At 46.7% G+C, this 69,591-nt stretch overlaps 3 protein-coding genes across 6 annotated transcripts in view; 2 read left to right on the top strand and 1 right to left on the bottom strand.

Moving 5' to 3' along the window:
- LOC310645412 (uncharacterized protein C15orf39 homolog) overlaps positions 1–18,698 on the top strand; it is a 20,698-nt gene extending 2,000 nt beyond the window's left edge. The window contains exons 2-4 of one of the 2 annotated variants that reach the window (XM_083371101.1): positions 7,855–11,254; positions 12,299–12,332; positions 14,295–14,556. In XM_083371101.1, coding sequence (XP_083227227.1) covers positions 7,915–11,254; positions 12,299–12,332; positions 14,295–14,325 — 3,405 coding nt within the window. In that variant the 5' untranslated portion in view covers positions 7,855–7,914 and the 3' untranslated portion in view covers positions 14,326–14,556. Of the gene's footprint in view, positions 1–7,854; positions 11,255–12,298; positions 12,333–14,294 lie in introns of both variants that reach the window. The other variant, XM_083371100.1, reaches the window with a different exon arrangement.
- Positions 18,699–29,999: 11,301 nt separating this feature from the next.
- On the top strand, positions 30,000–39,808 carry LOC310645681 (uncharacterized protein). 3 transcript variants are annotated; one of them, XR_014493563.1, is made up of 12 exons: positions 30,000–30,169; positions 32,645–32,703; positions 33,487–33,647; positions 33,913–34,040; positions 34,386–34,444; positions 34,669–34,805; positions 34,899–35,020; positions 36,002–36,060; positions 36,522–36,656; positions 37,025–37,134; positions 37,931–38,044; positions 38,594–38,606. XR_014493563.1 is itself a non-coding variant. In XM_083371652.1 (12 exons), exons 1-12 carry the CDS (start codon positions 30,116–30,118, stop codon positions 38,633–38,635), a joined length of 1,200 nt encoding a protein of 399 aa, XP_083227778.1. In that variant the 5' UTR covers positions 30,000–30,115; the 3' UTR covers positions 38,636–39,808. The 3 variants fall into 3 exon arrangements, 2 of the variants coding, with proteins under 2 accessions (XP_083227778.1, XP_083227779.1); XM_083371652.1 differs by having other exon boundaries at positions 36,522–36,676; positions 38,594–39,808; XM_083371653.1 differs by lacking the exon at positions 38,594–38,606 and having other exon boundaries at positions 37,931–38,076.
- Positions 39,809–49,128: 9,320 nt separating this feature from the next.
- Positions 49,129–65,667, bottom strand: LOXL1 (lysyl oxidase like 1). The gene is made up of 7 exons (XM_083371092.1): positions 64,249–65,667; positions 57,152–57,260; positions 54,075–54,212; positions 52,749–52,905; positions 51,974–52,069; positions 51,727–51,842; positions 49,129–49,371 (listed from the first exon to the last, which is right to left on the bottom strand). Exons 1-7 carry the CDS (start codon positions 65,435–65,437, stop codon positions 49,365–49,367), a joined length of 1,812 nt encoding a protein of 603 aa, XP_083227218.1. The 5' UTR covers positions 65,438–65,667; the 3' UTR covers positions 49,129–49,364.
- Between the last annotated feature and the right edge of the window lie 3,924 nt (positions 65,668–69,591).

The following is a 69,591-nucleotide window of genomic DNA, read 5'->3' as shown; positions in this document are numbered from 1 at the left end:
ATTTAGGGATTGCTGCTGGTGGTTACATGTGTGTATTTGCGCGCGCGCACACTCACACAGAGTCTGAAAGCATGCTTAGGGCTTCTCTGCCTATGCGTGGCCTGCCGTGCTTTTAAAAGGAGACATTTTGCCTCCTGGAGAGATGTGGGCAGTGGTTTAGCTGTGAAAGCAAATGTTTGCGGTAACTATAGCGCTTGGGTACACAAAGGTGATGTGTGTGTGCGCGTGGAGGGTGTAGGAAATGCCATTGCTGTGAGTTAGTGAGTGCCGATTGGATGGCCGGCACATGTTTGGTGCTGATTGGTTTGAGTTGCTCTGAAAAACCCAATCCTATAAAGCAGGGGTGTCCAACTGTGGCAACTTTTAAGACTTGTGGACTTCAACTCCCAGTGTTCTCCAGCCCTGAGGAATTCTGGAAGTTGAAGTCTACAAGTCTTAAAGTTAGACAGGTCTGCAATTAAAGAGGAAAGAAATGTGGCTTGTTGTCCCCTTTCCAATCCCAGTTATTCAGGTTGCATCTGTGTTTTTTTTTCTTTTCAATGCATGTTTTCTTATGAGTAGACGTGCCTGGCCTTAGTAGAGTAATATTTAGAGTCTTGGGGAAAAATAGACAAGAGAAATGTTTTTGGGATGAGAATTGGTCCTGTCTTCCCGTTTTAAGACTCTGATGTGCCCCTATTTAAGTTGGGAAGAGATGGCAAAAGTTACATATTTGCTCCTTGCTGTTTGTTTATTTTTTTTGTTTGAGTCTTTTGCGGGTCTGTGATTTTTATATATTATACAAGCCATGCACAGCGCGTATGTGCAAAACTTTTAAGATCTGCCTAGAAAAGAAAAGAAAAAAAAATGTGTGAAGAAGTAATATTTCTACATACTCGGTTTGAGTGAATATATGACACATTAAGTGATTTTTTTAGCTGCAAGGATCTCCAGGTTTTATGCAATGCACAGGCCTCGTTTCCTGTTGAAAGAGGAGAAAAAAATGGAGAGAAAATAGGAATCAGCTCATTTGGTTTAAGTCCAGGGAGTCCTTGATTTCTAACCGTTCCATTTCGCAACCACTCAAAAACGAGCATCAGCGATATATCCCCATGGTCGAAATTTGATCAAAATTGAGGCAATTTCAACAGGGGTGTGTTTATGACCATTGCATAGTCCTGAGGTCAAAAGTGACTGTCATTTGCAACTTTTTCCCAGCTGGCTTTTGACAAGCAAAGTTAATAGGGGAAACCCAGGTTTGCTTAATGATGATAACATGATTCCTTGCAGTGGTTTATTTAACAACCGTGGCAAAAAAAAAGGTCGTAATATCAAGGGCGGCTCGCTTAGCAACAGAAATTTGGGTCCCCCGTTGTGTCGTAAGTTGAGGACTGCCTGCATTGAAATTAAACAAGGAAGGATTTGTACAGCAAGAAACAGCAGCCACCCACGCAGTTTCCATTTGTATTTTCCCAGGATCTTCTGGTACTAGGTCAGCAAAATCAGATTTGAAAACTCCTGAAGTCTTAAGATGTCAAAGTCATAAATTCTTTGCAAGAGACCTCTGGAAAGTGAGGCAATGTTGTTAAAAAAAAAAGAAAAAAGATTGAACACAAGGCACCACCAACATGTCAGAATGTGGGAGTCTGCCTTTGCCAACATTAATCTCTCCCAGGAATGTATTTTTTGGGAAATTTTTCCTTCTATGTCTACGATAAATTTAAATTAAGGACCAGTGAAAGACTAGACAGACAGCAATAATGCCATTTTATAAAAAGGAAGTGGTGAGATCCAGACAAATGAGAATATGACCTGTCAAAACCTACCGGCAAAGGAAGACCTATAATATATCTTATGCTTAGGAGAAAAAAACACATATGTATAGGACAGATAAAATGCCTCTTTTAGAAAACATCTGGTTTAACTCCAGATAAGGAGACATCTGTTTTAACTATGGAGACAACTGTTTTCACTCTAGATAAGGCAATGTTTGTTTGCAATAAGCTAATACATTCCTTTCTATGGATCATGACGGGCTAAATTTTTAATTTTTTTAAAAAAGTGAGGAAGATACGCTACCTAAGAGAACAATTTAAAAATGCATTAGGCGTGTCTAACACTCCAGGGGAATCGAGGTCTCAGGGCAATTAGATGCTGCATTTTAAAAATGCCAACGAAGTTCCCATAAGTTACCTAACAGCCACATGGGGAAATAAGGAAGAGAACCGTGTTAGGTTGTGATAGCCAAATTCAGAATTCGGTAGCCTCTTTTCAGACCGAGAAGAGGTTACTAACAATCACAATAACCAGCATATTGTTAAGGATGAAAAATGCAGTCTTGGTTGGTTTATTAGGGGAAAAAAAAATCCAAGCTCATTATGCTTCCGTCTGCTACTCGGTTATGAGTCGATTAAAATTAGCCTTAAAAGCAATAAAATACGTTTAAGCATTTTGAAAAAGAGGTGAAATAACAGCTAAGGATGGAATATTGTGTAAGTCATCAATTCTCAGGGGCACAGAAGGGATGTTGCTGCAGTGCCAATGTGCCCCCAGAAAAGCAAAGTGCACTCTTTATTTATTTTATCTATTTATTTTTCTCTGCATCGCACCTTTACTATTTTTTACAAATAATTCAAGGCAGAAAACATATCCAATATACTTCCCTCCTATTTTCCCCACAACAACAGCCCTGTGGGTTAGGGGTGGGGGAAGAGAGAGAGAGAGAGAGAGAGAGAGAGGGAGGGACAGAGAGAGAGAGAGAGAGAGAGAGAGAGAGAGAGAGAGAGAGAGAGAGAGAGAGAGAGAGAGAGAGAGAGAGAGAGAGAGAGGTTCAAAGTCACCCAGCTGGCTTTCATGCCTCAAGTGGGACTAGAACTCTCACCGTCTCTGGGGAATTGGCCCAAAGTGACCCAGCTAGCTTTCATGTCTCAGGCAGAACTAGAACTCACAGTCTCCCAGTTTCTAGTGAACCAAACTGGGTTTACATCTATCTACCGTTTTGTTGACATTTGGAAACACACTAGTTGCTATCTGTATCCAGGACAGGGGGGAGAAAAATAAGGTCGGAAGGGGGCCAAAGGTGAAAATAGGTGGTGTAAATAATGATGTTGGTCGTAAGTTGATACTAGTGTAAATGATGTTGGTTGTATCCTGATATTCCTATAACAGCAGTTGTGTCTTTTGATACTTCTTAACCTTCCTGATTGCATGTAGTGGAATATCTCTCACCGTTCATAGCCTGTTATCTTTTCCAAGGATTTTTGAAATCTTTTTTGTAAGTTCTCATTCTCTCTCTCTCTCTCTCTCTCTCTCTCTCTCTCTCTCTCTCTCTCTCTCTCTCTCTCTCTCCCACTCTCCCATTCTGTTTCTCTCTCTCCCCTCTCCGTCTCTCCCGCTCCCTCTCCCTCCCCCCTCCACCGTTTATTTGTGTTTGTGTGTGTAATCACTTAGCAAACAGCATTGATCATAAAAGCTGGTTACAACATTCCTACTCTTCTAAAACCCGGTCAAGGCCATGCTGTTGGAAAGCCTTAACCGTTGTGTTTTCTTTTGACTCAACATTCCTGGCTCACTTTGGCACACGTAATGGTGACCTGTTTTTGGACTGGCAGACATCCTGGAAAGACAGCCACGAATCACATCTATATTTTGCCCCAGAGATTGTCTGGGGCAAATTATCCATGAAAAGAACTGTGTGGTCCTTATCCCAGAGGTGCTTTTTTCAAAAGGCAACTGGACTTTCCTTGAAAACATTTCGCTTCTCATCCAAGAAGCTTCTTCAGTTCTTAATAATCATAATCATAATAGTAAAGTTGGAAGGGACCTTGGAGGTCATCTAGTCCAACCCCCTGCTCAGGCAAGAAACCCTTACCATTTCAGAGAAATGGCTGTCCAGTCTCTTCTTAAAAACCTCCAATGTTGGAGCATTCACAGCTTCTGGAGGCAGGTCGTTCCGCTGGTTAATTGTTCTAACTGTCAGGAAATCTCTCCTTAGTTCTAGGTTGCTTCTCTCCTTGATTAGTTTCCATCCGTTGCTTCTTGTCCTGCTTTCAGGTGCTTTGGAGAACAGCTTGACTCCCTCTTCTTTGGGGCAGCCCCTGAGATATTGGAACACTGCTATCATGCCCCCCCCTCGTCCTTCTCTTCATTAAACTAGAGATACCCAAGTCCAGCAGCCGTTCCTTATATGTTTTAGCCTCCAGTCCCCTGATCATCTTTGTTGCTCTTCTCTGTACTCTTCCCAGAGTCTCCACATCTTTTTTTACATCGTGGTGACCACAACTGGACTTTCCTTGAAAACCTTTCTCTTCTCATCCAAGAAGCTTCTTCCGTTCTTCACTGAGGCGAAGAAGCCTCTTGGATGAGAAGTCAAGCAAAAAGAAGGGAAGTCCAGTTGCCTTTTGAAAAAAGCACTTCTGGGGCCACCGTGACCTGGACGTCTCCACGGACATGTGGGGTCCTTGGTGCTGTTTTGAGTTGGGTGGTTTGCTCGCAGATATTTCATGACCCAACTGGGCAACATCATCAATGCTAGCTTTGCTCTCTGTTTATAGAGAGGTGGTTTGCCCTGCCAGTGTTGGTGGGAGCATTCTGGGTATTCAAAACCCGAGAGCAAAGTTTGCAACGTGATGACAATAAATAATAAATAATAAACCTTTATTGTCAAAGTACAACATGTGTACATTGAGATTAGCTGAGCCTCCCCCCCCCTGTGCTCTCTCCCCACAACACACAGTGACGACAAACCCTCCATCCTACCACACCATGTGAACCAATTACACCACACACCGTCCTCCCAATTCAATTCTGCATAAGTTCACAGAGATTATGTCCCATTTAAAAGCCTAACAGCCCACAGATAAAAGCTATTTTTCAGCCTGTTGGTTCGGCTGGCTATATTCCTATATCTCCTACCGGATGGTAGGAGAGTAAAGAGATACCATCCAGGGTGTGAGTCATCCCTGAGAATCTTCCTCACTATGACAATAGTTTATGACCCTGTTTTGCAGCTTTAAAATGTGTAGACTTTTCAACTCCCAGAATTCCCCAGCCAACATGCTCTCTGGCTGGACAGCTTTCTGTTTCCCCTATAAGTAGCAGCTCTGACGTGTGAATCTGGGCCAGATTGTGACCTCAAAGGGCGTTTAAGCCTCCCCTCGCTGCTCAGGCAGAAGATCTGACCTTCCAGATGTTGCCACACTACACTTCCCAGCCGCCCCAACCCACATCGCCAATAGTGAGGGATCTTGGGAACCGTAGTTCCTTAGCTTCTCCATCCTTCCCATCCCCGGGGCAAGGAAGGAGCTGGAGAGGTCTAAAAACTCGGCCACGGGTTGAGCATGGACGGATCTCTAGAACTTCATTCAGCAGGAATTAAACTATTTGTGGAGATATGGGTAGCAAAGTCTCCTTCCCGTTGGGCCGGGATTTCCTGGGAGGCTGGAGAACTTGGGGTGAGCCGGTAGAAGGACAGTTACATTTCAATCCTATATAAAGCATTCCCATTTCAGCCCCTCCCCTCATCCATTTGGTCAGATGTCAGGCCCTTCCACGGGAAAGGGAACTCTCCTTGGTTTTATGGTTATTGCTTCCTTTTTTGTTCAAATGTTCCCTGTTGTTTGAAGATGCCTAAAGTCACCTTCGGAGAGATGGCAGAATCCCCAGAATAAGCACATTGTTCTACCATATACATTTATGAAATGGGATATAAGTGGATTCTGACATCCAGCCTAACCTTTTGTGGCTCAAGCGGAGAAGCTCCTTGGTGACACGTGACTCACAACTTTTTCTCTCCCTTTCTTCTGACTTGGCAGTTTCTGAGAAGCCAAGAAACCAAAAATATCTTCATTACCAAGCATTTTGAAGACTTTCCAAGAAGTCCCGTGCTGAGCTTGGGGGTGGGGGTGGGAGGGCCTGTTTCTTTGGCTAGGCTCTGTACGGATTTTCAGATTTTTAAGTCAAGGCACGCCACTGTGCAGCGGGGAAGGCTGTGGGGACGGTTAATTTTGGCGGCAAAGATAGTCCTCCACTTGCAACCGTTCATCTAGTGACCGTCTGAAGGTACAATGGCATTGAAAAAAGCGACTTATGACCGTTTCCCACACTTAACGTCCTTGGCAGCATCCCCCATGGTCAAGTGATCAAAATCCGGACACTTGGCAACTGACTCATACTTATGACGGTTGCAGCGTCCCGGTGTGTGTGTGTGTGTGTGTGTGTGTGTGTGTGTGTCACATGAACCCCTTTTGCGACTTTCCGACAAGCCAAGTCCATGGGGTAAAGCCGGATTCAATTAACCAAACTACTAAGGTAACAACTGCAGCGATTCGCTTAACAGCTGGGGCAAGAAATGTCGTAACATGGGACAAAAGTCACTGAAACAACAAACATTTGGGACTCGGTTCTGGTCATACGTTGAGGACTAGCTGGGCTTGGAGCAGTAGCCTGTAGAATCGAAGTGTTGTCCTGCCGAATTCCCCACGGATTGTAAGCTGCTCTGTGCTACTCTTCCTCTTTTACGTAGTTTATTTTTATTTATTTTAATTCCATTTATATCCCGCCCTTCTCCGAAGACTCAGGGTGGCTTACAAGCTTAGCAGTAGCCTTCATTCTATGTATATGCCTGTTTATTAGGGCTTTCACACACACCCCAAGCGGCATTATTACAAAGTCAGCTTAATTGCCCCCAACAATCTGGGTCCTCATTTTACCACGGAAGGGAACGGGAAGAGGGTTGAAACAGAGGAACCCATATTGAGCTATCTGTTTTAGCCAGCTGGATGGAAGACCACAAGGAAACTCCTGTTTCCTGTAGGCTACTCAGAGAACGTTTGTTTTTTTTAAAAAAGAAAATCTTACACACGGTGAATGCTTTGGCATTCTTGCCAAGGAAACTAGGTGGAGTCTGTCCAAGCATCATCCAAAGTTGAGCATTGTTCCAAGGATGAACATGATGCTTTCCTCCAGCGCTTTGGACTTCAGTTCCCATCTGCCTCGGCCAGAGTGGCCGAGGGATTTTGGATTACCTTGCCTGTGTTGTACACAGTCAGGGAGATTGGGAAATAAATTCTCCCTTGCTTTTGGGGTGGTGGCCAAGAGCCCAAAAGGCAATCATGCGTGTATGTGTGTGTTTGCAGCTGCTGTAACATTGAAAAAAATGGGCCGTAAGTAGCTTTTAGGGGTCTGTCATAAGTTCAAAGAGGAAAAAAAAATTGAAAACAAAGTATCATATGAATGAAGGTGAATATACAGTACGTGTCCCAGGATAATGTTGCAGGATCCAGTCTGGATCAGTCACCAGGACCAGAGGTTTAGTTTTCCGGAGCCCATCCACGGGCAACTATTCTCTCACCAGAATGTACGCTTTGGGCTATTCTATGCATAATATTTATGTGGTGCCTGGTTGCAGGCGCCACACTGTAATGAACAAGGACATACATTCAGTTTCACAGCTACTAAGATTGTTGGCTGAGCCGGTACAAAAACAGCCTGGGAAATGGGCCCCCTCATCAGTCAACAGGAGTGCTGATTTACCACCAGCTTATCAGGTACTTAGGAGCTGAGGACTTGGCAGCGCAAGGAAACAACAGCCAATAAAAAGACGTAACAGCCGGCCCCGATCAATAACTAAAAGCCACACACAATCAGGCACCACATAAATACTATGTATAGAATAGCTCAAACCACACATCGTGGTAGAGAGGAGTCCCCTGAGGATGGGCCCCGGCAGGAGTCCCAAAGCTTGGAAGACGAAACGTCTGGTCCTGGTGACCCACCCAGATTGGATCCTGCAAAGTATGAGATATTTTTATAACAATTAACTGTGGAAGGTGTGAAGGCTGATTTTTTTCCCCCCACCCTTGTCTTGTATTTCAGAACAACCCAAGCGACTGCTCCGTTTCCTAGCCCAGCCCGTTAGCCAGAAAGCATCTATCAATGGCGGAGAAGCGGGTCCTGGAGGCAGTGAGCGCCATGAGTTACAGCAAGCTCCCTCGACTGGAGGTGGACCCAACCCACGTCCTCCCGGTGGGTTTCTGCCAGTCGAGCGGGTTGCCCGACCTTCCCATGGAAGACCATTACAGTTACAAAGGCTCCTACTTTGCTTTCCCGCTCCAGTGCCACGAAGCGCCCAAAACTTTATCTCACTGGTCAGCTGCTGAGACCTACAGCCACTGCCCGGCAGGTGCGCCTGGCCAGTCCCCAAGGACAGAGAAAGCTAATTACCAGCCCGAAATGGAAAGTTTGAAATCGCATCAGAGACTTCCTGGTTCTGAGAAGGTCAACGAATGCATCACCCGAGAGCGGTGGGCCAGCTATGTGGGTCACACCGGGGTGATCCAGCAAGGTTGGATTCAGGGATACCCAACCCAGCAGCTCCCTCCAGCTCCTGCAGCTTGCTCCACCTTGGCAGCCCCCAAACCGGTTTACCGAAGCCAGACGTACGGGGCAGAATTGGGCTACTCCCCCAAAGGGGCTCTGACCTTCCGAATGCAGATGGAGAACTTCTCCAAGCGTCTGGAGTGGTCTCCCCCATCCTCGGTTTTGCCCACTGGGGCCGAGAGTCGGGGTTACAGCACAGGGGGTTCCAAGAAAACCTTGATGGCTGAGAACGGCATGGTGCAGTTTCGGCAAAGGTCCAAAGAGGGTGCTGTTCACTCGGCTGGCTTCTTGCCTTACCATAAGACATTGGAGAAATGCCAGGGGGCACAGAACGACTCTTCCTTGGATGCCAGCTATCCTTCTGTAAGTCAGAAAAGCGTCTCCGAGTCCCCAGCGGATAGCAATTCCAGCAAACACGTATGGTCCAGGCTACCACCACCACCTCCTCCTCCTCCTCCTTCCAGCTTGCTGGTGAGTCCCCAGGACCTGGCATACCAGGAGCGATCACCCCCATGCTACCCTCTGGGATCGTATCCCCTCACTTCTCATGAACAAATGTTGCTCTATCACCAGAGCTACATGCAAGCCGAAAAAACAAACTCGGTTTTTGCTTTGGCAGCCTGCAAAGGTTTTGGGTCTCCAAGCCGTGAAGATGGCCAACTGTTCCCCGGGTCGTATTTTCAGCAAACCTCTCGCAGCTATTATCCTGGCCACCTGGAGAGCTACCTTTACCAGGCTGTGGGACCGCCTCGAATGACCCCTTCTGAAGAGCTTCGCTCTTCAAGGGAACATGAGCACCCGCAGAACTCAACGGCCAAGGTGGAGTGTGCCCCAAAGACTCCTGTTTCTGCCTGTGCTTTGCCTAAAGAGCCTCCTCCGGCTTGTAGTCCTTGGCGCAGCCGAGCTGATCTTCCAGACTGGTGTGAGAGTAGCCGTGTTGCAAGAGAAGCCAGCACAAATTCTTCTGGTCTACAAGGTTTCTCTTCCGTTCATCCAGTAGACCGGCTGTCTCATTGTTATGACAGGGTTGGAAAGATGGAGGGCAATGGTTGCAAGAAGGATCTTTGCCCACCAGAAAAGTTGCGTGAAAAGGAGGAGGAATCTTCTGAGAAACATAACAAGGTCTCCTTAACTTATGAATCTAGGAAGAGGAGCATTACCACTCACAAAAATGAATCGGGAGGCTGCATAATTATTTCTGATAGGCCCATTACCCCCCACCATCCCTACTCCAAACCATCCCTGCCCCAAAATGTTCTGAAGGCTCCCAACATCCAATCCATACCTCATGTACATTGGTCCCCAGAGGGTCAACTGAAGGGACACCATGAACAGCATGAAAATCCCTCAAATTCTTCTCCTCCTATGCCTGTTATCAACAACGTCTTCAGCTTAGCTCCATACCAAGCATACTTGGAAGGTTCTACCGATTTGGTGGAACTGGACACCACTAAAAGTTGTCAAGCTGAGGAGTTGCCTCCCAAAAGCAGAGACAAGAGTGTGGAAAATGAATTTGTGCCTTGGACAGGCTCTAAAAGATCGACTGAAGAATCTAAGGTGGATCTGCCTGGGGAGGAAGGAACCACTTGCAAAACAATAACGAAAGTTGGAGATGCTGACTTGAATAAAAATAGTCTCCCCATAGGGCAAGGGGTTGGAGATTATGCTGGGCCTTGGCAAAGCTTCGGTCTCAAGCTTTTGAATCCAACTGATCTTGGGTCTTGCCAAACACCCCCTGCCAATCGTTCCAATGGTAGAGTTGAGAGACTTACTAATGAAGAGCATGTGTTGGACCTCAGCTTTAAAACAGAAGACTTGGCAAAGAGACCTGATCTTCAGCAGCTGCCCAAGAAAGCTGAGGCTCCAGACAGTGGAGGTCCAAAGATCAAAGGTCAAGATGTGAAGGAAAAAGCAGCCAACAGCCAAGGCTCTGTCTCCCAGACAAACGGAGAGGCCTTGGTGCTGCCCGCCAACGGTGATCCTAGAGGTAACAGACATTTTCATAGCTCTGCGGCATTTCTGTTCAAGAAATTCAAAATCCTAAAAGCACATGCAGCTGAAGCTGCCTCTGGGGTCAAGGATGTCTCTCTTCCAAAAAATTCTGTCTCACAAGTAACTCAGCAAAATAACTCCTTGGTTGGGCCCAGCCTCCCCCAGACTGCGACTCCATCTGAAACTCTGATCTTGCAGATCAAATGCTTGAATGCTAAACTGCCCGATGCTTCAACTTCCTTGCCTCCTAGTGCCCCTCCTGGCTCTCCTGCCCTTCGAGAGATCCAGGTTCTGGATCCCACCACTGAAAAATGTCTTGTTCAGCAGAAATCACCCAGGCAGTATTTCACTGCGTTGCATACCTCTGTCTGCACTATAATTTCTGGTTCGGTGTCTACCTCCTCCCCTGACAAACTTAAGGAATGGTTGGAGATGGCTGAGTCCACTGTGGAACTGCAAGAGAAGACCATCAGTTGCCCCAAGCCCAAAAATGGTTCAAAGGTCTCTGAAGGACCCAAGCTCTCCAAGGGCAAAGAGATCTGGCTGGCCTTTAACGACGCAGAGGCGCTGGTCAAGCAGTTGCAGACCCAACTGGAGATATTCGCGCTGTATAACAAGTGTCCTTTTCCTCATGTGATGCGAGCTGGCGCCACTTTCATCCCTATTCACGTGGTGAAGGAGGAACTCTTCCCCAATCTTTCCGGTGTGTCGGTTGACCACGTCTTGCAGGACCACAAGGTGGAACTGCGTCCTACTACCTTGTCTGAAGAGAAGGCATTGAGGGACTTGGACCTTAAGAGCTGTACTTCTCGGATGTTGAAGCTGCTGGCTTTGAAACAGCTGCCAGACATTTACCTGGACCTCTTGACCCTTCATTGGCACGAGTGCGTCAAGCAGCAGCTAGGTAAGGGCAGACAATTGGCCTTCTTTAGAAACTTAAGAATTGAACTGAACATATGTTTGCCTTTTCCTCCTTTCCTTCTTCTCTGTCTTGCAAAAAGTATGACCTCCTTGGGCTTTAGTCACTGCAATTTCCCACTGGACACGGCTTTGGTTGGTTTTCCCTATAGATGGGGGTAGAAAATTTACATAGTGGTCAGGGTCAATGCCCAAGACAGAATTCAGTGAACTCTGCAGAGATTGGTGGGATTCTGCTTCCTAAATGGGGAGTGGGCCAGGAAAAGGGATCTTAAGAGAGTAGGCTGTGCTTAAACTCGGAAGGGGAGGATGTCCTGAGACTGTTGGCAAAGCAGGCATGGAATTGGGTGCCTGTATTATGGGCAAATGGCTCTGATGTGCAGAGAGTCCTTGACTTATGACCATGTACAGAGAGTCCTTGACTTATGACCATTTGTTTAATGGAGTCTCAAAGTTACGATGGCGCTGAAAAAAGGGACTTACAAGTGATCCCCGAATTTATGACCATTGCAGCGTCTGCATGTTCATGTGATCAAAGTTTGGGGGCTTGGCAACCAGCGTATATTTACAATGGTTGCAGCCTTCCCAGGGGACTTTGACGTGTAAAGTCAGTGAGCTGGATCCTCTCAATGTCCATGGCAAAATTTAGGCACGACTCATTTAACAAACACATAGCTTGGCGAGAGATGTTTCTGTTGCAATTGTGGTCATAAGTTGAGGACTACCTGTAATTCAGAGGTGAGGAGCCTATTAAGACCTGTAACGTGGCAACATCTTTCTTTCCCTCTGTTGAATCCTGATAGCAGCTGGAAACCCTGGGAGTTCTAGTCTCAGTTCAACTGGAGGGTGCTACATTAGAAAAGCTGGCAGTAGACAGCATTGGGCAGGATGGAACATTAGGTACTGTGGCACACCACGCAGGCACACCTATTATGCACACACGCTCACAGTCTCGCCTTCATTAGCTCTGACCAACTGTCCCCCAGCCAGTGTCATTTCAGATGATTCTCGACACCTTTATTTTTTCCAGGTCCAAGTTCACAGGCGCGCCTGCACACCTCCAAGTAGGTATCCGTTCTTTGTGTGGGTGCATCTTGCTCATTGCTGCTGGGTTTAGTTTGAGTTGTAGAAGGCCTTTGGGCACAAGTTGAGGTGGTAGGCATCTTGGCAGGTAGCTGTGCTGCTCGGGTGCTGTAATGGTATGTGGGAATGGCCTTGGGAGACAGGAGGAAGAGCTGCACACTAGACAACGGACAGCGTAGAAGAGGCGGATTGGCCCACAGAAGGAAGGGAGCCAGGCAAACAGCTCAAAAAAGACCCTCCCTAGTTCCTTAGACTGCTAAGATGGGGGGGGGGGGAGAGATGTTCTTTCAGATTTGCAAGATAGACGGATGTTATCCCTTCGAGGTACTCCAGACAGGAAGCACCACCCGGGAAGACTCGTTCTGTCTTTATTGTAAGGTTACATTAGTGGAATCTTGCAATACTTCAATCTTGTAGACCAGGGGTGTCAAACTCAATTTCATTGAGGGCCGCATCAGCATTGTGGTTGCCCTTAGGGGGCCGGGTGGATATGGCCTGGGTGGGCGTGGCCTACTGTGTGGGCGTGGCCAGCTCTACATCATTTGCATCAAGGGTGCCTATGGGGGCCTGGGCAGGAGTGGGACAGATCTGGGGGTCTCTGGCAGAAGGAGGGTCTCTGAGCCAGGGCCAAGGCAGTGGGGGCTGTTCCCTCACTGTTTCCAGGATGGCTTTGCGGGCCGCATGAAACCACTTTGCGGGCCGCATCCGGCCCCCGGGCCTTGTGTTTGACATGTCTGTTGTAGACTAAGCCAGTTGATGTAATGGTAGGTGGAAATGACCTTGGCAGACAGGAGGAAGAGCCACAGACAAGACAGTGGTCAAACAAGAGGCAGCTAGATCCACAGAAGGAATGGAGCCGGGCTAACATCTCAAAAGGGACCCTAACCCACCTTTCTTAAGACTCTAAAAATAAGGGGGAAGAAATGTTACTTTCAGACTTGCAAGATTCTGTTAAAGCAGGGGTCTTCAAACTTGGCCCTTTTATGACTCGTGGACTTCAACTCCCAAAATTCCTCAGCCAGGCACGCTGGCTGAGGAATTCTGGGAGTTGAAGTCCACGAGTCATAAAAGGGCCAAGTTTGAAGACCCCTGTGTTAAAGTAACCTTACAATAAAGATAGAGCTAGCATTCCCGTTTGTAGTCCTTGCCTGGACTATCTCATCAGTCTTGCAACTGTACAGGACCCTTCCTTTCCCCCCCCCCCCACTATTACTTTCCCCAAACTAAAGAGGTTCCCGTTTGAGTCACTTTCTCCACCCAGCTTCCTCCTTCAGACTCAGATTTTGTTTATCAGGCAGTTGTCTGGGCTGCGTCCGTTCGTCCTGTTTCCCAAGGTCCTTCTCATATACCATTGCAGGTGCCTTTTGTGGAAAATACAAGGCTTTGGAGGTTGGTAATTACAGCTGGGCAGGGCTGAAAGTGCTCCCGAAGGACATTTCAAATGGTGCACAATGCTTCTGCAAATCAAAGCCATGCCCGAGAGCATCTTCCAAGCAAATAGGGGGGCTTTATTTTATCGTTTTTTTTGGTCCTTGACTTCCCTGGGTTAATAGACATCTGACGTCCGGATTAAGACAACCTTAGAGAATTTGGTGTCATCTTCAAAATATGTGTTGAGATTATACTTTCCTTTTTTTCTGGAAACTGTAATTCCAACACATCTGGAGTTCTTGGTTTTGTTAAGACACAACTCTGGGATGACGAGATCTTTTGGGATGGGGACATAGCCCAAGGATCTTCAAATCCGTCATGCGAAGTGAATCAAGTATTAGAAGTTGTCCAGTGGGCTCCATTCTCCCTTTAGAACAGAATCAGACTAGTTGGAGAATGCAGGAGATCTGTTGAAACTTGGGAAGAAGAGTTTAGGCTCAAAATTGTGGACAGCATATTTTGAATGAAGATGCTCATCCAGTTGATTGTTCTTGTGCTTTTCATTTTCCCAGGGGATCCGGTGAACTTGATCCCAAACAGTGATGTTGAGGCGTTAGGAACAGATGCAACCACAGAATCGCTCAGCCAGGACTTCAGAGAGAAGAATAGCAAAGGCAAAACATGTGGATTGGCAGGTTGTTTTGGAACTACATGCTCGCATTACGAGACTCCCCAACCAGAAGATAAAGAAACACTTGCCAGATGTTCCTCACCTTCCCTCCAACATGGCTGTGTGCTAAAGGAGATGGTGCTTCCTAAGGAAGACTCGGCCTTGGAGACCAAGGGACTCACTCTTTGCCCTGGTGCTAGGAGTCCATCCCATAAACAGCCCAGGTCTCTTGAGCTTAAATTGACTGCCAAGGTTGCTAGGAGGACAACCAGAGCCTCCAAGATCCTTCACCTCCGAAAATCTGTGGTTCACATCCAATTCCAGAACGCTCTTCAGGACATTGAAGGGCCTCAGGTTCTTGGTCCTTCAAGGAAGAGGAAGAAAGTCCCAGCACCGCTCCTCCTAAAGCATTTCAAGCGGCGGAGATGCGGACATGTCAAGGTTTCTTCCGTGCCCGTTGAGTATCCAGAACTTGTTGGCAAGAGGATCAGGCACTTGTATGAGGAGAAGGACAAGACAGAGGCCTGGTATCAGGGCGTGGTGCTTCGTGTTTACAAGCCCCACAAAAACCCTTTGAAGACGGTTTATGAGGTGAAATACGATAGTGAGCCTGAGTGGCAATATTACCTTGAGATTCTGCAGGATTATAAGAAAGGTTGGGTGGAGCTGGATGAGTGAGTGGATGGGTGTTTGTGTGTGTGTGTGTGTGTGTGTGTGTCAAATCGAGGGAGGAGAGGGGCGATTTGATTCATTTGGCGGTCGGATTGGAACACAGCTGAACGTTATCAACAGGCTTCAAGATCAAACCTGTTTCCCCACATCTGGCGCAGCTTCATCATGACACACGTTGGCTTAAGGTGACTTGGCCCCAATTCAGAGAGTCATCTTGTGGTACTCAACGCCTCAGGGCTCCATCACACTTCCAGAAACCACACACGGAGTAGTAGTTTTCAGGGTTTGTTTGAACAATTGTTTTGAACCACAGCTGGGTTTACAAAATGACTTCCTATTGTCCCAACTGACACCAGAAGTGAAATATGAATCTCACTCTACATTTTACAGAACTTCTACATGGGTGGGGCTCTCAGGACACCCCAAGAAATTTCCTTGGTGGGCCCATCCTCTTTCTGGAATTCTGGCTAGGATGGTTGTGAGTTGGTCAAATGCCTAGAGTGTCTCAGAATGATGCTTGTCCAAGGGCATTATGGGAGAGCCATAATTGGCATTGCAAAGCAAGGCATTTGTTTAATCGAGTCATGTCTGATTTTTACCATCTTTGTGCCACCACGGTTGTGAAGCGCATCACCACAACCGTTAAGTCAATCCAGCTTCCCCAATTGACTTTGCTGGCTGAGAAGGCTGGATTCACTTCGTGACTCTACGATTCGTTTAAGACAGGGGTAGGCCACCTTGGCTCTTTTATGACTCATGGACTTCAAATCCCAGAATTCCTGAGCCAGCCATGCTGAGGGACCTGAGCCAGCCATGCTGAGGGAAAAGGGAGAGGTTTCCAAGCTGAGCCATGCTGGCTTAGGAATTCTGGGAGTTGAAGTCCACGAGTCATAAAAGAGCCAAGGCTGCATACCCCTGGTTTAAGAAGTGTCGTGCTTTATTTATTTATTATTTATTATTGGGACTTATATGCCGCCCTATCTCCCGAAGGACTCAGGGTGGCTAACAACAATAAAATACAGCGATACAAAAGTTAAAAAGAATTAAATTAACAGCCCCAATAGAATAAATTAAAATTGAAGTTAAAAATTAAAAAAACATTTTAAAAATCCCTGTCGTCAGTCCAGGTCAGCCTGATGGAAAAGAAGTGTTTTAAGGCCGCGGCGAAAGGACCGGAGATCCGGGGCCGTCCGGAGCTCAAGGGGGAGTTGGTTCCACAGGGCTGGCGCTCCCACAGAGAAGGCCCTCCCCCTGGGGGTCGCCAGCCGACACTGTCTAGCCGACGGCACCCTGAGGAGACCCTCTCTGTGTGAGCGCACTGGGCGATGGGAAGTCGTTCCCGGCAGCAGACGGTCCTGCAAATATCCCGGGCCTAAGCCATGTAGGGCTTTAAAGGTAAGAACCAGCACCTTGAATCTCACCCGGAGGACAACCGGTAATAAACCTTCTGGTTTATTATCCAGGTTACTATTATCTACAAGGTCTCGGGGTGCTCTGTATAAATGTTCCGAGCTTCTTTTAGACACGACGCACAAAAACAGACAGGGGCAGGTGACTGTTCACTGCAGTTTGCTCATGCTGACTTGGACTCAGAGCTACCTTCCAGGGCTGATCTGAATCCTTTATTTTCTTTAAACGGCTGGTCACGTTCCATCTCCATTTCTGCCCTTTCCCCGGGCACCAGATGATCGCCTGCAGGCAGCTGCCCGTTCAGAGACCCGCTTCCTTGGTCCGAGGCTTCAGATAAGGGGGCTTCTGGCTTCACCTAAGCAAAGAATATTGGGGTTGGGGGTGGGGAGAAACAGGTTCAGCAGGCAGGGCGTTTAGTTCGAATCGTACACATGGCTAGACTTCTCCCTTTCGTTCTGCCGAGCAGGGCGGCTAGTACAATGGCTGGTTATTTCCCTGCAGGGGAAAGCCGTTGCCAGCAGATTTTCCCACCAGAGGTCCCGCCCTGCTGGTCTCCTTTTGCCAATCCCAGAGACCGGCCCCGGCTTTCCCTGAAATCGGCCGGAGAAGCACAAGCTCAAAGGAGAACGTGTCACGTAACCTGAATCGGACGGACCGTTTTGCCGGGAGCCCAGGGCAGAGGTGGTGCTCTCTGCCAGGCCCTCCGGACACGACCGTTCTCTCTCGGCATAAACACAATTAGGAACTTGGGGATAATACAATACCAGGATCTCCTCTGAAGGTTCTGCTCCAGCATCCTTTGGGGCCACAGTCTGTGTAGGCCTTTTTTTTTTTTTAAAAAAAAAGAAAAATTCAACTTGAGGAATTTTTCAGTCCTTAAGTCCAACCTGTATTCTTACTTTATTGCTCTGTACACCGCCCTGAGTCCTCCGGGAGAAGGGCGGTATATAAAACAAACAAACAAACAAATAAATAAATAAATAAACCGTCCCCCCCACTTGATGAAATGCAGTTCAAAGAAATGCCCGTATTTATAAAAAAAGAACCTGTATTTTAAAAACTATGACATGACCAGCTTCGTACATTTAAACCGTGAAACAAACAAACAAACACCCCCCCCCCCCGTGTGCTTCAGTTTGATTTTTGAAGGGCTGTGCTGTTTCCCCAAGCCAAGGGGCATAAATATGGCACATTTTAGAAATGTGATTTATTTTGCCTTTATAAGGAATTGCTGCTGGTTTCAAGGGTGTTCTGACTTTCAGTTACGGTATTTTTTTTAGACTTCCTGTGTGAGACTTTTTTTGTCCATGACTTTTGTAAAGGTAATTTTCAATACCGGGTAACAGTTTACATGACTTTTTTTTTTTTTGAAAGCTCCAAGTGCTTTACCATGTCTTAAAAAGGAACGGAAAGGATAAAACTTGGATAGGTCAAGCTCCTTGGCAGCCCCCCAGGTCAAAAAAAACACACGCACAAAAAAGTTCATTTCTGAGAAATGAAGTGTGGAGAATTAAAAACAAAGGGCATGGAAGAAGAAGAAGAAGGAATAAAAATGAAATATTTCTTAAAAAGCAGCCTCATGTTAGTTTCTAAAAAGCCGAAATGAGCTGGGGACAAGTTTTGGAAGATAGTTCTCTCTTAGAGTTTGCACCGTTTCGAACATCAGGAGATGAACATGTATTTAATTATTTTTTAACTTTTGTAATTCTGTCTTTTATTCTTGCCCTGTTCACCGCCCTGAGTCCTTCGGGAGAAGGGCGGTATAGAAATATTAATAAATTAAATTAAACATGTCCATTCTACCAATTGTGGCCAAATTTACCAAGAGAATGAAATCGGTGCTAGTTAGAAACCCAAGAAGGCCTCGTTTTCATTTTGAACGTAGAGACGGTGCAGTTTGGATCCTTTCTGCTCCGAGGGTGTTGTGTCTTTCTACCTGCTTGTTTCACAGTTGTGTGTCTCTCTCTCTCTCTTGAGCAGGCAAGTCAGATGGGGATGGGGTGAGGAACCCACCAGTTCTTTCTCGCCCCCTCCTTCCAGAGGAGAAAGCAAAATTAAGACAAATTGTACGGTGCTGCCAAAGAGAAACAAATGCATAATATCTGTAAATGCTGTACCATAAACCGGGAGCCATTTTTTTTATTTAATTTTTTTTTTGTTTCTTTTGGTCAGGATGCAGTTTTTAAGAGGTGCTTCATTAAAATTAAGACCGCTGTTTTTGGAAGTGGTGTGGTGACTTTGTGATTTCTCTTCCCGTCTCCGTCCACTGTTCTCTCCGAAGCGAAGCTGAGTGGTCAAGGGCTGGTCGGTTTGACAAACCTGTCGAAGGAGCTACGAAAGTAGAGAGTGGTTTCTCGGTGCTCTTCTGGGTAACGGTCTCCATCTTCTGACCTTTGGAAATGAAAATGCTCCTTCAGCAGGTCGCCCTGAATTCACAGGAGGGGCATCCAACCACTCACTCTGGAAAAGGCTTCCTGTGAATTGATCAAGGAAACAAAGCTAATGGCAATCATTTAATTCACTGATTTGTAGCCTGTCTTGATTTGTTTTTATAAACAACTAGAGGTGGTGAACATACTTCATATTCCTTCCTCCTCCTATTTTTCCCTCATAACAATCCTGTGAGGTTGGTTGGACTGACAAAGAGTGACTGGCCCAAAGTCACACAGCGGGCTTTCATTCATAGGGTGGGACTAGAACTCACCATCTCCTGGTGATTGGCCCAAAGTTACCCCAGCCGGCTTTCATGCCTAAGGCACAACTAGAGCTCACTGTCTCCTGGTGATTGGTCCAAAGTCAACTAACTGGCTTTCATGCCTAAGGCACAACTAGAACTCACCGTCTCCTGGTGATTGGCCCAAAGTCACCCAGCCGGCTTTCATGCCTAAGGCAGGACTAGAACTCATGAGTCTCCTGGTTTCTCATGCCTTAACCACTATATTATACTGGCCCTACTGCTAAAACTGCTAAAAAAGTTTTGACAGTGGGGCAAACCTTGAGGGATGTACTCACCTTGGCTGGAGGTCTTTAAATGGGACCTTGTAGTAGAGTCTGTTTCTGCACTGGACAAGGGGCTAGGACTCTGTGACATCCAAGATCTCTTCCAATCTATAACTTATGGACTAAATTGACCTTTGATAAGAATTGTCATCATCACTTCTTGTGCTCCTTATTAATGGATGGATGGATGGGCACAGGAGGAGATGGCTAACCAGCCAGTTGGGTCTAGTAGTGAAGGCACCAAGCTAGAAATCAGAAGATGGTGAATTCTAGTGTCTTCTTAGGCGTGAACAGTGGCGGGGTGATTGGGCATTCTAGTCCCATTTTAGCCATGAAAACCAGTGGGGTGATTTGGGGGCCAGTCACCAGGAGACTGTGAGTTCTAGTCCTGCCTTAGAAGGAAAGCTGGCTGAGTGGCTTGACCGGTTCCCCCCCCCCGCCCCGTCTCTCCGCCCGACCTCACAAGGTTATTGTGATGAAAACAGGAGGAGGAAGAAGTATTAGGTATGTTTATAAAAGTAATAAAAATAATAAAGGTGAGATAAATGTGAAGGTTCCCCCGCACATGCGTGCTAGTCGTTTCCGACTCTAGGGGCCGGTGCTCATCTCCGTTTCAAAGCTGAAGAGCCAGCGCTTGTCCGAGGACGTCTCCGTGGTCATGTGGCCGGTATGACTAGATGCCAGAGGCGCACGGAATGCTGTTACCTTCCCACCGTAGTGGTCCCTATTTTTCTACTTGCATTTTTACGTGCTTTCGAACTGCTAGGTTGGCAGAAGCTGGGACGAGTAACAGGCGCTCACTGTTACGCGGCACTCGGGATTCGACCTGCCAAACTGCCGACCTTCTGATCGACAAGCTCAGCGTCCTAACCCACTGAGCCACCGTGTCCCTAAAGGTGGGATATGAATAAATAAATCATAAAATACTTACCAAGTCCCTCCAAAGAGTGGCTAGGTTGGCCTGTTGCAGCGAGAGCCCATCTTATGAGCCCATGACAGCTTTAAACACTTAATGGTGGGTTGCAGGCCACATCTTCATACACATATGCTATTATTGTGAGTGTAGTTGTATTCTGGGCCTGGAGGCGAGGAGAGGAGAGGAACAGAGGAGGAGGAGGAAGAAGAAATGATGAGGTCAAAGGGGAACTTAGGAGATACAGACAATCAGTGGAGCTTAATAGCCATTCACAAAAGATTTATGCCCCTGCTAGGGAATTGTTTGCAGCTATTAACATACCCACCACAGAAAGAACTTCGTCTCTGCTTAATTCCAAACATGACAATTAAGCTTAAGCGGTGAATTCCGGGTATTTTTTTTTTAAAAAATCCACATTTGCTTAAGCACAGAAACCAACCAGAACTCGTGCAAAGCCTTTTAAGAAGAGCTTTCTTTTCTCCCAAATTCATCCCTCCAGTCTTTTAAATTTCTTTAGATTGATTCTCATCAACTCACAATCTTTGTTAAAACTTTTTTGAGGTTTTTTTTTTAACGGTTCCACGAAAGACATTCCAGGATCTCCCTTTGCTTGCTTCTAAACTGCTGGATGTCTTAGCTGGCTGGCCTTTGGAAGAGTGACAAAACTTTGGATAAATTCTTTTAAATGGGGTTTGGGATGGAATGATTGTTTGTTTTGGAGTCTTCAGTCTAGATTACAGCAGAAAGAGCATCAACATTGAAACAAATAACAGCAACCTTCCCTTTTCAATATAATCTTTTAAATTAAGTTTTACCAAGAAGGTAAACGTGAACAGTAATAGAGAGCCAAAGCAGTAAAGAAAGAAAAGGTGCAGAAAGGGAGAATAAAAGCCAAACAAAACATTAAAAGAGCAAAACCCTTTACCAGAAATCAAGAGAGAGATGAGCAGAGATTTTAACACCAAGATTAACACTAGAGTCAGGGGTGTCAGACTCACAACCTCACATGACATGTTGTGACTTTTTTTCTATTGGCGGCAATGGGGTGGGGGTGCGGTTTTGGCCCTGGGCCGGCAGTTTGACACCCCCTGCACTAGATCAACAATTGAGAAGTAAACAATACCCCAGTCAAGGAACTACCAGTGCAGACAAGCTAACAGTAAACCACGGCCTAATCAAAGAACCACCAGCCTCACACCCACCAATGCTGACAAGGCAAACCACTAATATATAAAAATAAGAGGAAACCTCACCCCATTCTGGCACTGATGATGTTACCTAGTTTGGTAATAAAACGTTGCAAGAAAATAACCAAGCTCAAAGTCCAATCCTGAGCTACAAATATTCTATCAGTATGAGGAGGACCCTGCTGGTAAACTGAGTTTAAACCACCGTTCACTAATCTTGACAATTTCTAAGAGCGTGGCTTTCATATCCCAGAATTCCATAGCCAGGATGGTCATTAATGAAAATTCTAGGGATTGAAATCTCCAGAACCTGGGAAGTGGCCAAGTTTGAGAAACAATGGTTTAACTTTTAAACCATCCAGAGAGTCCCAGGTTAGTCTTACTTAGGCTGAGCTTCAACCTAAGTAAGACTAAGTAAGTAAGTAAGATTTTCAACGATAAAATCGCTCGGATTCGGACCGGTTTGGACTCCAACTGGGCAGAGTCTGGCGATCAGGACACGAGCGGTCTTGTCAATGTTACCTGGGAAGAGTTTGATTCTGTGACCCCTGATGAAGTGGACAGGATTATGGGGAGGCTGAGCTCCTCCACATGTTTGTTGGACCCGTGCCCTTCCTGGCTGGTTTATGCAGCTAGGGAGAGGACACGAGGCTGGCTCCAGGCGGTTATATCTGCTTCCTTGAGTGAGGGTTATTTCCCCACCGTCTTGAAGGAGGCGGTGGTGAGACCTCTCCTCAAGAAGCCTGCCTTGGACCCAGCTGTATTGAACAACTTTCATCCAGTCTCCAACCTTCGCTTTCTTGCGAAGGTTGTCGAGAGTGTGGTGGCGCATCAGCTCCCTCTGGTCCTGGATGAAGCGGATTATTTGGACCCCTACCAATCGGGTTTCAGGCCCGGGTACAGCACGGAGACGGCATTGGTCGCGCTGGTGAATGATCTCTGGAGGGCTCGGGATAGGGGATATTCCTCTGTCCTAGTCCTATTAGACCTCTCGGCGGCTTTCGATACCATCGACCATGGTATCTTGCTGCGGCGTCTCAGGGGATTGGGAGTGGGAGGCACAGTTCTACAGTGGTTCTCCTCCTATCTCCTGGGACGCTCGCAGTCGGTGTTGGCAGGGGGGCAGAGATCGGCCCCTAGGTCTCTCGTTTGTGGAGTTCCTCAGGGGTCGGTTCTCTCGCCTCTCCTGTTCAACATCTACATGAAACCGCTGGGTGAGATCATTCATGGTTTTGGAGTTGGGTATCATCAATATGCCGATGATACCCAACTTTTCTTTTCGACCCCAAACCACCCCAGTGATGCCCTCGCTGTGATGTCCCGTTGCCTGGAGGCGGTTCGGGTCTGGATGGGGAGGAACAGACTTCAACTCAACCCTGACAAGACTGAGTGGCTGTGCATTCCGGCATCCCGGGACATTCAAAATGTTCCATCTCTTTCTATGGGGGGTGAGCTCTTACCCCCCGTGGATAGGGCTCGCAACTTGGGAGTCCTCCTAGATTCACGGCTAACCCTGGAAGATCATATAGTGGCCGTGACTAGGGGGGCTTTCGCCCAGGTTCGCCTGGTGCGCCAGTTGCGGCCCTATCTGGACCGGGATGCCTTGTGTACGGTCACTCATGCGCTCGTGACCTCTCGCCTTGACTACTGTAATGCTCTCTACATGGGGCTTCCCTTGAAGACCACTCGGAGGCTCCAACTGGTGCAGAATGCGGCCGCGAGAGTTGTCTTGGGAGTTTCCCGGTACTCCCATGTTACACCTTTGCTCCACGAGCTGCATTGGCTACCAGTTGTCTTCCGGGTGAGGTTCAAGGTCTTGGTTATGATCTTCAAGTCCTTACATGGCATGGGTCCGGGTTACCTCAGGGACCACCTGCTGCCGGCGTCAACTTCCCTCCGCCCAGTACGTGCCCACAGAGAGGGCCTCCTCAGGGTGCTGCCAGTCAAGGAATGCCGACTGGTGGCCCCCAGGGGGAGGGCCTTCTCTGTGGGCGCTCCGGCATTATGGAACCAACTGCTGGTTGAGCTCCGGATGGCATCAGACCTCCGAACCTTCCGTCGCGGGTTGAAGACCCACTTATTCGAATTAGCTGGTCTGGCCTGATGGGGGATTATGGGTTTTAAATTTGGTGTTTTTAGTATTGTATTATTGTTTTTAACTGGGCATTGATTTAATTTCTTTTTAACTTTTGTACCGTTATTTATATATGCCCTGTGAACCGCCCTGAGTCCCTAGGGAGAAGGGCGGTATAGAAATCAAATAAAACATAAACATAAAACATAACATTCAGCAAAGGGCGGAATTGGGGTGCAAGGCTGGTTGGCACATGCTTAGAAGTTTGGGGCCTTTGACTTAAGGCAGAGGTTCCCATCCTTTTGGGCACCAGGGACCAGTTCCGTGGAGAGAGGTTTTTCCGGCGACTGAAGGATGTGTGGTTTTGTGTGCTGCCTGCATCCCATGGATGGGGCTTTGCTGGTTTGTGCGGATCAGTTGCTGGCATGCCACGGCCCGGTACCGGTCCATGGACCCGGGGGTTGGGGACCCCTGACTTAACTTTTTCCTTCATTGCCCTAAGAGCTGATCCAAAAGTCCTTTTTTATCCTGAAAGATCCAACCCTTGAAGTCCATTTAAATGTCCCTGTTGTGATGGGTCAGGGGCTCATGTGTTTTTAACCAAAGCCAAGCCACTTTTATGCAATTTGGGGTGACTTACCCACCTTTGTGAAGCAGTGACTCGAGGCACGGGGTGCTTGCTACTCTGCTACTCGTCATTTTGTTAAACACATAGATGCAAGTGCCCAGCCAGTCAGTTGGCAATCCTGCTACACCAAGCCTCCCAAAATTGGCTTTGCTTTCACTGAGCCTGCAACCAGCCTGCTCCGAGAACCCAGACCCGGTTTGGTCCTCCAAGGTGCTTTTTCAGCAGGCAAGGGGACCTTCATGTTTTGTTTTTTCCCCTTTGAAGACCTTTGGCTTCTCATCCAAGAAGCTTCTTCTGCTCTTGACTGGAGGATGGGGAAACGGAAGGCCCTGGGACCCTCTGGTAGTAGGAGTTGAAGAAGAAGCTTCTTGGATGAGAAGCCAAAGGTCTTTAAAGGAAAGCAAAGGAAGTCCAGTTGCCTCCTGGAAAGAAAAAAAAAAGCATCTATGGGATAACCATGACCTGGCTACTGAGAATCTCCAGAGACACAAACCTGGTTTGGCTATCTCCCCACCACCTGCCCCCTCCCCAGCTCCACCCGAGGCGCCCCTCTGTCGCCTAAAAGGTGCTAATTGGCCTCCTGGGAATCCGAGAGAGCCCCGCCCACAAAAGCGCTCGCAATTAGGCGTTTAGGAGGGGCGCACGAGCCTTCGCCTCGCTCCAGGTCGCAGGTAAGAGTTGGGGGGGGGCGCGCTTGGCTGGAAGGGGGGAGCCAGGTGTGGGACGTTTCAGCTCGCCTCCTGTGCATTGGGGGGGGGGGGGAGGGAGGAGGGAAGGAAGGAAGGTTTCCCCCCCCAGAAGCAGCTTGTCCTAAGACTTGGGGACTACAATTCCCATTTGGCTGGCTGGCTAGCTGTTGCAGTCCGCCGCGCGCCCGGGCGCACGGCGAGTCGCTCCTGGAGCAAAGCTGCTTGGTAGGCCTGCCCAGACTTGAGATGCATTTAGCAGGTGCTCCGGATCAGCGCAAGAGCCTGGAAGGATTGGGGTGCGCGTGTCTTTGGACCTGAGGGGTGCAGGGACGGGAAGCCCCCAGCGCGATTTGCCCAGCGGTTTGGGGAGTGCGCTCTCTCTCTCTCTCTCTCTCTCTCTCTCTCTCTCCCTCCCTCCCTCCCTCCCTCCCTCCCTCCCTCTCTCTCTCTCTCTCTCTCTCTCTCTCTCTCTCTCTCTCTCTCTCTCTCTCTCTCTCTCTCTCTCCTGTCCGGGAATCCAATTCTGAGGATTGTGATCCCCCAGGACTGTTGCGCCTCTTTCCCTTCTCCAGATTCTCCTCTCTCTCTCTCTGCGCGCTCCCAGGCACGTGGCTGTTCGCCTCCTCCCTTCCAAACCCAGGAAATGTTCCAAAATGGGGAAAAGTTGGGTTTTTTTTCCCCCTAACCCACAAACCCCTATATGACCAACTGGGACATTGGAATTAGGAGTTTTGTGATTTTTATGTAATCGAAGGGGACATTTTAGGAAGCAGGGCGTTGCCATCGCCTCTCCTGCTTCCTCCCACCAGGTTTAACCAATTTCCCTTAAGCCACAGTTCAGCTTACTTTGGCCAACATTGGGGGTTCTGCTAGCTAGAAGCAGGCTTTGGCTTGAAAAAGGAGCTCCATTTGCAGGGAGAAGATGGCTACAAAGGTGCTTTTTCAAAAGGCAGCTGGATTTTTTCCTTGAAGATATCTTGCATTTTTCTTGAAGTGAAAGGTCATAAAAGACAAAGACCAAAAGCACTTCGGGGACTTATTTATTTATTTATTTATTTTTTTAATTTTAATCCCATTTATATCCCGCCCTTCTCCGAAGACTCAGGGCAGCTTACAATCTAAAGCACAATGTGCTTAGCAATAGCCTTCATTCTATGTATATGCCTGCTTATTAGGGCTTTCGCGCCCCCCCCAGCGGCAATTTTACAAAGTCAGCTTAATTGCCCCCAACAATCTGGGTCCTCATTTTACCTACCTCGGAAGGATGGAAGGCTGAGTCAACCTTGAGCCTGGTGGGACTCGAATCTGCACTAATTGCAGGCAGCTGGTGTTACTTAAGGAGGCATCAGCCCACTGCTCCACCAAGGCTCTTTTAAGTTCAACCTTCAGCGCCTTGAGGATCTGGCCTTGCAGTTAGTTGGCTTGGAAGCAATTTGTGGGTTCTTCTTTATGGGAGATACTTTTTAACTTTATATTCTAGTCTCCAAACCTGGGGGTTTCTTAGTGGCCTCCTGTCCCTGAATTAGTTTGTTCTCTCCCTGTTTAGCTTCCAAGGCTAGCCTTTTTGGAGGGGGGGAAGGGGAGGGGCTTTCTTACATAATTCAGAAGATTCGATTCTGGGGCTCATGTCTGCAAGGCTGTTGGTCCTGTTGGCTGAGGAAGATGGGAGCTGCAGTCCACCCAAACCTGAAGGCCCCTTAGGGAGAGAAGTTTGCTGTCCCTGAACCATGATAACATTTCAACTTGGTCATTGTGATGGAAATTGGCTTACGCATTCACACACATCCTACCACTTGCTAGTTAGGATGCTTAGGAATTGCAGTAAATAATGATTTGTGCACAATGGCTCCCAAACTAGCCAAATACATTTGGGTGTTGGGGAAAAACCAAACCAACCCAAAATTGGTTTATTTGGCTTGGAAGGGATCACAAGGGAGTTCGGGTCCTTTAATTGTTCCTAATTTGATAGTGGGGGGGGGAAATAACATTCTGGAAAATGGCACGAGTAACCTTTCTTCCTATTGTTTCACAGTGAAGCAGCCATGTTGAGTTCCTCCACAAGATGTCAGCCTGCAGACCTGCCCTTTGCCCCCCCCAAACTTTCATCTCTTCTTACCAACTCGGTCAGAGTTGCCAGCGGACTGAAGTGGCACATTCCCTTCACCATTCTTCTGCTTTTCTTTACCACGGCCACCAGCAAAGAAGATCAAAGCTTTTTAAATACCGTTTCTGCTACCGGTTGGCCAACTGGCAATGTCACAACCATTTTTCCTGAGAAACCCACAAATCTTGGACACACCCAGTGGGACCAACAACAAACAGACTTGTCTTTTAGTAGGTTACCTAATGGTGTGAATCAGAGAAAGGCTGGCCAGCCTCCTGCCTCTCCTTTTCAACGTCTGGATGCTTTCCATGAGAGGAACAGAAGATCTTATGCAACGTCGCCCAGTGTTCAGTCAATGGGTGCAAGTATTCAGGATCTAGTTTCTTCCCCTGGGATGGGGTCTCTTGGCACCACCGAGGGAAGACCATTATTTCTTCGCTCAAGTAGGGAAGAAACGTCTCAGAGCTCCGGTGGTTCCCAGTTCTTCAAATCTCGTAGCAATAGCTTACCGGTTGCCTCTTCCACCCCATCTCGTGTGGCAAGCTCAAGAAAGGTCCTCCTTGACCAGATGACCACGTCCAGTGAAGACTACGATACCGTTCAACTGGCTGCTACCAAATCCCCAACAGATGTCACCAGTCCTGTCACTCAATCTCTCTCCTCTATTTGGCTCTCTGCTAGATACCCAGTTGAAACCACCGCTCACGTTGCTCTGCCTACATCTGCAGCCTTGAGGAGATTACAGTCAGAAGAGACCCCTGGGGTTTCCACTCGGCACCAAATGGAACCTCTGAGCATGAGTTGGTCTTCCCCTGAACCCATTTCCCAAAGGCTTGAGCCACGTGAGTTTTTTCCTCCGTCAACTGCAATTGGTAGAACCCACCTTGGTTCAGAGAAGTCCACAGCAATCCATTCTGATGAAGAAAGTGTCACAGTCTCACCACCTGTCCATAGCTTAGTTACGCTGGCGAGTTCTTCGCCCCAACGATTGACAGCAGATTCTACCTTGCATGGATCTCAAGAGCTGGAAGTCAGTTTTACGATGCCATTGAGAAATGCCAGCTCACCGGACAAATCTACTATGGAAGCAGAGCTTTCTTTTGATGTGGTTAAAAATGAGAGGGATCAGCTGGTGCCAGGGACAACTGGTACCACTCCTACCTCTGTAGCCGAGATGCCAAGGCACAAAGTTTCACTTGGGATGACACAGCTTGCTTTTGCAAGTGTAGCTATTGGCCTTCTGAAGGAAGCCAGTCCTTCTCTTGAACCCCAGAGTTCTCTGTTGAAAGAACACACTGGAAGTTCTACAACAACTCCATCTTTTGGAACTTCAAAAAAACATGAGGTCTCCTTGCTAAATAGCTCCCTTGTGGAACGAATGAAACCAAAGGAAAAAAACACGTCTTCCTTAGTTGAGGGCAACCTAGGTCCTACAATGAGCTCCATCTATGGGACCATCTTGGAAGATGAAACGGAGGCAAGCAGTGTTGGTGTGGGTTTCTTGACTCATCAGACTTCAAGCTCTTCCCCACTTAGCACACTGCTTTCTGGAAGTGCTAAAACTGGGCTTCAGGTTGCCCTTCAGACAAATCTATTGGAAGCCACAGCTCACACTATTGGTGATGGGAAGCCATTAGAGACCCAATATTATGGAAGAACGAGACAGACCACAGCAGCTGTGAAGGAGATGCGTACCTCAAAGTCTCCTCTTACTGTTATGGAGACTGACTCAATCAGAGGACTGACTAGGGTTCAGACAGAAGATGCCTTGCCAAAGAGAAGTGGAGCTACTTCATTATCTCCCTTAAGTCCTGCTACTCCTATGTCTAAGGTGTGGCAAACATCAAAGGTGTCTTCTGAGCCTGAGACAATTACAGATTTCTCAGTAACAAAGGTATTTAGTCTTGGTACCACAAAAAATGACTCTGCGGTTCCATCACGCCCATATTTAGATAAAGGAGATGTTCTACATCCAGTGAGAGCAGCCTCAACTGGAATGACAAACACTGATCTCCCAGAAGGACCCACCATTAGTTCTGCAGTGGAGTCTTTTGGTAGCCCTTCTGTTGAACAGAAGCTTTCCAGTCCATCACGATCTCATCCCCCAGTTTCCCCTCCAGATTTGATAGAATCTGATAGATCTTCAGTCACACCATCCCACCACTCTTTATCCTCAAGCATTGCTTCCCTTCCCTTCTCTAGAATCAGTGTTCCTGAGTCAACTATGAAAACGTTTATTAACATTACGGAGGGCCACCTGGTTAGAAAAGGGCAGACGATGGCTAGCAGAACAATGTCATTCAGTGCCACACCACTTTCCCTAGAGTCAAGGAATACAGTGGGTGGAATAGTACTGTCCTCGCCTACGAAAGTTCCTAGAGTTGGCGCAGGTAGCTCTTCTGGGATGGTCACCTTGAAGAACGCATTGGGACACCAGGCCACAGATACCTCCCCTGCAAATAATATACGAACGACTGGCAGAACAGCTTTGCCCTTTCGTAGCTCAGGATTCACCCCGTCCAGTAATTCTGATGTTCCTGCATATCCGTCATCTGTCCTGGAGACCAAATCCAATCAGGCACCTCCAATATTTTCTGCTACAACTACGCTGTGGACCCCTCAAAGAACTCTTCCAGCTGAGTCAAAAACTACTTGTAGGAACTTCTCTTGCTCAGCAAGTACCTTCACACCACTTCAGAATAGATCAGCTCAAAGCATGACTTCCTCCCAACCGGTCTTCACTAGAAAGTTTTTGATTGCTATCTTGGGGACAATGGAGCCCAAGAAGAATGGGACCCTTGCTGATGCCAAGGTGTCCAGATCAGAAGAGAGATACACAACCACATTACCCAGAACAAAAATTGTGACTGGAGCGCACAGTGACGACACTTCACAGCAGCCCAGATCCAAATTCACCCACTCCTTGTCGAACCAGTCCGTGAAAGAGAGTTTGACCCTTGGTAAACCAGATTCAACTGTTCCATCAGTGCGTGTTCTGTCTTTGTGGTTTCGTCTCCTCAAAATAAAATACACAAACTTGCTGATGAACAAGTCTTCTGAAAGTTTCAAGAAACTGGAAAAAGAAATTAAGTTAACGGTAAGCCTTCCCTTCCCTTCCCTTCCCTTCCCTTCCCTTCCCTTCCCTTCCCTTCCCTTCCCTTCCCTTCTCAGAAGCTTCCTTTTTATGAATATAATCCAATGTTGATGTTATTGCTAGGGCACTCAATTCATTGGGAGATAGCAAACAGCTGGAATTCTCAATATTGTATGACAGGTAACCAGGGATACCTGAGAGCTCTGGATTCCAAAAATAAAAAAAGGGTTTTCAGGAGGATAAAGTTCCTGATCTTCAGGATCTAGCTGTAGAGATATTAAAAAGCATCCAAGGGATTGCGGGAATAGGCGAGTAGGCCTCTGAAACAATGGTCCCCAGTCTTAACGTCGTTGGTAGACTGAGGTAGATGACATATTATCCTCTGGATTTTAATCAGATTGCAATACCAAATGGGCCTGGCCATTGGAGATGTTGCTTAGTCCTCTTAAAGAACTAGAGTTAGGGAACATCTACCGACCTTTGTGTTTCCAATCACTAATCTAGACAGCATTGATCTGTGGATGAAAACTGGATCCATTGTTTCTTTGTGGACAAGGAGACAAAGGTATCGCGTACAAAATTGGACTCTGGTTCCAATAATAGGTTGTTGTCAGAGGTTCTCCAGGAAGTTCCTTGCTATATCAGAAATCCATCAGCAAAAGTTGCCAGATCTGGATCCTTCTCCTTAAGATACTTGCTGTGACTACTGAGCTAAATTTACAAAGATTACGTGCAATCTCTCTTCTTCAATTGGGATAACGGCTTTGTGCAACTTTTCTTAATGTGGAAGATGCTGTCAGTAACAATTCCCACTGTCAGAGATTGTAGGTCTTTCAGGATTCAAGACCACAGACCCAGGTAGAACAAAGAACCCCAGAACTTTATTAATATAAATTACAAGATAATGGTTCCATAAATGTCTCTTCTGCAGACAAGGACTCTGGAAAAAGATTGTGGATGGACCCTGCCTTGTGCCAGCTGGAATGTAGCGCCTTCCTGATCTACTCTGAAGTCCCATCCCTGACTTCTCTTGGCTTAAATAGATTTTCATGTAGGAAAGTGATCTGATTTAGGAGCTGGAGTTGCTTGCCAAGGACATCTCCAGGGGAGATTGCTTTTCTTGGCAGGTGTCTATCAATTCATCCTCCCTTTTGGAGAGGAACACATCTGTTCATAATAATGATAAGGCTGAAGTAAATGACATAAGTCTGATGGGGTCCTTGGTGCTGAGGAATAAATAACAGTCTGTTTGTGCGTCAAGGTCAGTACAGGAGGTTATGAGAAGGTAATCGGCAGAAACTAGCGTGTAGAAGCAAGGAAGGACTATATATGGGGTGATATGAGATCATAGGGTGTTTACGTAAGATATCAAGGGAAATGTGGACCACACCACTCGATCTCCTCATCTTTTGTGCATGAACACAGGAGGCTGGGAATGCAGAGGCTGAATGTGCAGCTTCTCCGTCATCCAGCTCATGGTTGTCCCAAAGGTGCTTTTTCAAGAGGCAACTAGACTTTCTTGTTTTTCTTTATTTTATTTTATTTTTTTATTTTAATTCCATTTATATCCCGCCCTTCTCCGAAGACTCAGGGCAGCTTACAAGCTTAGCAGTTTTGAAGACGTTTTGCTTCTTTTCCTCCAAGAAGCTTCTTCAGCTCTGACTGGATGGTGAGGAATGGAAGGGTTTATATTCCTTGCAGACAGCTGGTCATTTGCGTTCTTTCAGAGAGTCCGTTGAGGCCATTTGGAGGTTTGTCTGTGCCCTCAGGAAACAAAAGCCCAGTTGCCTCTTGAAAAAGCACCTTTGGGACAAGGGAGAGGAGACATAAAATAATCAAAAAGATGGAATGTCCATTAGCAGCTTAGCTTATAAATGGGGTCTCGGTTCAGGTGGTGAGAAGCCCAGAAAGAATTTAAATCTTCAAGAGACCCTCTTAATCAGAGCTGAGCACATGGCCCTTTTATAATTGTGCTGGCTCAGGAATTCTGGGAGTTGAAGTCCACAGGCCATAAAGGGGCCATAGTTTCCCATCCCTGCTAACAAATCTAACAGGACCTTGGAGATCTTCTAGTCCAACCCCCTGCTCAAGCAGGAGACACTATACCATTCCAGACAAGTGGATGTCCAGTTTCTTCTTAAACGCCTCCAGTGATGGAGCACCCAGAACTTCTGAAGGCAAGTCTTCAGAACTTAATGAATTTGCTACTAACAAGGTTTGGACATTGAATTTCCCTGTCTTTGTTTACCCCAAGACTAACATTAAAGAGATCATTCTGTAGCTTTTGCTTTCTTGACCTTGTCTGGTGGAACTTTATATCCCACCATTGCCACAAAGTTGGCTGTTGAACAAGAAATGTTGCGCAGTACCCATGGATTATCCATTTGGAGTTTTCTCTGCTAGCTTCCTACGTTCTTAACGTTCTTCTGTGCAAAACTGCCCCTTAACAATAAATCTATTTTAATGTTCTGCTTCCAGTTGAAGAAGATGCTGTCTACCTATGAGAACTTTCTGCACGCAAGGGTCCTTCGTTTCGTGTAAGTCACGCTGCCAAATATATCGCTTGGGTTTCTAGACAGGAAGAGAACCTTGGTCAGGGGTGGGATTCAAATAGGTGAACAACTGGTTCTCTGTGTGGATGCTGCTTCCAGAAGTCCATTCTGGGCCCGGGCAACAAAAAAGTAGCTATCGGCTCTGCCGAAGTGGTGCAAACCGGCTGAATCCTACCCCTGGACCCATGGAATTAAGCATAGAAGGGTACGAAACATCAGTAGGGAGATTTGATCAGTTCTCTGCCCTGCCTTGATTTCTGAAACGGAGGCCTCTGAACTGACTCTTGAGCTTCAGAAGGGCTCATGTGCAGCTATAGCAGCGGTCCTTTTCCCTTTGGTCCTTCTGAATTGATTTTACCTCTATGAAGAATTCCCCCAACTGGATGCTTAGAACGAAAGTTCTGAATTAATTTACCAGACCAATTGCAGATTCAAATTAGTGCACATGGTTTGGAAAAAAAAAATCAATGTTAATCCCAACCTATCATTAGTCCCGTCTGCCCATGTAGCATGAAAGATGGAGGGATCCATGCAGAGAGTATTTTTCCCAGAGATTTGCTTTTTTTTTTTTTGCCCAGCCGTACCACTGTTTAAGATGGAACTATAATACAGCTTTGTCCAACCTGGAACCCTCCCGGTGGCTGCATCTAGAAATGCTGGACTGCTGACGGGCAATTCCCAGATTTCTAACTTGTTAGGAAGGTGAAGGTTGGACCAGCCCATTTGCCAGAAGGGTCCGTAGATGTTGTCCTGAATTCTGTCCCATAGGAATGGATCTGTCATCGTGGAGAGCCAGGTGGTCTTCCAAGGAACAGGCCTTCTTCCCACCCCGTCTGACATCATACGGACAATTGTGACACAAGTTGAGAGCCGGGGAATAGATGCCTTTTTTGACTGGAGGATAGATGTAAGATCTTTGCTCTTAAATGGTAAGTCAACGGGCTTTGGTCAACTTTGGCCCAGTTGCCACGATTCAACCTTTTTAGATACTTTTGGCCTGGATGATTTGAGTCTTCATTTACATAAACAATAGGCTCGCTTAAGGAACGTAGTTGCCTTTCTGCAAGAAGGGAGTTGCTGACTGAAGTTTATTTGTTAGATTTATATTGATTGATTGATTTGTAATTAATTTGAAGTAGGAAGATCCCTCGGCTTGTAGACATGCTTCCTTGAACTGTCTTCTTTTTTCACTAGGTTTCAGCCTGAGAAATCTAGAACCTGAGAACTTGGCTGTATCTTTCACTCTCCTGGAACTGGGGTCCGTATCAGCCTTTGGTGACAAGAACCTTGTCCAAGAACACTTGGATATTCTGAAAATCCAGGTAATGGGAGAAACTGAGGCCCTTGACTTCAGGCATGGAGAACACCTTATAGAAGAGAGGCCCATTGTGAATGAGTTCAGCCATTTTAAATGGGCTGGTTGCACCCATATTTGGTCTGCTGCTTCCAAATTAAGATCTCAGATAACTTTCCTTGATGAACTTCTGTGGCAGGAAACCTTGAACTTAATGAGTTGTAGGTATGCTCCAGGATTTTTGGGAGGGATGAGAAATGAAGAACTTGCCCGTAAAGGTCTTAAGTATTTTTTCTGTTGAGAAGCAGAGTTAATCCTTAAGTCTGCAAACTGAATTAATGACTCAGTGATCTAATAATTTCTTCCCATACAGATGAAACTACTGCTTGGAACTCGATATGCAGTTCATTTGATCTCCCTTGTTGATAATAGGTATGTCACAAATTTCTGGGAAGGATCACTTCTCAGACAAAAACAATGGTCTGGACATTTTTCAGGCTGGACACTTGACCAATCCAAGACAGCTTCATGGGTTCATTTGAAATAGCGAAAGATATTTTGCTCCTCAAATGGATATCAAATGCTGAATTTTCACATCTCTTGGAAGGTAAGTCAAGTCTTCATCAACCAAAGGTAGCATAATTTCTCTCATGCAGAAATACCCAAGGGGACATTGATATAAATGGAAATATCTTCATCAAGAGCGATACTCATGTGGATGTTGGCTGGATGCTCAAAGCACTGATTGGCCTTGCAAACACCTCTGTGGACCTCATCTCACTCTCCATCAATGGTCAGTAGCTACTGACCCATGACTGGCTTTAGGTCTGAGGTTGGATACAGTTATGATGCCCCCTTTTCCTTAAGTGCAACTCTCTGCTTTTAGGTTCAAAGCTCAGTCTTCAAGTCTTTCCAGTTTCCTTCTTGATAACCAACAGAGTATTCAATGAGAAGATGTTGGACCGTTCTTCTGTAAAACAGAACCTTGCAAAGGATCTCTCTGCTACGGTAGGTGAGATAAAGCGATTCCTGGAAATGTAAATTCATCCTTTGCAAAGCATGTAAAAAACTCTTTTGGGTGTTTGTTGTGAACATTAAAAGAATGTAGGAGATTTCTGTGCCTGTTTAAAGTAGTAAAGAGCGTATAGATCAGACGTGTCAAACACAAGGCCCGGGGGCCAAATCCGGCCCGTGAAGTGGTTTCATGTGGCCCCCAAAGCCATCCTGGAAACAGTGAGAGAACGGCCCCCACTGCCTTGGCCCAGAGACCCTCCTTCTGCCAGAGACCCTCAGATCTGTCCCACTCCTGCCCAGGCCCCCATAGGCACCCTTGATGCGAAGGATGTAGAGCTGGCCACGCCCACCCAGTAGGCCACACCCACTTTAGCCACACCCACCCAGTAGACCACACCCACCCGGCCCCGAGGGCAACTGCAATGCTGATGCGGCCCTCAATGAAATTGAGTTTGACACCCCTGGTATAGACTGTAAAGTTGGGTTTTCTTAGGTTTATGCAGAGTTTTATTTTAGCAGGGAACTGAAAAGGAGGAGGTTTTTTTGGTGAAGGAGGATTCTTAAGTTTCTCACCTCTGCAACATTTGCAATAATGCCAAATTGGAAGCTATAGATTTCCTAAGCTTAGCTTGGAAGCGCGTGGGAGGTTCAGCGTCTGGAAAAGTAATTCAAGAGGATTCTTTTTCCTTTAAAGTTCCCCTGGTGTAAGGCTGGGACCCCCACTCTTGGCAATTTTTAAGACATATGGACTTCAAGTCCCAGAATTCCACAGAATTCTGAGGCTGGCTGGGAAGTTTTGGGAGTTGTAGTCCACAAGTCTTTAAAATTCCGAAGGTTGGAGGCCCCTGCCGAGTTGGAGCTGGACTAGTAGAAGGCAGGAATTACGAGTGGTGTGGAAGCTGAAAAAGCGATGGGTAAAGGCTTAGAGGGAGGGCTCTGATCTGGGCTCACCGTGCGAAACCATTTGCTTTCCAGCTGGCACGCATACTTGGCAAATACGAAAATCTCCTTCAAGTGGCAATCCGGAACATCACGTAAGTTAACTGAACTGTTTTCTCTTTCATAGCCTGCTTATTAGGGAGCCGGTTGCTGAGATATGGATGGGCCACTTCAACTTGAAGTGTTTGCCTGTCTGGTTGGGTTACAGCTTGCCAGTTAGTGATTTGAAGAACTTCTACTTGCTTGGCCTATTTGAAGAACTTCTTCTGTGAACTCTTCTTTGAGCCTAGGATGAAATGGCTTCATCCTAGACGCACAGACGAGTCTAGCAGAAGTTCTCCAACGGTATAGCTATTTCTTAAAACCAGCAACCTTGGAGACCTCTGCAAAGGTTGAGCTCAGAGGACTAAGTCGTAATGCGACTTCTAAATTCTGGGCTAACGCAGTGGATAAACCTAGCTGTTCGTTGTGAGATTAGCCGGCTCTCGTTTTATAATTGGGTGTGAACCAGGTCAAACCTCTCTTGCCATGCCTTTCCCTTGCCTTTCCATTGTAGAGGGGGTTCTCTCGTTTGTTACGGAGATGTGATATTCCAGCAACCAGCGCCAAGCAACAAGGATGTCCTCCACACTCTGGCGTTTTCAGTTGACCCAAAGGATTACCTAGATTCCTCAAGTTTTCAAGTGGATCGGTTCTCCTTTACTGTGGCTGGTAGGACTTCATTGGGACATCTTGTTTTAAGCTGAAGCCTCAAGTGTCCTCTTAAACCCATTTTGGGCTACAGCTTTCGTTTGTTCAAACTTGCTGAAGCCCGAAATTCAGGCTCTTGGGAAAAGGTTCGGATGAGTTACTTGCAAACTACTAAAAAGGTAGAAGATGGGATGGAGAAGCTGCAGATCTTCCTGAGTGTCAAATTCCTGTATTTGCTCCCCACTGCAGCCACTGGGAACTCTTACCCTGGCAACACGGGGCAGGCTGCTTAATCCTCTCTGGGATAATACAGTCTGAGCTAAAGTTTGCCTCTTTTTTTAACTCTTTTTTTTAAAAAAAAACTTTTAGGTGTTGGGCTGGAGCCTTCCTTGAAAAAATCAGGTGTCCCTATCTATGCTGTGATCCTCATCGTTGGGTGTCTTCTTGCTGTAATAATTGTCCCCACCTTCCTTTGGCTGGTAAGAGCTGCAGCCAGATGTCACCAATCAAGAGATTTACCCTCTTGCTTGACAAGGACCTCGTAAAACATCTCTGCACTGCTGGTCTCCACTATCCTGGTGTGTGTGGGAGGGCGGGCTGGGATGGGGCTTACACCATCCTATGATTGCTCTTGTTGTCCAGGTGGTGCCTAATTTTAATTACCTTCATGCAATTCTTGCCTTGGTGTCTCCTGAGGCTGGCATTCCACAGGTTCAGCTAGAGAAGCTGCTTCAGATCCACATTCAGAATCTTGAGCCCTAAGCCCTGATTCAAGACATAGTCTAGCTTCAGTGGTCACCACGAAATTAAAAAAAAAGAAAAAGAGAGGAGATGTCCAGACTCTGGAAAGAGTGCAGAGAAGAAGAAAGATGATTAGGGGGTTGGAGGGTAAAACATACGAAGGTTGCTGGAATTGGGTATGTCTAGTTTAATGGAAGAGAAGGATGAAGGGTGACATGATAGCATCTTCCAATATTTGAAGGGCTGCCGCCAAGAAGAAGGGGGTCAACCTATTCTCCAAAGCACCTGAAGGCAGGACAAGAAGCAATGGGTGGAAACTAACCAAAGAGAGAAGCAAGCTAGAACTAAGGAGAAACTTCCTGACAGTTAGAACAATTAATCAGTGGAACAACTTGCCTCCAGAAGCTGATCCAACACTGGAGATTTTTAAGAAGAGATTAGAGATTTGCCATTGTCCCAAGAGGCCCATTTTCAGAAACCCAGAAGGTATCTGGTTATAACTCACATCTTTCTTTATTCTTTCTTTTCTTGAAGCCCAAGACACTGGCCCGTCGTGGCCAGATTACAATTAACAGAGCGCCCGATGCTGGAGTGGACGTAGAAGCGTTTGAGCTGGATAACCCAGGATATCAAGTAACTCTTGAAGAGGTAGATTGGGAATGTCGCTTTCTTTGCAGTTGGGGGTGCTTTGCAAAGAGGCCCTTCCTTGCAGGGGAAAAATAAATAAATCCAACCACTGAGGTGGTTCTTAACTCACAGAACCTTTTGTGGAGATGCAAAGCGAAGCACAGGCAGTCCTCAACTTAAAAGAGTTCATTTCGTGACCGTTCAAAGTTACAGTGGCTCTGAAAAAAGTGACACGATTGTTTTTCACTCTTAACGACCGCTGCACCGTCCCCGTGGTTACATGATCAAAATTCAGATGCTTGGCAGCCGACTCGTATTTATGACGGTTGCAGTGTCCTGGGGTCACGTGATCACCTTTGGCGTCCTCCTTACAAGCAAAGTCCATGGGGAAGCCAAATTCGATTAGCAACTGGGTTACCAGCTTAAAACCTGCAGCGATTTGCTTAATAACTCTGGTGAGAAAGGCCATAAAAATGGGGCAAAATTCGCTTAACCAATGTCCCGCTTAGCAGCAGAAATTTTGGGCTCCGTTGTAGGGTGAGGACTAACTAGTTTTTGTTTAACCCACAGGAAGAGACCAAGAAGTCCTGCGTTGGCACGGAAACTTTTTGACTAAAGAGATGATGTTTTAGTCCACCAAGAGAAGCCATTTTAGTCCAATCCTGATTTAAGGGCCTTCCCTACGCTGGTGACTCTTGAAGGGTGCAAACCAGTGAATTGCCAACATTGTTGAAAAAAGGTTACCATTGACTCCCCAAATCGGAGTTACTCCTACAGGTCTAAGCTGAATTTTCCTGTATCTGTATTTCCTGCATCCCGTATCTTCCTGTATCTTCAGCAAAATTTGAAAGGATACCGGAATATCAGGACTGGAACAAAAAAGCCACCGTTTCTCTTTGTCAGTGCCACAATTCATTGCAGGACAGTTTATTAGATTGAAATCCAATTTTATTCCGTGGAAAATTCTCTTAAAACCAGACATGTCAAAGGCAACTGGTTTTTTGTTGTTGTTTTGTTAGGAGCTTTTAAGGAAAGGCAGCTGGGATGCAAAGTTCCACTTTCCTGTTGCATCCGTGGGTGGATGTCCACGCTCAGATGTTTTCTCCCAAACTAGCATCCCAGCTTCTTTTATTATAATAAGTTGGATCTTTTAAACTACGTCTTTAAAGTATTTGTTGCTATCTTTGTGTGAAAGAGAAGGAAATGATTTTGTTTTCCCTAATTTTTTTTTCAGTTATAAAAGTTTAACATTGGGGGGAGGAGGGAGAATTGCGTTTAGTTAGATTTTGAATTTTTGGGGAAGTAAAAAAAAAAATTACCGCCTTTGGCTTAAGTGCCCGATGGTTGAATTTCAACATGTGCAAAACTGGAAGCTGTGAAAACATGAATCTTTCAGGCAACTGAAGGAAAGTGGCACCGTAGTTTTTTTATGTTTCTCTTTTTTTAAAAAAAAATTTGGTAGGTTTGTAGGCTGTGCAGACCATGAAAAGCAGAATCTGAATGGCTGGTTGGATTTGAAAAAATGATGGGAGGATTCCGATTGGTTCAGGACAGTTGACCCCCCTCCATCAGTGTCCAAACTGATGGAAGAAAAGGACCTTTTTTGTACTCGCCCCAAAGTAGGCTGGCAGATTTGGGGACATCCCGTTTTAATTCTCCAAAGGGAGGGTTCGATGCACAGATTGGATTGGATGGACTCCAAAATTCAATCTTTGCAGAATTGGAATAAGCCACGTGCCAGATTCCTCGTTGCCAGTCTGAGCCGTCTTCCTCGTTTTGACTTCCTAAAATTTAATTTAATAATAATAATAATAATTTAATAATAATATTTATATACCGCCCTTCTCCCTGAGGACTCAGGGCGGTTCACAGGGCAGAATAAAATACTACATACAAACGTTAAAACAAGATTAAATAATTGCCCATATTAAAACAGTTGGAATAAAATTCTAAAACAACAATTTAAAATTAAAACAAAAAATTAAAAAACCCCACCAATCCCCATCAGGCTAGGCCGGCTTGTACAAACAGAAACGTCTTGAGGTCGCGGCGAAAGGAGCGAAGATCGGGCGCCATCCGGAGCTCTACCGGTAGCTGGTTCCACAGCTCCGGAGCGCCCACAGAGAAGGATCTCCCCCTGGGGGCCACCAATCGACATTCCCTGATCGGTGGCACCCTGAGGAGGCCCTCTCTGTGGGAACGCACAGGGCGCAGGGAGCTTGATGCCGGCAGCAGATGTTCCCTAAGGTACTCCGGCCCCATGCCATGAAGGGCTTTAAACACTGTTACCAGTACCTTGAATCTCACCCGGAAGACAACTGGCAACCAATGCAGCTCACGGAGCAGCGGTGTAACGTGGGAGTATCGGGAGACTCCCAACACAACTCTCGCGGCTGCATTCTGTACCAGTTGGAGCTTCCGGGTGGTCCTCAAGGGCAGCCCCATGTAGAGAGCGTTGCAGTAGTCCAGACGAGAGGACACGAGCGCATGAGTGACCGTGCACAAATCATCCCGGCTAAGATAGGGCCGCAACTGGCGCACCAGGCGAACCTGGGCGAAGGCCCCCCTAGTCACAGCTCCTATATGGTCTTCCAAAGTGAGCCGTGAATCTAGGAGGACTCCCAAGTTGCGAGCCCTATCTACGGGGGGTAATAATTCACCCCCCATAGCCAGAGGTGGAACATCCGAATAAACCCGGGATGAAGGTATGCACAGCCACTCAGTCTTGTCGGGGTTGAGTTGGAGTCTGTTCCTCCCCATCCAGACCCGAACCGCCTCCAGGCACCGGGACATCACGTTGAGGGCATCACTGGGGTGGTTTGGGGTCGAAAGGAAAAGTTGGGTATCATCAGCGTACTGATGATACCCAACTCCAAAGCCACGAATGATCTCACCCAGCGGTTTCATGTAGATGTTGAACAGGAGAGGCGAGAGGACCGACCCCTGAGGAACTCCACAAATGAGAGACCTCGCGGTCGACCTCTGCCCTCCTGCCAACACCGACTGCGAACGTCCCCGGAGATAGGAGGAGAACCACTGTAAAACTGTGCCTCCCACTCCCAATCCCCTGAGACGCCGCAGCAAGATACCATGGTCGATGGTATCGAAAGCCGCCGAGAGGTCTAATAGGACTAGAACAGAGGAATATCCCCTGTCCCGAGCCCTCCAGAGATCATTCACCAGCGCGACCAATGCCGTCTCCGTGCTGTGCCCGGGCCTGAAACCCGATTGGTACGGGTCTAGATAATCCGCTTCATCCAGGACCAGAGGGAGCTGATGCGCCACCACACTCTCAACAACCTTCGCAAGGAAGCGAAGGTTGGAGACAGGACGAAAGTTGTTTAATATAGCTGGGTCCAAGGCAGGCTTCTTGAGGAGAGGCCTTACCACCGCCTCTTTCAAGACGGCGGGGAAGCTACCCTCACTCAAAGAAGCCGATATAACTGCCTGGAACCAGCTGCGTGTCCTCTCCCGGGCTGCATAAACCAGCCAGGAAGGGCACGGGTCCAATAAACACGTGGTGGTGCTCAGTCTCCCCATGATCCTGTCCACTTCCTCCGGAGTCACAGAATCAAACTCCTCCCAGGTGATATCGACAAGATCGCCAGTGTCCTGATCGTCAGACTCTGCCCAGTCAGAGTCCAGACCGGTCCGAATCCGAGCGATTTTGTCCGACAGATGTTGGTTAAACTCCTCAGCACGACCCTGCAAGGGATCCTCTCTCACCTCCTGATTTAGGAGGGAGCGAGTCACCCTAAACAGGGCGGCTGGGCGATTATCTGCGGACGCGATAAGGGTGGCGAAGTGGTTAGACCTCGCCTCCCTTATCGCAGCGAGATAAGACCTAATGTAGGTTCTTAGTCGCAATCGGTCGGATTCGGATCGGCTGGACCTCCAACCGCTCTCTAGGCCCCGTCTCCGACGCTTCATCTCCCGAAGCTCCGCAGAGAACCATGGAGCTCGACGGGATCTGCACCGGGTCAGGGGCCGCAGGGGTACAACTCGGTCAAGAGCCTCAGTGGCCGTCCTTTCCCAGGCTTCCACTAAGGCATCTGCCGAGCTGTGAGCAAGGGAGGCAGGTGGGGACCCCAGCGCTGCCTGGAACCTCTGGGGATCCATTAAGCGTCTGGGGCGGTACCATTTAATTGGTTCCAAACACCCACGGCGGGGGGTGGCAAAACGGAAGACCAGCCGCAGGAGATGATGATCGGTCCATGACAGGGGCATAATAATTGGAGAGCCCCCACCAAGATCATCTAACCACCGTCCAGATAAGAAAACTAGGTCAAGGGTGTGGCCTCCCTCATGAGTCGGTCCCGAAATTACTTGCGTCAGGTCCATGGCCGTCATGGAAGCCATGAACTCCCGAGCCAACACAGATGAACCTCCCAGCGATGGTAGATTGAAGTCCCCCAAAACTATAAGTTTCGGGAACTCAACCACCAGCCCAGAGAGGACATCGAGCAGCTCAGGCAGGGCTGCTGCTGCGTGACTAGGCGAAAGGTACACCAGCAGCAGGCCCAACTGCGCACCAGGGCCGCATCTCAGAAAGAGAGACTCACACCCGACTATCTGAGGAACAGTGGCCTCCCGCGGACACAAGGTCTCCCTCATAACAACAGCCACACCCCCACCCCTACCCTGAGCCCGAGGCCGGTGCAGCACCCGGAAACCTGGTGGGCAAAGGTCAACCAGAGGAATCCCGCCCTCTGGGCCCAACCAAGTCTCCGTGATGCAAGCCAGGTCCGCCTGCTCACCCTCAACCAGATCACGAACGAGAGGAGCCTTATTAGAGACAGACCTGGCGTTCAAATACACCAGCCGGAGCTCAGGGGGCTGCACACCCTCACTCCCGGGCCCTTGGGGTAGAGCCAGAGGGTCGGAGTGCCCCACCGCTTGTAAGCAGCGGAGAGGCCTTCCCTGAGATCGATACGGCCCTCTGCTCCTACATCTGCTGCCATTCCCTGATGTCGTGGGAATAGGTAGCCCCACGACCAGCCCTGGAGCCCCGGAGGTGACCGACCCCCGCTCCTCCCCCCTGCGATCTCCATCGGCCCTAGCCAGAACAGCGGTGGTTGGATAGCCCCCCTTATCCAAACAACCAAAAGAACCCTCCCGCCTCCCTAACCCCCTAAAAAATTTTGAAAGAAAAATAATCAGGGGCCTCTTATTAGGTCTACGTCGAAGGCCCCAACCCGTGCCCAGCCAACTCTCAGGGTCCCAATAAATGGGCCCTTCCTCGAGGTTATGATCGGCTGGCAAGGCGGGTCGCACCCAGGAGGGGGGAGCACCCCTGAGGGCGCACAAGTCCGTGGAAGAATATTTAAAGGAAGGCATAAATAGCAGTCCGGATCGCAGGCAGTCCATAGATAATAGTCCATGAGGAGGATCTATTCGGAAAGGGAGTCCCAGGCCTCCGTCCAGCCGCTGCCACTCAGCTGGATAAACCCCCCGGGCAGGCCTGCCACCGTCCTCTCACTACGGCCACAGAGCCAATTCTCGGGGGGATGGAAGTCTGGAGCAACCACACTGGGTATGGCCTGCCCCATAGAGCTCTCACCTCTAGGGGCAGCAGTTGTAAATTCGGCCATAATCTCACAATGGCAATACCCAGAGTTCTCTGTCCTTTGGGGTGTAAGGGCAATGCGCAATTGATTGTGAAAACAGAACAAGCCATCATAGTCAATTCTAATAACAGCCAAGTCCCCCGTTGTCCCGTCATTCCTAGAGATTGTAACTGACCACCAGTCCATAGGCCCTCAGTTCCATAATTATTAGGGCCTTCCAGACTGTGGTCAACAAAGATTGGCTCCCCCAGGTCCATTAAATTCCCCACCGGTCTTCCAAAATCCTTCGAAATGATCCAAGTCCACAAGGCTTCACTGGGCTCCACCGGAATCCACCGGCTAGCCCAGGAACCTCCCAACTGCAACTTGAGTCTCCAGAGCTGCTTTTTTAGCACCAATTGATCCTTTAGAAATCTTTTTATGTCCAGTGTACTCTTCAGAAGCCAGCAGACTCAAATGCTAGAGGAACCAACCAAGGCAGAGTGGAGGTTTCGTTTTGTAATTGCAGTGTTGTGACGTTGTCGAGAATTGGTTGCTGATGTTTTAACTTCGTTTTATCCCCGGCTTGACCGTTTTCCTAGCTCAGTTGCCTTAACTGTATTGCGCTGCTCGCGATGTGTCGCTTCTCTAGGGACGGTCAAACTACAGCTCCCATCACGCCAGGAAGGATGGGCGTTGCAGTCCAGGCAATCCCTGAAATGTCGCCGTCGCCTATCACAGCTGCGTCCATTCTGCATTTTGGGGGAAAAGTGAAATACCCACTTTGCTGAGTTGCAGTTCAAGATAGAGAGGCCAACCCTTTTGACTGCTGTGGTTTTTCATTTATCCCCCCCCAGCGTTTCAATGCCCCCCCTTTCCAGGTTCCTTAGTTTCACCATCTGGTGGGCTTTTGTTGTTTTAATAGCAAGCAAGTCAAACCTGCCTGCTGAAGTTGACTCGGTGTACATCCCCCAGGCTGCTTTTCTAGTCACCAAAACATTTTGTTGTATTAAAATCTAGTTCTGAATAAATTGTAAGAAATCACCTTTGCCTCGCACTGTGCTTTGAGTATCTGGAGCGGGAAGCCATAGATTTTTGGGAATAGGGTGGGATGTGGCTACAGATGGCTAAGAAAGATTTTTCTCTGAAATCCTAGGAAGTTAACAGAACAAGACAGAGTCAGAAGGGACCTTAGAGATCTTCTATTCCAACCTCCTGTTCAAGCTTGAGGGCCTATATACCCTTCTGGGCAAACGGCTGTCCAATCTCTTCTGGGGGATTCTGGGAATTGAAGTCCACAGATCTTAGAAGTTGCAAAGTTTGGAGATCCCTGGTCTAGTGGTTAAAGAACCAGATTAGAGAGATTTTTAAAGGGTGTCTGCAGGACATGGTTAAAAAAATACAAGAAGATGGAACAAACAGAAAACTGCTGGAGCTTTCATTACAACTGCCATTTTGACTTATTTGACCATATCCTTGGATGGTTAAAGAGAAGTAACCAGCCTGAGCAAAAAAGATGGTAACTCTCATCAATAAGCCTTGGTGGAGCAGTGGGCTAATGCCTCCTTAAGTAACACCAGCTGCCTGCAATTATTGCAGGTTCTCATCCCACCAGGCTCAAGGTTGACTCAGCCTTCCATCCTTCCGAGGTAGGGAAAATGAGGACCCAGATTGTTGGGGGCAATTAAGCTGACTTTGTAATAATGCCGCTTGGGTGTGTGTGTGAAAGCCCTAATAAGCAGGCATATACATAGAATGAAGGCTACTGCTAAGCTTGTAAGCCGCCCTGAGTCTTCGGAGAAGGGCGGGATATAAATGGAATTAAAATAAAATAAATAAATTTCTCCCTAAACAGAATAACAGAATTGGAAGGGACCTTGGAGGTCTTCTAGTCCAGCCCCCTGCTCAAGCAGGAGACCCTATACAATTTCAGACAAGTCCCATTTTTCTTCTTAAAAGCCCCCCAGTGATGAAGCACCCACAACTTCTGGAGGTCAGCTGTTCCACTGGTTAATTGTCCTCACTGTTGGGAAGTTTCTCCTTAGTTCTAGGTTGTTTCTCTTCTTGATTAGTCTCCATCCATTATTTCTTGGCTTGCCTTCTGGCGCAGGTTACTTGAATAAACTGCAATTGGCAGGCCTCCACGCAAACTGCTAAATCAGAAAACAAGACGAACTAGCTTCTGTGCTTGGGTTCACATGTAAGGCTAAACCAAACTGTCTTATTTGGTTTTCGATCAACTGGGGAATCTATGTTTCTGTGTGAACTTAATTTGAACGGCTAGTTAGACTGCTATGAGGCATCAGGTTAACCCGCAGCCCACATAATTTTATTGTACACCGTTCAGACGGATAAAGGGTGGTCTAAAAATGTCACAAAAAATAAAAAAAAATAACTGCCAGCCGCTGAACGCCCTTAAACTCCGTTAAATCTACCGTATTCTCTTCCCCAAACTTGCAAAAATTCCCATGAGATCAAACTTTTTTTTTAAAAAAAAAATCCACTGGAGGTAGGCTGTATTAATCTTGAGCGGGAGAGCTTGGAAAATGTTTATTATGGAAACTTAGGAACGTAAGCCTTCTGTTTTATCTTTGCTGATTAATTGGACAGTGAGACTGTTGTTTAATTACACATTGAACCTTGAACGATAGGTTTCTTCCTTTTAAAACAAACTTCTAAAGGGACTCGAAAGATTGGGGTTTATCTTGCCTTCTCCATGCAGAATGCAGTTTAACTCTGCTGGTTATATTGTTTGTCACCGGTTGCCTTGAACTTTGAATTCATTTCGAGCTTTCCCTGTTTTTCATGTTTACTTATAGGTTTGGCTCCCTTGGGCTCTACAGACCACCTTTAACCAACATTTTAATAGCTTAGTGTTTGTTTGAAAGTTTTCCACCTTCATAATTTAAAAAAAAAAGGTTTTATTTGGCTCAGTTAGCCTACCACCCTGAGATAATCTTGGTTAATCTCAAAAGGCACAGAGCGGGGAGCAGATCTGGCTTGTATGAAGATGCTGCTGGGAGACTCAAGTTAAGATACAAATATTCACTTTTATCAGTTTAAGCAAATAAAGTTAATTTCCTTGGCCAAGATTGCCCTCTACCGATGTTTGCTAGCAATGACTTCCCAGCCCCATTCAGAAATTGAAATATGATTGGGACACGTTCGTATACGAAGTAGCCAACTGTAATGGGTGTGGGAATGACCTTGGGAGGTGAGGAGGAACTGCAGACGGGAGAACGATTGGATAAGAGGCAGCTGGACCCAGAGAAGGAATAAGAGTGTGGGAAATATTTCAGAAATGCGCTCTAGTTTCCTGCATGTAAAGGCGAGGGGGGGGGGTGATTTGCAATATTTGTTCCGATTTGCAAGATTCTGTTAAGGTAACTCTACAATAAAGTAGAGCTAGTTCATTTGGGTGTGCATCTCGTCTGGACTACCTTGCAAGGCTATCACCAACGCGTCCCTTTTCTTTGCATTCCTCTTGAGTTTCCCTCCTAACCCATTTTAAGTGGTGTGGTTCTTGCAGATCGGTGGGACTGTTTCCTGTAGGGAAAAAATGGTTGACTCGAGTTCGGGAGGGAGGGAAGGGGGGGGGAAAGAAAATTAAAATTTTCCTACCCAAAGTGAGAATTTGTTGGTTCTACCTGCCTGTCGGAGCCGACCCTGTCCCATCTTTTGACGGACACAAAGTCAACCCCATCTACCCCGGTTGAGCAGAACGCGTTGATCCTTAGCAGAGCTGTAGAGTTTTAATTATTTTTGTGGAGGCCTTGTGGGCCTGTCCTGTCGCTTCTGCCAAGAGAGGGCTTGGTCACGCTGGCTCTCCCCAGCTAATCCCTTGGATTACCTGAGTCAACTCCTTCGGAGCTGGGCTGAGGTCCAAGGTTTTCTGTCTTCAGCCCTGGGTGAGGGAGAAGGAGCACGCATTCTTGTGTTCTAGAAAGCCATGTTTGGTGGGAAAGCTGTTGTTGATCCCCACCACATGCAGGCCTCCTTTCCTCCACGCTCTAGCTAGCCAGATGCTTTGGATCTGTCTGCTTCCCAGTTTTTTGTTCCACCTGGCTAAAGAGTTTTGGAAAGCTCAACTTTGGACTGTTTGGCCTGGTTGCATGGATGGTTCTGCCCAGTTATGGAGCTGCTTTCTCTTTCTTTCTTTCTCTTTCTTTCTTTCTTTCTTTCTTTCTTTCTTTCTTTCTTTCTTTCTTTCTTTCTTTCTTTCTCTCTCTTTCTCTCTCCTTTCTTTCTTTCTTTCTTTCTTTCTTTCTTTCTCTTTTTCTCTCTCTCTCTTTCTTTCTCTCTCTTTCTCTCTCTCTCTTTCTTCTTTCTTTCTTTCTTTCTTTCTTTCTTTCTTTCTTTCTTTCTTTCTTTCTTTCTTTCTTTCTTCTTTCTTTCTTTCTTTCTTTCTTTCTTTCTTTCTTTCTTTCTTTCTTTCTTTCTTTCTTTCTTTCTTTCTTTTTCCCTTCCCTTCCCTTCCCTTCCCTCTCTCACTCTCTCTCTCTTTCTTTCTTCTTTCCTTCCTCCCCTCCCCTCCCTCCCTCCCTCCCTCCTTCTTCCTCCCCCACTCCTCTCCCCCCCCTTTCCTCTGTTGCCATGATGCCTTTTCAACTGGAAGTCCAGAACTGGCTCTGGATGCTTATAAGTTATTCTGAAAGCCTTTTTTTTTTCTCTTTTGGCTGGAGCACGGGGTTCAAAGGACGCACCAGTGAGGAATGAAACCAGGCTGCCAGAGTCCCACGAGAGGCACTGCCAGCTCACGATTTACAGGGCAAATGGGAGCCAATGCTTGCAGGGGAACAAACGGTGCTCAGTACTCCTCATGTGGCTCTCTGCCATCTGTGAAAGGGTTTCAAGGCAACCTTGGTGCCAACCGCACTACCTGTACAAGGCTAAACTGGAGCAGTCGTGGGTATTAACGCTACTGACATCGGGGAGAGGAATCCATAGTGTAGATCTACATGAAGGTGACTTGTAACACCTCGTTTAGTGACCGTCTCAAGTTAAGAGCGGCACTGGAAAAAGTGACCCGATGACCATTTTTCACACTTAACGACCGTCGCAGCATCCCCAGGGTCACTTGATCAAAATCTGGATGCTTGGCAACTGATTCCTATTTATGACCGTTTCAATGCCCCAGGGTCCTTGCCCCTTTCTTGCCACGGTCGTTAAGTGAATCACTGCAGCGGTTAAGTTGATAACATGGTTGTTAAGCAAATTCGGCTTCACACACATACACACCCACACACACACACCCGACTGCTTGTCAGGAGGACGCAAAAGGGGATCACGCGACCCTGGGATGCTGCGACCGTCGTAAGTATGAGTCAGTTGCCAAGCGTCTGAATGTTGACCCTGGGCAGGCTGCAACAGTCGTAAGTGGGGAAAACCGTTCAAAGTCACTCTCTGCAGGGCCGTTGTAACTTTGAATGAACCGTTATAAGTCGAGGACTGCCTGCGTCTTCATGTACCTGTACATGGTAGATTCTGCTCCCCGACACCCAGGCCTGCAAACCAGCAGCCTTCTGCATTGGTGGGGGGAAAAAAAACAACCACCTAAAAATAACAAACCAAACTTCAGAACAAAAGTATTTATAAAAGTATTAAAGTGACACGTTTCATTTAACATAGCCTCAAAAACAAAGCCGTGGAACAACTCCCATTTCCGCGTAGGCGCCAGGTGCGATGAGGCCAGTCCCTCCTAGCGGGCTACACACCTTTGTGAGAGGCTTTTGCGGGAAGATGGGGGGGGGACACAATTAGGAAAGGTGAAAGGCCTGTTGCCATCCTGGTTGAACTCAAGACCTGCGAAGGAGAAACAAGGAAGGTGAGGTCTCAAATCAGATGCGGAATTATTTTCAGATCATGCCGGGCATTTCCCAACACCTCCTCCAGTTCACCAACTGGGTGGGAAAGACAACGCCAGAATTTCTAGCCAGGAGGGTCCGGAATGGGGAAGGTTGAGATACCCACAAACAGCTCACAGTTTCCACAAAGCTGGTTTTCGTGCGGCTTAGGGGTAACCTTGCCCCCAGGAAGGGAGAGGCAGTTTGGTGTAGGCTAGAAACTAGGAGATGGTGAGTTCTAGTCCTGCCTTAAGGTCTGAAAGCCGACAGGGTTTCAGAAAGTGTGTTTCCTGGTATTGTCTAGTAATTGTTGGAAGAAAACTGGAATATGATGCCTTGGTGCTCTCTGAGCTTGGTTGTTTTCTTGCAGACGTTTCATGACCCAACTAGGTAACATCATCAGTGTTAGAAGGGTGGGGGATTTGCGGAGAGGAGGAAGAGGAGGAGGAGGAAGAGGGGAAGGGGAGAGGAGGAGGAGGACTGTGGGGTCCTTGGTGCTCTCTGAGCTTGTTTGTTTTGCTGCGGACGTTTTATGACCCAACTAGGTAACATCATCAGTACTATAAGGGGGTGAGGTTTGCTGTGTATATACAAGACTGGAAGAACTGGAACGCATTTGCCACTCATCCCTGTTTTTTTTACGGTTGAGTGTTAGAAAGGCAATGGATGATCAAGTCTCTCGTCTAGACAGGGCAGCTGAATTTCCTAAGGAACGCGGCCTCTCCGAAATGTCTGTTTCTTTCTTCGCTTTCTTTCTTAAGATTTGTACTTTTCTGCCCTTGCAACCATCTCTCTCTCTCTCTCTCTCTCTCTCTCTCTCTCTCTCTCTCTCTCTCTCTCTCTCTCTCTCTCTGGAGTTTTGCTTGCTTTTCCCTTTAAAACCCAACTGCAGCAAAATACAAAAAAGCTCTTTTTTTTAGGAGCTGGGTTTTTTTTTGTTTTTAAAGCAGTGATATGCTTATAAAATTGTAGGAGGAATCACACCCTTCCTCTCTCTTTCGTCCCTCCATTCCTTGGTCAAGATCAACAAGGTTTTTTTTGGGGGGGGGGACGGCTGCTGTTTATGCTGGCTGACCATGGCAGGGGATTAGAAACATGAAAAGAAATACTTTGGGGCCGTCCCAGGAGGCTACGCAGATCGGAAAAGGCAGAGCTGTGTTTTAAAGGAAGGGAGAAGCTACAACTTGCAGTGGTTTTGATTGCCCTGAGTGCTTTATTTGCTAAGGAATTTGCATATTAATGACGCTCGGGTGTTAGTCCAAATGTCCCGTAAAAACGTTAAGAGGGTCCAGCTGGATCAGCTCAATGCTGCTCCCAATTTAACAACTGGAATCTTCAGGTCGATTATTCCTGTTCCGTTTTGAGCTATCTGGATTAAGAACGAACAGACTGAAGGTTGGAGTTGAAGGATAAATGGACAGGCATGACATGGCCCAAAGATAGCATTCCTACAAACGTGGTTTATGACCTAACTGGGTGCAATAGGTCTTCTGAGAAGGCTTTCTGTTGCTTTCTTCAAGTGGATCCCTTCCAGATGTTTAGACCTACCATACCTGCCAGGTCTGGCCTATAGGGACAGGGAGGGTTATTACGGGAGACATTGTCATCCAGATTGAATGGAGGCGATCCAGGTTGGGGAAGGGTACTTAGAAAGCCCTGTGGATTAGATGTCTATAGAGATTCTCCGTCATCCAGGTCATGGTTGTCCCAAAGGTGTGCTTTTTCCAGAGGGAACTGGATTTTCTTGTTTTTCTTTGAAGACATTTCACTTCTCACCCAAGAAACTTCTTCAGTTCTGACCAGAGGGTGGGGAATGGAAGGATTTATAAGACCAGCTGTCTGCAAGGGATATAAATCCTTCCATTCCCTACCATCTAGTCAGAGGTGAAGAAGCTTCTTGGGTGAGAAGCGAAATGTCTTCAAAGAAAAAAAAGAAGAAGGTCCAGGTGCCTCCTGAAAAAGCACCTTTGGGATTACTATGGGTTAGATCGATGATAAAGGGGTGGGAGGGAAAAGGTCAGGAAAGGGATCCACCTCACTCATGAAGGTCATCTGCCTTTCTTCTGGGAGAAGATGACTTCAGGCCAACAGAGTCATTTTGACAGGTTGTTCATTCTCGGATCAAGCTAGTCCCATCTCTACTGACATTGAATCAGATTTAAGATGATGAGTTCACGTTCTGATCTCAGGACAGTGGAGAACTCATTGGATTCAAAGAGCGTCATGGTGGCCTTTTCGAAACTAGACCACCCTGCAAAATAATTGGCTCCAACCTTTTTGCGCTCCCAAAGAGAAAGTTGTTCCAGAGACTTACTGGGAGATTTTGCAGTTTGTGGTGGCCACAAAGCGCCCGGTGTAGTGAACGTTGCACCTTACCACGTTGTTGGTGAAGTCCGATTCCATCACGATGTATTTGGGATTTACCTGAACCTGAAAGATGGAGGGAAGGCGAAGAAAGCAAATCAACTTCTTTGATACAGAACTGGGAAGAAGGTAGAAGTTCCTCGACCAACCCACCCATCCCCCAACCCATCGGCCCACCAACAAACCAACCAGCCTACCTTGAGGATATAATTCCCAGGTTGAACGTCTGTGATATCAATCCACTGGCAATCTATGTCAGCATTGTAAGTGTCGTAACAGCCTGGACTCAGACCCTGAAAGAAAAGAAAAATATGGCTTGAATCTTTAAGTGGACAATTTAAAATTTAAGTGGGCAAATCTTGATGTCATTTGAAAGATTATAGTTGTTGGACTGGGAAGAGATGCCTGGTGGGAAAATAGGTATGACACAGAATTAGATCTCCTCCTCTTCCTCCTCCTCCTTCCTTCCCCTTCTCCTTCCTTCCCCTCTTTCTTCTTCTCCTTCTCCATCAAGGATAGATACAAAGACTAGGATTTCAACTGCTAATCAGCTTAACTGGATCTTCAGACTCCAGACACAAACACACATTTTTGCGAAAAATGGAGAGGTTTGCAGCCTCTGAAATCCCTCAAGATTGGGCTGCTCAGATTTTGCAGAAGACTGCCCTTTTTATGTAGCACAATTTTAAACACCCGCTCCTAAAGAGATGTGCCTAACCCTAGACAGCCTTAATGCAGCTGTTCTAAGTAACCCCACTGACTCTTCAAAACCCCAACCATTGGGTCCAAAATGTCAATCTTGACTCTCTGGTAATATAATATTGACAGCATACCCCCACAGGTCTTGGAGGACAGAAACAATGGCCAAAAAAAAGAGACATCCCCCCCATCTCTCAATTATTAAAATATTATCTCTCTTGCGTTAGCTTCAGTGAGATTTCTGAAAAGAGGTTTGCTGAGAATTAAACCTACCTGGGTATGTGATGTGCAGGCATAACGCTTGAGGTTCCCGAAGTCACACGTCGTGTCTTCCAGACAGAAGCTCGCTTTGTGGCCTTCAGCCACCTTCTTCCCCGTGGCAGCATCCAGCAAGTCATAGTGGCTGAACTCATCCATACTGTGGTAATGCCTGGAGAATGGAGAAGAATTGCTTACAAGAAACCAAGTTCAGCTGCAAGAATGTTTTCATATGAGAAGATATCCACAACAAGTTCTGAACATGAATATATGGATGACTTTCAGAAGGTGGTCCCACCTTCCTTCTCATTCCTGAAGCCCCGGTTTCCATCTTTGACCTGCGCTACAAGGCTGTGTTTTGGGACAAAATTCTAGGAGTTCTCCTTAGGAGAGGTGTCTTGCAGCTTCTACTACGAAGCCTCAGCAGTGGTCAACTCTCTAGTCTGAGAGGACAAATGAACCAGAAAGGCAAGTGTACCAATTATAGCAAGTATCAAGATGTGATGGGCTGTGGTGAGGAGGTGGATCCCCAGGAAAGAGGGGATGAATTCCAGAAGAGGAACAGACAACTCAGCCCAGATATTTTGTGTCTGAGAAAGAGAGGGAAGACAGTTCCTCCCTAATAGTTCCCAGAGTATATTGCAGATGCAGGTAGTAAAGGCTTTAATCTGGCAAGATTCTGTCTAAAGGTGTAAAACGATGGAGAGCTCAGGTGAGAAAAATTGCCACGTGTCCCTCTTGGTTTTGGGCCTGACAGATGGTAACTGAGGTATTCTGGTACTTGAAGTCCACACACACTGTCTGATGAATTCTGGGAGTTGAAGTCCACATGTGATGTGATGGAATGCAGTGAGCAGGTGGGTTCCCAGGAGGGAAAGGCTGCATTCCAGAGGAGGAAGAGGCAACTCAGCCCAGATATTTTGTGTGTGAGAGAGAGGGTGAAGGCAGACCCTCCTCAATAGTTCCCAGAGTATCTTGTAGATGCAGATAGGAGAGTCCTCAGTCTGGCAAGATTCTGTCTATGGGCGTGGAACAATAAACAATTCAGTTTGGAAGACTCACCATGTGTCTTTCTTGGTTCGGCCTGACCCCAAATCATAGGTTTTCTGGATGTGTAGAAAACTTTAAACCCTCAACCTCGCAGACAGACTGGGGAAGGGTTCACTCATTAGGCTAAACATCCCCAAACAAGCAACTTGCAACTAACCAGTTTTAGGGCTTGGGGTGGGGGAAAATGCAACTGCTAGGTGGTGAACGAACTTGGTTAAACCTTTTGGTTGAATTCAACAAGAACGCCACACATTTTCACACCCTGGCTTTCTGATGTCGAGGGACACTTACTGATGGCAGCTGTGCCATTCCCAAGTATGACGGGCTCGGTTGGGCAGGAAGTCTGCGGTCCCCTGGTTCTTCACTCGCTGCGGGAAACGCAGCAGCACCCGGACATCGTAATCGGTCGCTTCTGCGGTGTAAGCCGTGCTGGATGAAGATGAAACCAAGATATGAGAGCAGGAATATAACTCTGGCGGTCAGCTGAATCAGCCGAGGAGGTCCAGTACAGGTTGTCCTTATAACCATTCATTTAGTGACTCTTCGAAGTTATAACGGCACCGAAACGTATGACCATTTTTCACACGTACAACCGTTGCAGCATCCCCGTGGTCACGTGATCAAAATTGGCAACTGACTCATATTTATGACGTCACAGTGTCCTGCGGGGGGTGTGTGTCATGTGATCCACTTTTGCGACTTTCTGACAAGCCAAGTCAAGGGGGGAAGCCACATGCGCTGAGCAACCGTGTTACTAACTTAACAACTGCAGCGATTCACTTAAGAACAAGGAAAGTGGTAAAATGGGGTGAAACTCCCTTAACAAACGTCTCGCTTTTCAATGGAAATGTTGGGCTCAGTTGTGGTCATAAGTCGAGGACTGCCTGTGGTTACAGTATTGGGCATAGATCAAGAAGACTCAAGACTTCTCCCATTCCATTCTGGAGTTCCTGGGGTATCTCTAGGGCAGCTGCTCTTGTCTTTGCTCTTCCTACTTTAAAGGGTTCATGTTTTGGGGGCTCAAATGGAGGAGGCCCCTGGGTCAGCGGCTTTGAACCCCCTAGGCCAGGAATTCTGGGAGTTGAAGTCCACAAGTCTTAAAGTTGCCAAGGTTGAGGACCCCTGCCCTGGGCAAAGCACAGTTAAAAATGCAATTCACACCTGAACAAAGTGGAAGGTAGGGTGTACGGTTGGCCAACTTTCGATCTGGACCCTGTAGCTATTGATGATCTGTCATCTTGTTTAATCCCATGATTATTTTTAAAGCAACCACTGGTTTACAGCTGTTAATTAAGGCAGTAGATTCTTCTTATACTGATGTGTGTGTGTATGAAGCTCTGGCTTGCTAATTGTAAATTGCAAGACGAACCTTGTGTTAACCTACGGATGCCACATATTGGCAGCCTTTGGCACTCATTTTCAGCCTAAGACGTTTTATTAAAAGGCAGAAGCTTTTATGAACTATGGCTTGTTTCATCAGAGGCAGTCGCCCAGGTTTAGGCTGGGGTGTCCAACCTTGGCAATTGGAAGACCTGGGGACTTCAACTCCCAGAATCCCTCAGCCAGCATGGGAAAACCAACAGGTTGTTCAAGTTTATTTATTTATTAAATTTTTATACCGCCTTTCTCCCGAAGGACTCGGGGCGGTGTACAGGGCGATAAATATTAAAAAACAAAGTACAAAAGTTAAAAAACAATTAAATAATTTATGCCCGATATATACAATAGTTAAAACCATATTAAAAACCCAACCCAAGTTGCCAAGTTTGCACTCCCCTGGTTTAAACTATGTGCAAGACACCCCCCCCCACCCCCCATCTTCCTGAAAATGCAGTTTTTCTGATTAGTGCAAGTATCTTTTGCGGCGCTTTTTTTTTCAGCCTTCTCTACTTAAACTCCATTTAAGGGCCTCTCCGAATGGGGTGCATCCGAGAGGATTTCCCAATCCTTCAATTAAATCCCTGCTTAACGGCATTGAACAGGCTGAACATTTTCTTTTCCTTTTTAAATAAATGATCATTCTGGCCAGTTGGTAATCAATTTCTAGAGGCCAGTCTGATGTGGTTTGGATAAATTCCCAGGTTTTTTTTTAAAAAAAGCAAGGAAATACATTCAACATGTACATTAAGGGCTGCCAACTATGCTCTGTCCTCAATGTGCTTCCTACCCACTCCTTTATTTTGGCTTCTTTTCAGGAGGTTTGTTCCTCCCCCCCCCCCGCTTCTACAAAATTCAGGGTTTTCTTTGTATTTCTGACAATAAACTCTATTGTTCTTTGATTCTGTTGGCGCTCATCACCTGACTTTAAAATTAGGAGTAACCCTTGCCACGTCTGACTTCCACTGACTTTTTTTTTTCTTTTCATAAACTAGCCTGCAATCCTGTCCACACGCCTGGGGAGATTTTTTTTTTTTACAGGTAGTCCTCAGCTTAATGACCTCAACGGGGCCCGAAAGTTCTGTTGCTAAGTGAGAAATTGGTTGAGTTGAGTTGTGCACCATTTTGTGGCTTTTCCTGCCACCATCCATCAGTGAATGGCTGCGGTTGTTCTGTTAGTAATCTGATTGTAAAGTGAATCTGGCTTTCCCCTGTTGACTTTGCTCATCAGAAGGTTGCATTAGGGGGTCACGTGACCCCCCCGCCAAACACTGCAACTCGTCATAAATGTGAGTCGGTTGCCAAATATCTGAATTGTGATCATGTGACCACGGGTTTGCTGCAATGGCCTTCCTACGTGTGAAAAATGGTCAAATGGTCGTAAATGGGAAAACGGTCATAAGTCACTTTTTCCAGGGTAGGAAAAATGAAAGTTCAATGGGATTATAGCTAGAATGATGGATAGATGGAATGATAGATGACAGATGACAGATATATAAATAGATCAATAGCTAGAATGATAAAAATCTGGAATCATAGATAGATAGGTAGATAAAAGATAAATAAAAGATAGGTAGAATGGTAGATGATGGATGAATAGAATGATCTGGAATGATAGACAACAGATAAAAATAGGTAGAAAGGTTGATAGATGAATAGATAGATAGATCTGGAGCGATAAATAGACAATAGCTTAAAATAGGTAGAATGGTTGATGATAGAATGATAGAAATATCTGGAATGATAGATAGACAATAGATAAAAGATAGGTAAAATGGTAGATGTTGGATGAATTGATAGAATGATAGATAATATATCCATGATATCTTATTGGTTAGTGTGGTAAATTTGATTTTCTTTTTCCGTGTAAAGATTGCTCCTAATTTGTCTGTATACCACCCAGATTTTCTGAGTCGGCCCTACAAGTTGAACAAATGAACAAACAGACGTATAAATGATTAAGCAAAGAAATGAAATGTGGAGAGCGTTACCTCGCGAGGCACTTCTCTTCCGCTGCGCAACGGAGTGAGTAGAGGTGAGCTCTCTGAACATACGTGGATGCTTGGACGTAGTTTGGGTCAGGTACAAGATCAGGGAGCCCTAAGTAGGCAAGCAAGGATTGGGAAAAGCTTAGAAAGTAGGATGAAAACCCTACTGTCAATGAGAAGACACCAGGATTCAATCAAGGCCCAACAGACTTGCTGATCTGACTTTCTAAGTTCTCCAGAACAGAAGGCCATCATTCTATGGCTGTTCCTCTAACCCAGGGGTAGGCAACCTTGGCTCTTTTATGACTCATGGACTTCAACTCCCAGAATTCCTGAGCCAGCATGGCTGGCTCAGGAATTCTGGGAGTTGAAGTCCATGAGTCATAAAAGAGCCACGGTTGCCTACCCCTGCTCCAACCTGCTAATCTAAACTGGAACCTTTTTTTTTGGAAATGAAATGTCAGACAATATATTTGCATACATTGGGCATTGTACGAGAGCCAGCTTGGTCTAGTCCAGGAGTCTCCAAACTTGGTGACTTTTAAGACTTGTGGACTTCAACTCCCAGAATGCTTCAGCTAGCCATGCTGGGGAACTCTGGGATTTGAAGTTAACCAGTCTTAAAATTGCCAGGTTTGGAGACTGCTGGTGTAAGTGGTTAAGGCACCAGGTTACAGAGAATTTTAATGGGTGACTGTAGGATAGGGTTACAAAAAAAGACAAGATGGTGGAACACATAGAGAACAGCTGGGGCTTTGATTATAACTGTCACTTTGACTTATTTGACCGCATCTTTGGATAGTTCCAGAGAAGCAACCAGGCTGAGCAAAAAAAGATGGCGACTCTCATCAATTTCTCCCTAAACAGAATAAAAGAATAACAGAGTTGGAAGGCACCTGGGAGGTCATCTAGTCAAACCCCCTGCCCAAGCAGGAAACCCTAGACCATTTCAGACAAATGGTTGTCCAGTCTCTTCTTAAAGATTTCCAGTGTTGGAGCACCCACAACTTCTGAAGGCCAACTATTCCACTGATTAATTGTTTGAACACTCAGGAAATTTCTCCTTAGTTCTTGGTTGCTTCTCTCCTTGATTAGTTTCCAGCTGTGGCTTCTTGTCCAGCCTTCAGATGTTTTGGAGAATAGTATGACCCCCCCCTCTTCTTTGTGGCAGCCCCCTAAATACTGGAAGACTGCTATCATGTCACCTCTAGTCCTTTCCATTCCACTAGATATACCAAATTCCTGCAACTGTTCTTCATATTTTGTGGAGGCCGAAACAGGATGCAACAAGTCTACCTAGACTTCCTAACTTTCCCATCCTGCACTTCTTCTATCCTTCTCTGTGGTTTGAGATGTCCTCCCCCAAAGTACATAAAGACATCCCCTCCACAAAGGGATGAGCCTTGTCTCCTTAAGAGAGGCTCTTGCTAGGTGCAAAGAGATGCACTTTAATCTGTCTCCCCACCTCCATTCGTCTGAAGAGCGAAGAGACTCTTGGCGGAAAAAGAACTGAGCCAGCGTGCAAATGAGATTAAGTCAAGCTGGATCCCAAAATCCTCTGCTGTGGATTTTGACAGGCGCCCTCCACCGCCCCCCCAACTGTTTTTCCACAAGCAAAAAAAAAAAAAAGGAAAGAAAGAAAGAACAATGCCTTCTTGTTTTCTCAGACCGATCTCCACTGAGGGATCACGTCACCAGTTTAGCTCTCGTTTCCTGTCTCTCTCGCTTGATCATTTCTGCTGATGTCAGCCATGGGGGAGAGCCTTACTTTAAGAGAAGTCAAAGGAGGATTGGAAGGAAGGTTGGGGAGGGAGGGAGGGGGAAAAAACAAACAAACGTTTTTGGTTTGTTTGAGTAGAGGTCTCTGCACAGAAATAAAATAATAACCCAAGGGGGAGACTTCTTCTTGAAGCACCCGAGACTTTCTGAGACTTCTTCCACCACAGATGGAGGAAGGCTGACCACTAGGTAACCTGAAACTTAGAACGTAGAATAATAGAGTTGGAAGGGACCTTGGAGGTCTTCTAGTCCAACCCCCTGCTCTGGCAGGAAGCCTTATACCATTTCAGACAAATGGCTGTCTGTCTGGTCTCTTCTTGAAGACCTCCAGTGATGGAGCACCCATAACTCCTGAAGGCAAGCTCTTCCACTGATAGATTGTCATCACAATCAGGAATTCCTCCTTAGTTCTAAGTTGGATTTCTCTTTTATAATCTTCCATCTGTTACGTCTTGTCTTGCGCTCAGGTGCTTTGGAGAATTAATCGACTCCCTTTTCTCTGTGACAGCCCCCCCCAATATCGGAAGAGGGCTATCCTATCACCCCTAGTCCTTCTCCTTATTAGAGTAAAAGGTAAAGGTAAAGGTTCCCCCGCACAGGCGTGCTAGTCGTTTCCGACTCTAGGGGCCGGTGCTCATCTCCGTTTCAAAGCCGAAGAGCCGGCGCTTGTCCGAGGACGTCTCCGTGGTCATGTGGCCAGCATGACTAGACGCCAGAGGCGCACAGAACGCTGTTACCTTCCCACCGTAGTGGTCCCTATTTTTCTACTTGCATTTTTACGTGCTTTCGAACTGCTAGGTTGGCAGAAGCTGGGACAAGTAACAGGCGCTCACTCTGCTACGCGGCACTCGGGATTCGGCCTGCCAAACTGCCGACCTTCTGATAGACAAACTCAGCGTCCTAACCCACTGAGCCACCGCGTCCCTTTCCTTATTAGAGTAGACATCCCCAATTCCTGTAATCATTCTTCTTATGTTTTAGCATCCAGACCCCTAATCATCTTGGTTGCTCTTCACATTACAAAAAAGATGTTGAGACTTTTTGGGAAAAGTGCAGAGAAGAGCAACTAAGATGATTAAAGGCCAGGAGAAAAGAAGGACTAGGGGTGACATGATAGCAGTATTCCAGTATTTGAGAAGCTGCCACAGAGAAGAGGGAGGGGTGTGTGTGTCAACTTACGTTCCAAAGCACCAGAAAGTAAAACAAGAAACGATGGATGGAAACTAATCAAGGAGAGAAGCAACCTGGAATTAAGGAGAAACTTCCTAGCAGCGAAAATAATTAACCAGTGGAACAGCTGGCCTCCAGAAATTGTGGGCGCTCCATTACTGGAGGCTTTTAAGAAGAGACTGGACAGCCTTTTGACTGAAGTAAGAGGGTTTCCTGTTTGAGCAGGGGGTTGGACTAGAAGACCTCCATGGTCCCTTCCAGCTCTATTCTGAAGGTGACTCCGAGAACATCTGGGCACGTTTTAAAGCTGCTGCTTCTCAGGCAGAGCAGACAGCTTTGAGGTGCTTAGTTAGCAACCTTATCTGACTTGTTTACATCAGCAAGTTTTCCCTTCGGGAAGGTGGAGAGGGAATTCTGCACCAGGCAGAAATGAATAACCCACAAGCAGGAATTTGCTCCAGGCTGCCTCCAGTGAAGATGGCCAAGGGCTCCTTTGGGGAGGGGATGAGAAGGGGGAAAGGAAAGGAAAGGAAAGGAAGGAAGGAAGGAAGGAAGGAAGGAAGGAAGGAAGGAAGGAAGGAAAGAAAGAGAAGGAAAGAAGGAAGGAAGGAAGGAAGGAAGGAAGGAAAGAAAGAGAAAGAAAGAAAGAGAAGGAAAGGAAGGAAGGAAGGAAGGAAGGAAGGAAAGAAAGAAAGAGAAAGAAAGAAAGAAAGAGAAGGAAAGGAAGGAAGGAAGGAAGGAAGGAAGGAAGGAAGGAAGGAAGGAAGGAAGGAAAGTTAGTTGCTGTGAGGTCAGGTTGTCTCACAAATGTCCCCCTTTCCCCCACCCCCCCAAGCCACGGTTTAGTAAGTGGAAAGCAGAAAGGAGAAAGTGTATTCACCCCAACGCCTACTCAGGGATGGAAAAAAAAAATCCCCTGTGGGACACTGAGGCAGGAATGCTAAGTGGAGCAGTTGCTAAGTGACTGTGGTGTATATACAGGAATGCAAGGGAAATAAATCTAATCAGAGACATGTGGATAGCGCCAAGGGAGGCGGTTAGCATCTGTTGGTCATTTGGTCAGTGGGGGGGGGGAGAAAGGGGGGAGCTTATGGGAAAGAGAGGGTGGGTTTAAAAAGATAGATTGCTTATCCGAAGGCCTCACTTAGTCTCAGACCACCAGCTTAAGGGGATGTTGCTCCGATGATCGGTTGAATCAAAAAAACGGAACAAACCAGGGTGCCTCATTCGCACCTTACACTAAGCTACAAACCACAGTTTGTTTGCAAACCACAGCTCAGGGCAATCTGCAAACCGAGCCACTCCTTAGTTTAGCTTCCTGATTTTTTGTTTTTGGTGTGTGTGACAGAGGCCTCCATTGTGGGAGCCAGGAAACCTTTAAAAGGAGTGGTGGTGGTGGTGGGGGCACATAATTGTATCCTTTCTGAAAACCACATCAGGTTTTCATCCAAAAAGGAGATGGGCTCAGGGCCAAAAACTGGATGTGGCCCTTTTTTGTCTTAAAAGATTTCACACTGTGTTATATTCCATCTATCTATCTATCTATCTATCTATCTATCTATCTATCTATCTATCTATCCATCCATCCATCCATCCATCCATCCATCCATCCATCCATCCATCCATCCATCCATCCATCCATCCATCCATCCATCCATCCATCCATCCATCCATCCATCCATCCATCCATCTATCTATCTATCTATCTATCTATCTATCTATCTATCTATCTATCTATCTATCTATCTATCTATCTATCTATCTATCTATCTATCTATCTATCCTGTTTCCCAATTGCCCATCTCCCTCAAAGAACAGGTATTATTGGTGGGTAAAGGTAAAGGTAAAGGTCCCCCCCCCCCCCCCCCGCACACGAGTGCTAGTAATAACAGCCAAATTGAGAGAACGTGCAATATTTCTCCTTGCCAGCAGAGGTCAGTGGACCACTGAAACTGTCCCTTCCACCACGATGTTACTGTATTCTGGGTTGATGAGAAAAAGCTTTTTAATTAATAATAATAAAAACTTTTAAAAAACTTTCAGAACAGATTGAAATCCATGCCAGCATGGATTTTGGTGAGAGGGTGGATTGATCCAGGGAAAAATCACTGTGTGTGTGTGTGTGTGTGTGTGTGGTGTGTGTGTGTGTGTGGGCAAGCATGGTGACTGGGAAGCAGAGCTAGAGAGGACAATCAACCAGTGGAACAGCTTACCCCCCAAAATTGTGGGTGCTCCATCACTGGAAGTTTTAAAAAAGAGACTGGACAATCATCTGCCTGAGATGGTATAGGTCCTCCTTCTTGAGCAGGGGGCTGGACTAGAAGACCTCCAAGGTCCCTTCCAGCTTCTATTCTATTCTATTCTATTCTATTCTATTCTATTCTATTCTATTCTATTCTATTCTATTCTAATTCTATTCTATTCTATTCTATTCTATTCTATTCTATTCTATTCTATTCTATTCTATTCTATTCTATTCTATTCTATTCTATTCTATTCTATTCTCTAGGAGGTGGATGAGCTGAGTAGACAAGGTGTGGATGTACATGGGTGGGAACGGGTGTCAGATCTGAAAGGTATCCAAGGAAAATGTGAGTGAAGGGAAAGACTGAATAGAATACATCATACAAGTTGGAAGGGACCTTGGAGGTCTTCTAGTCCAACCCCCTGCTCAAGCAGAAGACCCTATCCCATTTCAGACAGGTGGCTGTCCAATCTCTTCTTGAAAACCTCCAATGAATGGAGCACCCACAACTTCTGGAGGCAAGCCATTCCACTGGTTTATTGTTCTCACTATTAGGAAATTCCTCCTTAGTCTAGGTTGGATCTCCCCTTGATAAGTTTGGCATCCATTTAGAAGACATCTGGAGAACAATGGGCAGGAAATGCATTACTGGGCAAAGCAGGAGGTTGGTACATGACCGAGGGATGTGAGAACTTGAGGGTCCATTGTGCACCCCGTGTTCTTCACCTGTAGCTTAGGGTCTTCCTCCCGACAAGAATCACAATTTATAAAGAAATGTTTCTGATCTACTCCATCTTACTTACTCCAACAGTCCTGAAATGTTGGGCTAACAGGAAATCCATCTACAAGTTGGACAGGGCTGGAAAGGCTTTGGAAAATGTCTGCCACGGGGAGGTTGCCCTGCTATGAATCTCAACTATGACAACTGAGAAGACGGAGGGACAATTACATGCAAAACTGATTTAAATAAGGAGACAGAAAAAGACGTGTTCTCTTGGGGGCAGTTACAGATGTTGGGGACGTTGATATCCATAGGAACCCTATTGGGAGACTCCAACTTTATGAGATAATGGTTGTGACTAGCTCAGATGTCCACTGCGATGATAAGCTAAGCTTCAACAATATCATGCAGGATTCCAACCCATGGTTTCCTGTTTGGCTTTGGAAAGCAACAGAGGTTATAGATAAAAACCACAGAGGCTAATGTGGACGTGAACCTGATAGAAACCACTAATAGACCATGATGAATCTTCCAAGGAGCACTGTCTCAGATAGCTTTGATGTCTGGCACCACCTCCTGTTCTAGATCTGACAGTATATTCACTTGATCTCACAGTCTGAACCTCACAGTCGATACGAAAGCTCCGGGTGGCGCAAACAGCCACGGAAAGAGACACGCTCAGCCACCACAGGACAAGACGGAAAGACCCGCGCATGGATTGGAGAAGAAGCGAAAGTGCACAAGATCATCAAGAGAGTAAAAGAGCTGAGATGGGAACGGGATGGTCACATAGCAAGAAGAACCGATGGTCCAAGGTGGACTGTCACAGAACGGATCCCACTCGATCAAAAGCATCTGCGAAAGAGTCCTAAAACAAGATGGATCAATGACATCAGCAAGTGTTGTGGGCCCAACTGGCAAAAGAAAGCCCAGGACCGCATGGCTTGGAAACAGGCGGAGGAGACCTTCACCCTGCAAGGGATGGACAATGGCTAGAACGATGTCAATGGTTCTCTTGATCATAATTAATCATCATTTCTCTGGTATTAAAAGCACCCGCTTGGGCTCTCTGAACCCCAAAAGGAAGGTAAGGAAGCTAAGCTGCCCCAATTTTGGAACTCTATGAAGTCCCACAGTAGACCCTCCTCCCTCTCCCCAGCACTCTTCCTACAGCCAAAGACTCACCACGTCCATTCTGATTTGGTCTGTAGATGCTGCCCACACTCATTCGGCCTTGGTTGACCCCTTGGTTGTCTGGAATCAACTGGGGAGTTTCAGAATTCCGGATAGGAAGGTAGGGCTCAGGCCGAGGAACCCCGTGGGGGTCTAAAGGCCGGAAAGGTGGCTGGGGTTCCACGTTGCGAGCAGGGACGTAGGACTCTTCGGGAACCTGCCCAAAGGGAGGATATTGCCTTGCCCAGGGCTCGTTCCCATAGCCGGTACCAGTGCTGGAAGGCGATCCAGGGTGTAGATGCAAATTATCTGCAAGAGGGACCCCTTGGCCCTGGTTCTGGGTGGGTGCGTAGGAATCTGGGACATTTTGGTCAAAACCTGTTGCAGTGTCGTGGTAGAGGCTGTGGGAATACCGTCTGTCTAAGCCATCCGAAGATGGGAGCTGTTGTGCGGAAGGCACGTACGGCCTCTCCTGGACAGAGGCGTAGGGTTGAGCGCGGTAGGGATTCTGGTCCTCTGCATACTCTTCGTATCGCGCCCTGGGTTGAAATGGGTACACCACTCCAGCGCTGGCTGCGGCGGCAGCCACAGCACCACCTCCTGTCCCAGTGGTACGGTAGTAATTGTAGCTCTCGTCGTACCCCCGGGCCACCTGCGAGTCGTAGGATTCATACTGGTTGGCATAAGGGGGCTGAGGATAGGAGCCCTGTGGGTAGAGCTGCCCAAACGCGACGTACGAAGAGGAAGACGACGCAGCACCCACCTGCCGCTGACGAGGAGTGGATGACCATGGACGATGGGGGTTGGAGTTACTGTCTCCAGTGCTTCCATCTCTCCAGTTGTCTGGGACCTGCCCAAAGCCGAAGGGGTGCCTAGTCTGTCCCCGGACTGTATCAGATCCTGACCTGATGGGTAAAGTTGGCGCTTGTCTCCGAGTGTTCCCTGCACTTCGCTGTCCTTGGTTGGTGGCAGCATCGGCCAACATCACTCTGGCGCTACTTTCGGCTCTTACGTGGCTGGCCGGGACATACTCCGAGCCGGAGTTCAGGAGACTGTAGAGCCTTCCGTTATTCTCCCATTGGATCATCTGCCTCCAGTGACCGTTGTCCGCACTGCCCTGCTGTGGATATTGTCCTCGGACCAGCAGGAAGGCAGTGGAAACCATCAACACCCAGAAGTCCCAGAAGCTGTGAGCTGTCATGGTGGAGGGCCGGGATCAACAGGCTTGACCTTGCTGGATGCTCCTTGGAGCAGGGAAACACCTCCGTGAAACAGCCCAGGGGTCGAGTTCTGACGATTCGCTTCTTCCCTTCTCTGCTTCCCTTAGCAAGCTGATCTCAACGCTGTCCATTCCTCGCTTCTGCTAAGATGCCCCAGCCGTTCTCGGCAAATTTCATCTTGAGGTTGTGGAGGAGAAAAGTCTGCAAAGAATGAGGCTCTGGAGTAAAGGAGAGAGAGAGAGAGAGAGAGAGAGAGAGAGAGAGAGAGAGAGAGAGAGAGAGAGAGAGAGAGAGAGAGCGCACCTCAAAAGTTTTTCTTCACTTGGGTCTTCTGTATGTGGTTTTTTTTTTTTTTGGTTGTTGTTACATTGCTGCAATGCCTGTTTGCAAAGGAGGTTGGTGGATCCCGGTTGCTGGATGGTTTTGCTCCTGCTCTGAATGAATAAGCAACAAGCTCTCAAAAATGCTGGGGATGTTTTAGGACTCTCGGCAAGCAATCTGCCCACAGGGTCCTAAAACTAGCCAGTTTTCCTTGGAGCGTTACTGTCTCCCTCTAGTCTGAAAAGAAAAGTTGGGAGAAAAATGAGGTGGGACATTTCCGAAACAGGCAAAGAAAGCGACACTCTATCCAATCTGGAGAGCTTTCTTGTGCATCCTAGGATCTAGCTGAAGGAAGAGGTTCTCCAAGTCAAACAGAAACAGTTTATAGCATGCACAATGATTTAAGCTGGACTCTTTAGTGCATCTTCCATCTCAGCCTGCAAAGATTATTTTCTTTTCTTAGTTGGGAACGTGGGGACGAGCGCATGTTTGCTTTCCAGGTGAGAGGGATTGTTTTGCAAAAGCTTGCTGTTTAAAAAGATTCACAAAAAGAATAATAGAACCATAGGGCTGTAAGGGACCTTGGAGGTCTTCTAGTCCAACCCCCCTACCCAAGGCGGGAGTTTTTATACCATCCAGGAAAAACGGTTGTCCAGTCTTTTCTTGAAGAATCTCCAGCAATGGAGCACCCACAACTCCTGGAGGAAAAACTGTTCCATTAATTAATTGTTCTGTCAAGAGACTCCTCCTTATTTCTATGTTGGATCTCTCTTTGTCGAGCTTTCATCCACGTCTGCTCAGATGCTACGGAGAATAAATCAGCTCCCTTTTCCTGCTGACATTCTGGGAGTCTTAAAAGTTTGCCAAAGTTTGGAGTTCCCTGGGAGAGATGAATAACTGCTGTGAGAAAGATTGATCAGAGTTATCCAAAGCTGCGAAACATAGAAGAGAGAAGCAAATTGCTCGTCAGAGGTCACTGATAAACTCAGAATTTTCACCATCACAACAAAGGACAAGGACCCTTCCTAACGTGAATGTTCTTGACGTGCCTACATGTCCTCCCCTTGCCCTCCTCTTGTTTATTTGCTTCTCTATGTTTTGGAACAGCAGGTAAATTTATCCAAATGGGTTAGATTTCTAGTTGGATCTAGTTCAAGGACAGGGAAAGGGTAAATCAACACCAGGGAAGGACAGCCAATAACCTCTTTCTTAAACTCAAGGCTGGCCCTACAATTAGGGACGCTGAGATGATCATCCCGGTTGACAGTCTGCAGAGCACCCCAGTGTCAGCTTACCCACAATATTGTCTTACGCTTTGGGGCTGTTTCCTGTTGAAGGAACCCAGTAACCTTTCTCTTCTTTCTGCCTTGTCTGCTCTGAAGTCAACTTCCAACCCAAAATCTGTTTAACTTCATTCCTGAAAAGGCCTCTGTGGGATTTCCACCCCCCCCCCCTAGACTTTGCCTGCCAATGTCCTGGAGAGAGAGTTGAACATGCTGCAACTTCAAAGCACGTAGTACTCTGCTACGCAAGGAAGCCGAGATGGATTTAAAAAAAACAACACAAAACAAAATGCAACACAAAAAGAACTTTGAGACAACAGGTGTGAGTAAGGGAAAGCAGCAGGAGGATGGGTGGATTGTGCTTCTTTATATTTTATTTATTTATTTTATTTTATTAAGTTTCTATACCGCCCTTCTCCCAAAGGACTCAGGGCGGTGTACAGAGCAATAAAATGCAACGTACAAAAGTTAAAAAGAAAATTAAATTAATTAGCCCTAACAATAAATAGTTAAAATAAACTCAAACCCTTAGTCCAGGCCGGCCTGTTCAAACAACCAAGTCTTCAGGTCACGGCGGAAAGAGCGAAGGTCGGGAGCCGTCCAGGAGCTCAACAGATGACCAACGGCACCTTGAGGAGCCCCTCTCTGTGGGAGCGCACAGGACGAAGGGAAGTTGATGCCGGCAGCAGGTGCTCCCATATTTTATGAGTGAAACAGGCCACGTTTCAAACTGATGAGATGTAATGCCTGCCTGGTAGAGCTAATCCAGACCTTAAACCACCTTCTCCTCACTCGACAAGAGCAGAAGTCATAACCAATCAAATGCTTGTGAGGCTGTCATGTTTCTTTTGCGGGGAGGACACTTGAAGCAGCCGAATGCAATGAGTAGTTTTGCCAAGAGGGGCCCTTGGTGCTCTCCGAGCTTGCTTCTTTCCTTGCAGACGTTCCATTACCCAAAGTAGGTAACATCATCACCTTTGCCAAGGGTGGGCTCAACACGGAGGTTTAGAAAAGGAGCCAAGTGCTGGAAATCAGGGGTCATCAAAATAAGATGGAGCAATAAATCAGATCTAGAGGAAGTGAAACCAGATCTCAAGTCTATAGTCCATAGTCCCAAGACATTCGGTGTTTCTGTAGGCGTCAAGAACCTGTCTAAGTGTCCTTGGATGAGAATAGAAATGGTGGAGAGATCACTGCAGTTATGATTTGGGGACCTCAGTCAATGTGACTTTTGTGCCTGATCTGGTCTTGGGTTTGGAGGTAAGCTACCTAGGTTTTTTGGTGTGTGGAAGCACCTTGAGATGGACAGGGCCTGATCACACAGGAGAGAGATACTACAACCAGGTGTTCTGCTTGTTCCTTGGAAGGAATCCCAAGATTCCACCTTAAGGTTACATTTATTTATTTATTTTATTTTTATTTATTTAAATTCCATTTATATCCCACCCTTCTCCGAAGACTCAGGGCGGCTTACAAACTTAGCAGTAGCCTTCATTCTATGTATATGCCTGCTTATTAGGGCTTTCACACACACCCCAAGCGGCATTATTACAAAGTCAGCTTAATTGTCCCCAACAATCTGGGTCCTGGGAATAGAATAACAGAGTTGGAAGGGACCTTGTAGGTCATTTAGACCAACCCCCTGGCCCAAGCAGGGGACCCTACACCATTTCTGATAGATGGCAGTCCAGTCTCTTCTTGAAAGCTTCCAGCGATGAAGCTCCCACAACTTCTGAAGGCAACTTCTGTTCCACTGGCTGATTGTTCTCACTGTCAGGAAATTTCTCCTCGTTTATAGGTTTAATCTCTCTGTCATGGTTCTGACAAATGAAACTCTTCAAAGAACTTCGAGGCATTGTTTACCTTAAGGTATCTTTATTTGAATTGCATAGCATTGGCACGTACATGGTTGAAGCCAAAATCTGAATTCCCCTCCCCCGAACACATAGTATCAAAGCACAATTCCCTCCTCTAATTAATAGTCTTCAATCACATTCTCCAATTAGTTTGAAATGCAGGCTTTCCCTCCAGTTCTCCAACCCATTTCTTATTGTCTCTTATTTCAAACAGCCTTGAATCATGCACTACTACGATATTGTCATGTCTAACTAATTCCCACACACATTCTTCTTCCCCCCCAGTATCATCTACTTTTAACTCTAAGACTAACACACAAGTTAAAAAAAAGTTGCATCTCCATAGGTTGTCAACGCAAGAACATTCAACATTAGTAATGTTGACACTCTCCTTGATCATTTTCCATCCATTGTTCCTTTTCTGGCCCTCCGGTGCTTTGGAAAAAAGGTTGACCCCCCCCTCTCTGTGACAGCCCCTCAAATACTGGACCACTGCTATCATCAAGTCTCCCCTGGTCCTTCTCTTCACTAGACTAGCCGTGCCCAGCTCCTGTAGCCATTCTTCATAGGTTTTAGCCTCCAGACTTCTCATCATCTTTGTTGCTCTTCTTACAACAGAGAATGAGAGATCGGCCAAGGGATCAGCCATCTTAACTTGGGGGACTTAAAGGATTG

Source organism: Vipera ursinii (genome assembly GCF_947247035.1).
Source record: "Vipera ursinii genome assembly, chromosome: 11".
NCBI classification, from domain to species: Eukaryota; Metazoa; Chordata; class Lepidosauria; order Squamata; family Viperidae; genus Vipera; species Vipera ursinii.
This window is presented reverse-complemented; position numbering and strand designations above follow the sequence as displayed.

Coding starts and splice junctions, on each gene's coding strand:
- LOC310645681 (XM_083371652.1), top strand. CDS start 30,116: ATGAACAAGTCTTCTGAAAGTTTCAAGAAACTGGAAAAAGAAATTAAG. Junction 35,021..36,001: donor CAAAGGATCTCTCTGCTACG/GTAGGTGAGATA, acceptor TTTGCTTTCCAG/CTGGCACGCATACTTGGCAA. Junction 36,677..37,024: donor GTTCTCCTTTACTGTGGCTG/GTAGGACTTCAT, acceptor AAAAACTTTTAG/GTGTTGGGCTGGAGCCTTCC.
- LOXL1 (XM_083371092.1), bottom strand. CDS start 65,437: ATGACAGCTCACAGCTTCTGGGACTTCTGGGTGTTGATGGTTTCCACT. Junction 57,261..64,248: donor ACCAAATCAGAATGGACGTG/GTGAGTCTTTGG, acceptor TTGCCTACTTAG/GGCTCCCTGATCTTGTACCT. Junction 51,843..51,973: donor CTGGGAATTATATCCTCAAG/GTAGGCTGGTTG, acceptor TCCATCTTTCAG/GTTCAGGTAAATCCCAAATA.